At 42.5% G+C, this 72,089-nt stretch overlaps 1 long non-coding RNA gene across 1 annotated transcript; it reads left to right on the forward strand.

Moving 5' to 3' along the window:
- The first annotated feature begins 23,720 nt into the window (after positions 1-23,720).
- On the forward strand, positions 23,721-40,283 carry LOC128776668 (uncharacterized). Its single transcript, XR_008421847.1, has 2 exons — positions 23,721-23,840; positions 38,708-40,283. It is a non-coding gene; the product is annotated as an uncharacterized LOC128776668 (long non-coding RNA).
- Positions 40,284-72,089: the final 31,806 nt, after the last annotated feature.

Consider the following 72,089-nt stretch of genomic DNA (forward strand, 5'->3'; position numbering starts at 1 on the left):
GGGGATTGTCCACTGAATGACTTGGAAATTCCCTTTTGACGTTTGGACACTTCATTCCCCAAGGGCAGGGATTCAGAGCAGGGCGATAACTAAAAAGCCCACTAACGATGATGGACAGATGGGCACGGGGGCTACACCAGAAACTACTCTTTGGTGACTCCTGTTGCAGAAACTGCCTCTCCCGGCTATTTCTTGGGTAAATCTCCTCAGTCAGTTCCACTTGGAAAGACAAACAGCATTTAGGACTAAAGAAAGTTCCCCAGCTGACTCTATGGCATTAGAATTATCACCTCACAAAATCGCCGTCTGTAGCCAAAGGACACCTTGACACAGTGTCAGAGCAAGCATGGCTGAAGGCGTCCTGGGGAAAAAGAGAAGCCTGTCTAGACGGACTGGAACGTCTCGTGTGCCTAATTAAACAGTCCCTCGTACAGCCGGTACCGTGTGGAAAGTTTGCTTGTTTGTTAATTACTGGTGGAACATACCTTTAAAGACGGGCCATGTACTTCGTCTTCTTCCACGGATTCATGGGGATCGGGAGCCCCGAGGGGCCCTCGGATCAAACAGCCCAATCCCGTAAATTTCCAGAAGAGAAACCCTGAAGATCAGAGAGAATGACAATGACGAGGAGTGAGCCGGTGTCAGTGACGACATTAGAATCCACATTCACTGCTTTTTTCACCGGGCCGGCCGGCCCGTTGTGTAGATGGACAAGGCGGCCACCCCAGAGGTGCTGCTGGGAAGGCTCTTTGTTAAGATTTATTCCCCCCACGTGACTGTCCTATTTATGAAAACTCCCTCATCAGCGGGTCAACCCTTTGGGCTGTGAGTCCCGCTATCTGCCTTAAAAGTAAGGGACACCCCTGAATGGAGCAGCACAGCACAGGCTTGCATTCTCCTAGAAGCAGTCTCCGGAGAAAAGGATTTGAGTGCAAGCAGTTTGTTTTGGAGATGATTCTGGGAAGCACTGGTGTGGGAGTGCGAAGAAAACAGGGGAAGATGAGAAAACCCGGAGAGGGTAAGCTGTTGAAAAGGCAACCGCTACAGGCGGCTGAGGCTCAAGGCCTCCCGGGGAATTCGGGAAGGAAGTGGCCAATATATGTCAGAGCTGACCCATTAGAATGACAATGAAGTTGGGGAGGTTGTCACTCATTTCCAGGTGTCATTGATTGACAGCTGCTCCCTGGGGCCATGGACTCTTTCTCTTCCGGTCTTGCTTGGGCCAGTCACTAGGACAGAGAATCAGCAGTGTTTGCAGTGGGTCCCTGTTGGGCACGTCCTGGGCAGGGGTGTTGGGTGAGGCACAGGTAGCACCCGTGTGTCAGAGTTGCTCTCTATCAGTCCCTCCCCAGCTTAGTGTGGACTAGACTGTGTGAGTCTAATCCATGGCATCTAAGGACGGAACATGGAGGAGAGCCGTCCATTTGCTGGGATGGAGTTGAGGTGAAGCGTTTGGGCAAACAGAACACTGCCCAAGAAATAGCAAGCTCACATGGCTTCAGACAAGTCTCAAATGCGGAGTTCCGGAGGTCTGACCTGTTTACAGGTTACTTGACTCCTCTTAATGAATTACAGCCAGAAATTTACAGTCACCAAGCCTGCCCACAACTTTCCTCCCTTCTTCTGCTTACACTCTCAATTTTAGCCAAAATATAGGGAATGAATCAAGGAGTAAAAGACACCCTAAGATGCACTGTCCTTTAAATGGTCTCAGTCTATTTTAATTCGAGCTAAACTTTTGCGTTCCCTTTTATTTTATGGGATTTGATGAAATGAGGTTGAACATTTTTCGATTACTTCCCCACTTGCTCATGCAGTCAATCAATCAATCAGTATCGGGGAAAGCAAACAGGACTTGAAATTGGATTTCGTTCTGAAGCATTACTCAGTGCCTATGTAGTCAGCGAGGCATTGGGGAATCTGTATCGCTAAGACTTTCTTTCTGGAAAATGAGGTAATCATAGCGGTTTTGTGTACCCCTGCGTACAGGGAAGCACTCTGTAGCCTGTACACGTCTTAACATTTGTTCTACAAATGCTATCTCAGTGCCTGTATTTGGCGAGAGTTGCTGGATACACGGTGATAGAAAACCCTGATCCACACACACTGCCACGGAGTCTAGTGTCTATCCTCAGTGGCTTTGCAACTCTTTAGGACACAGCGTGGGAGGCACACACCCATATACCATACGATCTCTGTTTTGATGGATTTTAGGATCTAGGGAAGAGGAGGGAAAGTTAATGGGGGAGAAAAAAAAATGAGGCAGTGGGTGTGGTTCTAGAGTAGTGCTAAAGTACTAGAGAATTATTTGAAGGATGGGTAGGATTTCAAGAAAAGAAACTGGGAAACGTGGGGTAGCAGGCACTGCTGGGGCTCCGCCTAGATCTTCTTGGATTCCCTTCCTGGCTCTTTGCTCCTCTCTCTCAGCTTCCGTGCTTGTTCGCCTCCAAAGCCTGCACCTGTGTCTCTTCTTTGGCGGGCTGCCCTTGGCTCTCCCCACACTTGCAGACAGCTAGAAGTACCTGGGAGTTTACATCCCTGGGGCAGCCCTTCGTTGATGACTAATTAGCATGGGAGTCTGCAAGCTCAACTCTCTTGCCTGGACAACTTGGAGGCGTAATTTACACTTGAGAGCTCCCCAATGGGATTACGAGAAAGTTACCCTCTCTGGGACTCTGCCTGAAATCACACCCTCTTCTGGCTTCTCCTTCACCGTCATGCTTCCCCCACTCTTCCTGGTTTCTCTTGGGCGCACTTCCTTAATAAATTGCTTGCACACAAATTCTTGTCTCGCAATGTGTTTCTGGGACACGCAACCCAAGACACAGGGCGTTCTGGGTAGAACGAACGGTTTGGGGAAGGCAGCGAGTTTAGGAAAGTGGGAGGTGTGACCGGGGAACAGCATGGTTCGTGGCTTGTGGCTGGAGACTGTGAATTTGACGTTGAACCATGTTAAATTCATTCATTCATGAGACATTTTGGGGGCAATTCCTATGGGACTAGTGCTGGCTTTAGTCCTTGGGATATACGAATGGGAAAAAAATGACAGTTAATATTCTAAATAGGACAGAAAGAAAATAAAGAATAACTACAATAAATATGTTAGTTTTATACACAGTGTGCTAGAGGATAAGAGATGCATGAAGAACATGGAGGTTTAGTGGTTTCGTAGAACTTTGGAGAAGATTCTGCCAGTGAATTCTGGTAAGGTGGTTTGTGGTTTGGGCTTGGCAATTTTTCTTTATCAATGACCTTGTTTTAACGGCTAGCATTTAGGGTGTACATCATCAGTGACTTACGGGGAACCATCTTAAAGTTGGGAAGAGAGTTATTATGTTACTTATGTGCTATTGCATAACAAATCATTCCAAAATTCTGTAGTTTAAACGAACTTTTATTACCTCATGGTTTTTGTGGGTGAGTGAATCTGGGTGAGGCTTGGCTGGATTCTCTGGCTTGGTGGTTCTCACAGGCAGCAGGCAAGATATTGGCTGGGGCTGCTATCATCTCTAGGATTGACTGGTAGAGTAGCAGAGGACCGGCTTCCCAAGCTCACTTGCATGCCTGTTTGTAGGTCTCTGTGGCTGTGGGTCACAGACATCACATGGCTCATCTGTAGGGTGGATGTTACAGATTTTTTATGTCTTAATCTGGAACATAACATTTTTTGCCCCACAGTGGGAGATACAAGCAGGCAAGCCACTGGTTGTAATGGATACACACAGGATAACCCAAGAGCTTGAATAGTAGGAGGCAGACATCCCTTGGGACCATCTTGCAGGTGCTTACACAATGATATTTTGTTTATATTCTGGACATTAGGGCATTCACTAGATCCTTGCTTTCTGAGAAATGGGGACATGAAGTCAAGTGATCTCCAACATAGCACCGTGATATGTGACTCTTGCACAAAAGTTGCCAGACAAGTGATCCCTATTCAAACTCTTAATCTTATAATGTAATAAGACTTGATTGCAGAAAGGGTATTTCCTTCTTGAAAATATAATGTCTGTCATACAGTTATGCTTTTTGCATTTAAGTACGCAAAGTTGGTCACTCGACATAAAATTTACAAACTCATATGTTCTTCTGGGAAATTCTGCAGTGCATGTGGCTTCTCAAAAATCAGAGAATAAATAAGTTTAAAATAAAAGTGGATTCTTTATTTTGTAGTGAATATTGCCCTTCCTCCTTGGGATCTCCTGCACCAGTGTTTTAATGAGGTCAGCTACTGCTCTGCTCTCTGCCTCCTCTGGATTGTTCGTTTCGATAGTGAACTTGGTATGGGTGTTAACATCAGAATTGGCTTTGGCCCCACTTATTAGGTGGTTGTAAAATGGTGAATTTGGGTCAATCATGAAAATGATTGTATAAGGTGGGGGTTGAAAGATAAACCACTGAAAATCAGGGACTCTTGAACCCCCCAAATCTTGCTTTGAGCTTTACAAAGGTTGGTAATGCTACATTCTCAATAAAGCTGTTAAGTAAAATGCATTTATCGCAACCTCATCACCGAAGTGACCTACCCTGGGCCAGTTCCCTTCACTTTGGAGATTTCCTTCTTTTTCCCACATTTACACAGATAGAAATAACTTCAAATTGTGGAGCAGCTTTGAGACACAGGTTTTGGAAGGGAGAATCGAGATTGGGAATTGTGTTCCAACCGAAACTTCCCCTTAGTGAATACACCTTTGCCACCACCGTCCAGCTGAAGGGTCATGGAAACCAAAGTGAAATATCAGGAAAACAGGGCAACAGCAAGTAGAAAGGCAGAGAGAATGTAAATCAAGGGTTTCTTTTTTTGACCTTTTATGAGAGGCCACCGGGATGGTCGGGCCATGATGTTGTGAGAGATAACAATGGAGGCAGCAGGATGTCATAATACAAACAGCATCCTGAATAGGAGGGAAGGCTGCCTCCCAGCCTGTCCTGCTCTCCCCCTGTCCTGGGTCCTCAATGTCCTCTCCCTCTCTCCCCACACCCCTCCTCCGTTGCCTTCTTCACATGATCCTGGTGGGGTCTGGATGGCCCCCCAGCACCTGGCTGAACCATAAACACGAATGACTGCGGTGGTCCTGTCAGCCCTGCTCTTTGTAAAATAACCACTGACCTAGAGCCCTGGCCAGAATTGATTTCCCAGACTACCCCGCATCTCTGCCCTGACAGGCACACAGGTGGGCCTTCCCCTGTCTCCCTGTGCCCCCCCAACCCCATCAGTGTAAGACCTTAAGTAGCTGTGGGTTGTGAGCATTGCATCTCGGTGCCACCCCCGGAGTCAGTTACACATCAAACACTGTGCTTACAAACTCTTATATTTGGAAAAGAACACTTTGCAGCGATTAAATATTTATGCATGGCTCGCATTTGAAACCTTGATGATATATTCAGACTTTATAACTTATAGTAAACTGTAAATTCTGGTCCAGTATAAGATGTATATATATATATATATATATATATATATATATATATATATAAATAAAAAATACATATAAAAGATTTCTTTTCCCTGAATATGGGGTGTCCAAGATGCTAGATGACAAAATGTATCTGTTTTCCTCTGTGTTTGCTTTTTTTTTTTTTTTTTTTTAATGGTCTCCATAAATCCAGGGAGCTCCTTCTTGGACTGCTAGCCTCTTTCAATAGAAGCATGTTTTCACTGGGATTTCCACGTTCATAATTATTCGTCTCATTTCTCTGCCGTATGAAGACAAGCTGGTATTTCATTGCTTTGGGGAACTTAATAATATGGTAGGCAAAACATCAGGAAAAATTATAATGAATGAAGCTATACAAATTGGGGGGAAACACACGCTGCTCTTCTGAAATGTTCCCGTCATAAATCCTGAGAATTTCACTATAGTCCCAAGCAAGTAACTCTTTAACGCATAAACACTCAATTAATTAAATGTAATATGCTATATAAGTTTGAATGAGTTCTAAATACAGAAATGGTCAAATAATGGTGCTTGAAACCACTGGCTAAGAGGAGTTCATGTCTTATTCTGCATTTCTTTCTTTCTTTCTTTCTTTCTTTCTTTCTTTCTTTCTTTCTTTCTTTTTCTTTTTCTTTTTTTTTTAGATTTAAGTGTATTTTGAGAGAGACAGAGACAGCATGAGTTAGGGAGGAGCAGAGAGAGAGAGATAGGGGGAGAATCCCAAGCAAGTTCTTCACTGTCAGCACAGAACCTGACGTGGGGCTCGAACCCACGAACTGTGAGATCATGACCTGGAGCTGAAACCAAGAGTTGGAGCTTAACTGACTGAGCCACCCGCGTGTCCCTTAGTCTGCATTTCTTAACTGCAATGTGACCCTACCCCAGCCCTCCTGAAAAGAGCTGCATGCACAGTTTATAAATATGGTATTACTGATTTCTTATTTCGTACATGGTGATCAAACCTCACACCCACAGGTAAACAAAACAAAACAAAACCAAACCTTTTCTTGTCTTAAATTTCTATCTCCTAAGATGTCTCCAGAGCAGTTGTTCGAAGAGTTCTGTTTTCTTCATTATTTCCAATTTCTGGAAGTGTGGGTTTTATGATCCTCCTGCCTCTCTTAAGTTTCTTGAACCATTTTTATATGGTGCTTCAGGGGACACATCTCACCTGACTGATATTTTGTAATCTCTAAATTGCTACTTCTCAAATGTGCCTCTGAAACTACTCCCAACAGAGGGCAAACCTTTTTGAGAAGTGAAAAGCCTTTTCTGACACTAGGCTGAGTTTGATGGCCCTTCTGTCGGCTTTTGTGTCACTTCGTGCCGAGCACTGTTCGTTGTGTTTTGCTGAGGACGGCTCTCAGTGTATCTGTGCTTTCCTCACGCTTGAGACTGTATCGTTCCCATCTTGGTGATCTGAGGGGCTAGCACCGTGCACGCACGGAATAATGTTCCATATACGTTTCAGGCAGGCACCCCACCCATTCATTCATTCATTCATTCAGCAAGAACTATTCTAGGCCTGGTTTCGCATAGACACTGGAGACCTGGGATGAACCAGACACAAAAGGGTCTTCTGGATCTTAGGGTCTGCTCTGTTTTTATATGTTTAGGTGAACTGAAATAATTCCGTACATAGAATTTCCTTAAAGGAAAGGACAGCCCCTTTGCTGTCTGACAAGGAGACGTCGACCGGAGCAAAAACGTGTCTCCCTTTTTGAATGTATTTGTACTGACTCCACCCAGAACTCAGGTCTTCCCCAGAGTGTGTCCCTCAAATTCTGCTGCCTGTACTTACTAGCCTTCAGTGGTGCAACCCACACTTATAAACGGTACATGACTGTCACAGAATGGATGAGAGAAGGAGCTGGCCTCTTTCAGGGAAAATTGTTGGGCCACTTCTCTTCTTATAGAAACCGGAAAACACAAATCCGCTGGTACAGAGGCATTGACTCAACCTTAAATAAATTAAAAAAAAACCATATTAATTGTAGAAGTGATAGCTGTTACTATCAGGCTAACGCAGAATACTGTAGGAGCAGCTTTTGCTGGGGACCTGCTGTTTTCGTGGCAGAGAGAGCTGAGCAGACTAGAGCCTGCAAAAAAGCAGCGATGGATTTGAAATAGTTTTTGCATAACCAAGGCACACATCGAGTGGGCCTGTGTCACAGCCAAGCCCAGCATCCCCTGGGGTGGAGATGTGGGCCATGCACCCACCAGAACCCAGAGAAGGACAGTAGACTCCACCTAGGTCACTGAGTGTCTGTGGGCCGGGGTGAGGTAGCAACTGGACCCCTCCTGTGTTTTCCCTGCCCTGAATAGCTTCAGCCCCTTTACCGCACGGTGCCCTCCTGGAAACACTCCCGAGAGACAAATATGGACATCTAAAGGAGGCGGGATTCGTCTCTCGGTCTTGGAGAGCTCAGGTCCAGCCCTCTTGGGAAATGTATCACATTCATTTTGTTTCTTTTTTTCTCTTTCTTTTTCTAAGTTTCTTTATTTTTGAGACAGAGAGAGAGAGAGAAAGAGCGAGCACCCATGCAAGTGGGGGAGGGGCAGAAAAAGAGAGAGAATCCCAAGCAGACTCCACACTGACAGCACAGAGCTGGACATGGGGCTCGAACTCATGAACCGTGAGATCATGACCTGGGTTGAAGGAGGGTGCTTAACCAACTGAGCCATCCCGGTGCCCCTACTCAGTCTGTTTCTTAAGAAACAAGCATGGTCTCCAATACAACGTGGGCTTCTCCTAAACGCGTGTGGCGTAGAGTATGGCTAAAATGTTTGTGATTCTGAAATGGCTGAAAGTTAGGAAATAGAAACAATGTTTCCAGGTGATTTTAGGGTATTATACTAAGGGAAATAAGTCAGCCAGAGAAAGACAGATATCCTGTGTTTTCACCCATGTGTGGAACTTGAGAAACTTAACTGAAGACCATGGGGGAGGGGAAGGGGAAAAATAGTTACAAACAGAGACAGAGAGGGAGGGAGGCAAACGGTAAGAGACTCTTAAATACAGCGAACAAACTGAGGGTGGACGGGGGGTGGGGGAGAGGGGAAAATAGGTGATGGGCATTGAGGGGGGCACTTGTTGGGATGAGCACTGGGCGTTGTATGCAAGTGATGAATCATGGGACTCTACTCCCCAAACCTCAGGAGCACACTGTATACACTGTATATTAGCCAACGTGACAATAAGTTATATTAAAAAAAAAAAGAAACCAAGACCCACGTTTTTTCATTCTCTGCAGGAAGAAATGGTTTCCTCTGTGAGGGTCTTCTCGTAATGCCTCTTTTACTAGAGACACAAACTCTACAGACACAGAAATGTTGTTCACATCTATTTCTCCGGTATTACATTAATATATAAATACCCCGAAGTGCCCAGAGAAAAATCACCCCAAAGCACTAATCCTGCCGACCCGTACCTAGTACAGTTCATAGATTTTTAAAACTAATTTGCGTATGATCAGAGCAGGGAAAAGGAGAGAAGCAGGGACTTTGATGGAGCTGAGTGGTATCTTCTGAGTCACTTCCTGGCAGGAGGAGCTAAGACCCGATGAGCTAGCATTCCTGTGGCTAGTTTCTCTTTAAAAAATGAAAAAAGAGGGGCGCCTGGGTGGCTCAGTGGTTTAAGCGTCCGACTTTAGCTCAGGTCACGATCTCACGGTCCGTGAGTTCGAGCCCCACGTCGGGCTCTGGGCTGATGGCTCAGAGCCTGGAGCCTGCTTCCGAATCTGTGTCTCCCTCTCTCTCTGCCCTCCCCTGCTCATGCTCTGTCTCTCTCTGTCTCAAAAATAAAATAAAACGTTAAAAAAAAAATTTAAAAAAAAATGAAAAAAGAAGAGGAAGCAGGTTGAGGCGAAGGAGGAGGAAAAAAAGGACAATATTGCCAGGAGAGAGTCTGAAAATTGAGTCGCGATCGATCCTTGAGATGGGTGGTAGATATCAAGCATGTCCTGAACATCTGAGCAATGTTGACTGTGTCCTCTGACACTTAGAAGTCTCGGGAATACACAAGACATCCTGTTTGCTCTGGGCCCCGGGTTCCATCCACTGAATTCCCCACCCCAATCCTTTGAAGACCAACCCCTATGAACTGACATTCTTCCTCAGGCTGCAGATACTTGGCAGGTTTCTAGCGACGTGGAAGAAGAAAGCCAGCGAGAGGGAAAGAATAAAGTAGGAGAAGGGGTGCGAGGGAGAGAGGCCACCGAGAGAGAGAAAGAAAGAGGAAGAGGAGAGGAAAGGATGGTAATTTTGAATTCAGTGACATGAAGTTCCAAATGGTGTATCCATATTTTATATTCAGGGAGAGGGAAGGAAAGAGAGAGAGGGAGGGAGACAGGGGGAGACAGGGAGAAAGAGAGAGAGAGAGAGAGAGAGAGAGAGAGAATGTGACCAGCTCTTTCTCTGGCAACTCACCCTTCCCCAAAGGTTAGGACAATGAAAGGGAAGCAACTCCCATGTCTTGAAGGCTCCTTGCTGGCCAAGGACTCTCCTAGATGTTTTGCACCTACGACCTTACAGAGTGTCTATTTTCCGATTTAAGTGTTATGATCTCCTCCTAGAAGTGAATGAAATGGGCTCAGAATGTGTGAGTGGCCGTGTTGAGAGGGCAGGTGGGTGGGTCAGGTCCACACTGCCGTTGGGTTTAGGCCCAATTGCAGGTCGATGTCTTGACTACATAGACAGGACATAAATTATTTAAAAACACATAGATGGAGGGGCGCCTGGGTGGCGCAGTCGGTTGAGCGTCCGACTTCAGCCAGGTCACGATCTCGCGGCCCGTGAGTTCGAGCCCCGCGTCAGGCTCTGGGCTGATGGCTCGGAGCCTGGAGCCTGTTTCCGATTCTGTGTCCCCCTCTCTCTCTGCCCCTCCCCCGTTCATGCTCTGTCTCTCTCTGTCCCAAAAATAAATAAAAAACGTTGAAAAAAAATTAAAAAAAAAAAAAAAAAAAAAAAGAAAAAAAGAGAGGAAAAAAAAAAAAGAAAAAAAAAAAACACATAGATGGGGCGCCTGGGTGGCTCGGTCAGTTAAGCGTCCGACTTCAGCTCAGGTCATGATCTCGCGGGCCGTGAGTTCGAGCCCCGCGTCGGGCTCTGTGCTGACAGCTCAGAGCCTGGAGCCTGTTTCGGATTCTGTGTCTCCCTCTCTCGCTGCCCCTACCCCACTCGTGCTCTGTCTCCCTCTGTCTCAAAAATAAATAAACATTAGAAAAAATTAAAAAGAAAAAAACAACACGTAGAAACCTCAAAGGCAGGGAGGAGACCCTAAGATTGTCCTTGCTTGTTTCACGGAGCCTGCGTGAGGAAATTGGTCCCTGGGCTGGGAGCTGGAAGCACCCGCTATTAAGGCCGACCGGTTTAACACAGTGAGTCTCAAGTGTTTGGGGGAGACATTAATTAATGCTTTGAGAAGGTAACCTGTGCTCACATAGACTTGGCATATGCTAGGTTAATCTGCAGGACTTCTCAGAGCCTTTAATATGCTAATGTACACCTTGGCCCTCTAAAAGCCTGCAGCCTGCAGCCCCCTTTCCTTACATCTTTTGAGACTACTTGTGCTCAGAGTATATATTCCTGTGGAGTCCCTGACTTAGGCTCACTCTGAGCCACTCGGGGGGCTTCTTCAGGAATGTAGAAATCAAAACAGATGAGTATTTCTCCAGCTGCCTGGACATCAGAGCAGGGAAGGAAGCAACTTCATGGGCATCCCACTGGCCAGGAGTGCAGACGCACAAGAAGGTCAGGGCAGTGGCGGGAGGGGGGGACACTCTGGAGCCCTCTGCACAGCGCCAGCCCCAGCACTGCTTATCTCCCATTGCAATAACCCAGCTCCAGGATCCCATCAGGTACCAGACATCCTTCCATGAGATCCCCTTAGTGGTTTGAGCTGCTTTACTCAGGATTTCCGTCACATAAGTAACAAAGTAATACAAAGTAATTAAAATGAATACCCAGCAATCAAACAAAAAAATATATAAAGTGTTTGAAATCAATGCAATGGCAGTTTTGTTTGCCTGGAAGGAATAGTAAAAAAAGGAAAGAGGGATTTAGAACAGTAATGTGTGAGCAGGAGGGCAGAGAAAATAGTTCATAAGCCAGCGGTGAAGTTCTAAGGGTTTCAAGTGGCAGCAGATTGCACATCCACCTACAGACTGGAAGATTCTTTGTGTTATATGAAAATATTACCACACTTATTCATTCATAACCACACTCTTCTTCCCCCTCCTCCTCTTCCTCCTCCTCCTCCTCCTCCTCCTTCTCCTTCTCCTTCTCCTCCTCCTCCTCCTCCTCCTCCTCCTCCTCCTTCTTCCTCTAATTGATTCCCAAAGATCCACGTGAAGACATACTTAGTGTTGCAGACACCAAGAGGGACATCAGGGGAGGGGGAGAGAGAGAGGGAGAGAGACAGTCCCAAGCTGGCTCTGCACCATCAGCACAGACCCTGATGTGGGACTCGATCCCACGAACCACAAGATCATGACCTGAACCAAAATCAAGAGTCGGATGCTCAACTGACTGAGCCACCCGGGTACCCCTTAAGTGTCTTAATGGAAGAAACCAGTGATGGGGGTGCAGGTCAGAAAAGTCTTCATAGTGGAGGTGTCTAGCAACTAGTCCTTGAGAATCCAAAAGGCAGTGACCACACCAAGAAAAAGAAAGGGCATTCCAAGAGAATCTAATAGTGACTATTTTTGTCTTGCTTTTAGAGTTCATTGGGTAGAGTTGTTTATATAGGAAAGCTGGGCCAGGCTGTGAGGGCCCATGCATGTGATACATGTCTAATTATAGTTTGGATGTACTCTAGGTATAACAAGAGAGCCAAGATATCAGGGAAGCAGCGAAAGGTGAACTCAAGGGAAATTAATGTGTCTGATTGGAGCAAAGGGAACAGCCAGAAACAGAAAAGGCATATAAGTAAAAAGGACTTTAGAAGGAGTCAATAACGCTAGATTGTGTTTGTTGCTCTGTTATTACTTTTGGAGGGTTTACACGTTATCGTATGTGATGTGTTCGTTCCTTTTATTTATTCTTTTACTTAGCCAATATTTACTGAGCTCTGTGCTAGGGGTGGGGCGCAGAGACGAATAAGAGTTGGCCCCTGCCCCAGCAGGCCAGTTGGAGAGGTATGTAGAATTGGCAAAACTGAGTGATGAGTTGGGGGTTACCGGGGAGGGAAGAATTAGGGACAAAGTCTCAGCGTTCCAGAGCTGCTGCGCTCCAGGGAGATAGTGGCATGGTGGCAATCCTGTGATCGATGTGGGTTAGTGACAAATATGCCATGGCACTGAGAGATGATGGTGATCACTGGGCCTCTGAGGCAAAGCTGGGAGTCAAACTAAGAGTCAAAGCATCGAATACTTACTGGTTTTGTTTTCATCTTGATGATTTAAAATGGGGAAGGGATAGAAGCCCAAGGCCTTTGGCTCTTATAAAAATGCACCTTCTGTTTTAAAAAGACAAGAGCTTGGGATGCCTGGGTGGCCCAATTGGTTGAGTGACCGACTCTATTTTGGCTCAGGTCATGATCCCCGTGGGATCAAAACCCATGTTGGGCTCCTCACTGAGTGTGGAGCCTGCTTGAGATTCTCTCCCTCTCTCTCTCTCTCTCTCTCTCTCTCTCTCCTTCATCCCCTCTCCCCCGCTTGCTCTCTCTCTCTCCTTCTTCCCCTCTCCCCTGCTTGGTCTCTCTCTCTCTCTTTCTGTCAAAAAAAAAAAAAAAAAAGAAAAAAGACAAGAACATTAGTTTCATACGTTGTTGAGGTTAAAACCCATCCCATCACTAAATTATGATGTGGCTTGGAGCAAATTACTTCTCGGCTCTAGTCCCCTCACCTCTAAAGGGCAGTATTCCTGGATGAGATGGACATTATTGGCATGTGCTGGTGTTTGGATCACTGATATTTTGGAACAGAAAAGGCCTAAGACTTGCCCGCCCATGGTAGGTGTTCCTGAAATGTTAACTTCTGTTCACCATGCACTTTGTCTTTTTAATTACTAACGTAAGGTTTCATATTTTAAAGCATCAAGTAAATTATGTTTTGCTTTTTAGAAGATGCACAGCTACTCTCCTCATAAGCAAGTCTACTAAGGAGAGTTTCAGTGGAAAATTCCTTATAGTGAATGAAAAAAAACAAAAACAACAACAAAACAAAGGCTTTCGGGTGTGTCCCAGGCACCCAGGCATAACTAGAAATTAAATACATTTTTAAAAATACTCAACTGACTCCTCAAACACTTGGAGGTATTTTCAGGTATTTGGGGTTCTTCCATGTATAAAATATACAATGTTTTTGTAATACTGGTAATTTGGTGACAGATGCTGCTGACTTTCCATATAATGGAACATGTAAAAATGAGGAAGCAATTAAGGCATTTTTAGTTCCCTCTGAGGCTTGCAAAAATTGCTTAAATATAGCTATCCAAAACAACATACATTTTTTTTTATCAAAGCCAAATTTAAATGTTATTTAATGCTCAACCTTTTGGCCAGGAATAGATGTCAAGTTTTTCTTTTTATTGTTATTTTTAATTTAAACAAATGTTGCCTTGGATCACTTTCCCTTTAGTAGAATGTTTGTGAGTCTCCGAGGAAACTCAGAGCATGCTTTTTTCTCACCAGAGCATTTACGAAGGATGCTGGCTTCTCTCGCGGAAGGGAATGTTGCAAATATCAAATGCATGCCGTAGCACATGGCGCGGTCGTGTCCCACTTTCCTTCATGTCTCTGCCACTTGGAATTCGGCACACCTTTCGAGGCCCAGCTCGATTTGCTTGCAGTGCAAAGACCTTAGAGTTTGCTGCCGGTGTGTGTGTGTGGGGTGGGTATTGTAATAGTGATGCCCTTGGACTCTAAACTCAGGCAAGTTCTCTATTCATATTCCTTGGGCTGGTTTCTTAAATTTCTGAGCCTCACTCTTTCCTTCGGTCAAATGGGAGCCATAGTATTTCATACGGTGGCTGAGAGAAGAAGGAATGCAACAATCGGCTCTTGTTACTGCCGCCTAAAACCCATCCCCCTTCTGGGAGTCGCACTGCAATTGTACTTTGGACATCTCTGTGAAGAGACAGTCAGTCAAGGTGACCTGCTTCTCCTGGCCAATAGGTGGCCATGTGACCAAAGTGAGACCAATCAGAGATTCTCTCCCTGAGATCTGAGTCTTGAGGGGAGGGACCCCCAAGACAGAAACACTTGGCACTCTTCTTTTTTTTTTTCGTTTTTCTTTTTTCCATATATGAAGTTTATTGTCAAATTGGTTTCCATACAACACCCAGTGCTCATCCCAAAAGGTGCCCTCTTCAATACCCATCACCCACCCTGCCCTCCCTCCCACCCCCCATCAACCCTCAGTTTGTTCTCAGTTTTTAAGAGTCTCTTATGCTTTGGCTCTCTCCCACTCTGACCTCTTTTTTTTTTTCCTTCCCCTCCCCCATGGGTTTCTGTTAAGTTTCTCAGGATCCACATAAGAGTGAAACCATATGGTATCTGTCTTTCTCTGTATGGCTTATTTCACTTAGCATCACACTCTCCAATTCCATCCACGTTGCTACAAAGGGCCAGATTTCATCCTTTCTCATTGCCACGTAGTACTCCATTGTGTATATAGACCACAATTTCTTTATCCATTCATCTGTTGATGGACATTTAGGCTCTTTCCATCATTTGGCTACTGTTGAGAGTCACTTGGCACTCTTCTTATTGACAATGGTGGCTTTAAGCCATCAGGACTCCCTACCTGGATCTCCAGAAACCATCCTGGGTCCTGGGTCTTTGTGAAACCCAGTTCTTCTAGAGTTCTTCCATCCCCTGGATTTCTAGTAACTTTTTTCTTAGGCTATAAATAATTGATTTCTGTTGCTTACCATCAGACAACTGCCACTAACTATTAGCTCCCTCACCTTTTTCTTTCTTGTAACAAAATCTCTTTGTGGTTCCCCCACATGAATGATCAAGCTTTCCTCCCCCCAGATGGTGTTGCTTGTATCATTATTAATGATCTTTGACTCATTACACCTTGAGGGGCACTAGTTCGTGGCCCTGGCTCCTTCTTGGATCTTCTTTCTTGAGGGTGGGACGTCTGTACACAGCATTTGCTTTGCTGTCTTGCCCATCTGCCCAGGTGTGGGGCCCTGCAGGAAAGCACCTGTCCTTAAGGACTAGCTCCCCAACAAAATGGCATCTGGACTAAATGACTGGGAATTCCCATACTCCGCAGGCCTTTGGGCTGAGAAATCCCCTGGTAGAGACAAATCAAATCAAAACAAAACGTTTAAACGTAGTATTTTCTCAATTAATTGGAACAAATAAACCACCCCCTACCATGAATACTGTTTTTTTGGGATAGGCCTGCGGGGAAGCAGTGGGGTGAATGTGTCTGTGGAGAACACACAGCCATAGGCGTGGCATTCTGGGGTCTTCTGGAGCCGAGGTGCAGAGTCCCAGTGGTTCTGAGATCACCCCAGATTTCTCAGTAAGGAATCCAATTTGATTCATTACCATTTTATGTAAATAATTATTTTTTTCAACAAATATTTATGGAGGGGCACTTTACTCAATAATGAAACCGCTGCTTTGTAGCGGGCCCTGCACCTGAGTTTGGGATGTAAGGAAAAATAAAATGTAGTCTCCGCTCCCTACGGGTGCGCACAGAGGGTGAGCCCAGGGCAACAGTGGTGATTTCAGCAAAGTAGGGCAGGTGCTGGGATGTAGCAGACGTGGTGTATTATGGGAGTGCCAAAGGAGGCATGATGTACCTAGGTAGGGGTGGTTAGGGGAGGGCATAGTGGATGTCATTACACCTGAGCTGGGTCTTTTATTTTATTTTTTTTATTAAAATGTTTTAAATGCTTATTTATTTATTTTGAGAGAGAGAGAGACAGCATGAGTAGGGGAGGAACAGAGAGAGGGACAGAGAGAGACTCCCAGGCAGTCTCCACACTGTCAGCACAGAGCCTGGTGTGGGGCTCAAACTCCCGCACCGTGAGATCATGACCTGAATTGAAATTAGACGCTTTACTGACTGAGTCACCCAGTCACTCTGGCCTGAGCCGATTCCTGAGGGGTGGATAAGAGCTATTGTCTCTGGGAGTGATAATGTCACAGTCCTAGGACATGTACAAGGGCTTACACTCATGGAGGACCTTTATGCGTGTTTTAAATTTAATCCTTACTCATATGGGAGTGGGTGCAGAGAGAAATTTGTACCTGACCCCACACCCTGAGGTCCCAGACAGAGCTAAGTATTTTCGTTTTTCTTAACACCTCACACCCACCTTTCCTGTGGCTTTTACCCCATGATTTTGAGTATTTGTCTCCTTTTAGCAGAATGTGTGTGGTCTAAATAGATCACAGGGATGGTTCTTCAAAGCCACCCCCCCACCCCCCACCCCCGGCTTTGCTTATGCACAGCACAGAGAGCACCACCGGGCACTTGTCAGGCTTTCGTGATGACTGGTTTCATTACTGTCAGCCTTGGAAAAATTGATCTGACCACAGTCAGAGCATGGCCCTCCATGCCCTACCTCCTGTATCTCCGTATTTTAAGACTTGACTTTGACCAACGTTTAGCTAAATTTCAGGCACACATGGAGACTCTATACGTAATTGTTGAGTGCGTCTGAGCTGAGATACAGAAGTCTAAATGAGCTTCGCATTAAGAGACCATAGGGCCTGGTTTCCAAAGCAGAGGGGAAAGGACATTCTTGAGGTGTGGTGGCACAAAGGCCTAGGTGACTGTCATACAAAGTTGTTCCTGAGGTTGGGACAGACTTGGCATAACCTCTGTCAGTTGTGAGGTTTTAGGTTCCAGTGTTAATGCTCAGCACCATAGATGGTGGTATCTCCTTCCATTTGAGGTTACCACCTGAAGTATCTTACCTCTATTATATCTAAGGACCTGTCCTCTGAAGTTGGTGGCTTTTCACTAGACTGCTTAATCAGGGACCTTGAGGTTCAGAAAACCTAACTGACTTCCTTGATCAAAAGTTGAGATACGATGATTTGCGATAGGTTCTCTTTCCTGCTACAAATATGGATGCTATGCAGCTCTTAACTGACACATATTCTAGAAAATTCTAGTGGAAGCAGAAAAGAATAAGCAGCTGAAGGCACACTGGAGCAGCTGGGCTGGGTGGGGAATGGATTCTCCATTTCCCATGCTGAACTCCTTTGATGTCATAGCAAGTTGGACATCAAGATGCTCAACTCCTGAGTTATAAACTTAAAAAAAGGAAACATATTCTCTATTCCTCCACCATGTTTCAAGTTTCTAACCTTCATAATGCACTACAGCTTTGGATTGTAATTACCAAGATAAATGACAAACATATTTTTTTAAAAAATATGTTCCCTGGCCGAGGCCGCCTGACAGGCTGCTTTGGTCTGTTTCCATGTGTCCTCTATGAGGTGCGTTGGCAAGAGCCTCTGAAGAAATTTTCATCTCTCTTAAGCCCAGATTCTAATTTTCTGCAAAATGTCTTTACATTTTTCCATATGGATTTTTTTCACATGTTCCATATCTTCTTGGGCCAAAGAGACCCAAGTGTAAAACCTAGAGCAGCAGTTACCTAAGAGGTTGGTAACTGCATCCTCACGGGGTTCATTATGTTCTCCTTGTCCTTGGCTTCTCCCTGACCTGTTTTACCCATGATCATTTTTCTGGTAGTTGATTGATATTTAAAGCATAAACGCAGGCGCACACACACACACACACCCGCCCTTAAAAATGTAGTGAACCTAGACTATTTCAAGGGGCATCAAATTTAATGTCCAAGTCCTTGAGTAGTCATATTGTGTTCTTGAGCATGAAATGATGTTTATCCATGCCACCCACTGGGTGACCTGAGACGACTTTACCCATAAATTTTGGGGGTGGCCAAGACTGATGTTGGAACAAAGTACACCTGCCCTTTCCTCCACATTTCTCTTGTAGCTTTCCCCAAGCCATAAAATCTGGGAAAGGTGCTGGACTAGAAGTCAGGATTGGAGCCCCCACATCAGCCCACACATTGCTGCCTCAAGTGCTCTTTGGGCCTTGGCCAAGTCTCTTGATCTCCGTATTAGTTCCTTTGACTTTCAGATAGCTCTTGTTCAACCTGTTTCATAAGATGTAGCATTAAAATGCAAATTCTTTTGGGATATGTCAAATATTACACATTCGCACTTACTTTACCTCACTAGGAGCAAGTAATCATTTGCACGTCAGAGGCTTTGTTGTTTATCCAAAATTGAAATTCTCATTTCCTTCTTTTAATTGCATCCTCTCCACTGGTCAGGAAAAAAAAAAAAAAATTAGGTTGTGTAGCAGACCTAAGCTGTTGGTAAATGGACAATGACCTTCAATTAGGAAAAAGTAGATAAGCCAGGGCAGGATGAGTGAATTATAACACAGAGACACATTTTAGGTTTGACTGTTCTTTTAGCTAAGTCTGTTGTCTTTGTCTCCATACTCTTGATTAGTTTAGTGTTTGAATAGCCAGTGTTCACAGGCTTAAATGCGTTCTTGACTTTACATGGTGCATGAGAGAGTGGTCCGGGTGGGTTAGAGCTCCTTACTGAAAACCCGGTCTGGTTTGGCTAGTCTTCCTGACCGGGAGAATGTCTGCTTTATTGAGACAGCGACATGCCTCACTGAAGAGCAGTCTAGGTCAGTCAAATGCATTTGAGTGCACGTGTCATCCAATGGGCAAGACCTCCCATGCAATTGTCTGCTTTTTGCTTAGAGTTGTCCAGCTTTCATCTCCATTGGTGCTCCTCCAACTGTAATTTCCTTTTGGAACAATGTCGTTTTGATAGGATTTTGACTAATAGTGTGTGTTATGAGCTGGATTTTGTCTCCCTAAAATTTATTTGGGAAAGTGTAGTCCCTAGGACCTCAGAGTCTGCACTTACTTGGAAATAGGGTCATTATACAGGTAATTGGTTAAAATGAGGTCATCAGGGTGGAGGGCCATAATCTAATATGACTGGTGTCCTTATAGCAAGGGGCAGTTTAGACACAGAGATACACATATAGGGAAGATGATTTACTATTTTTAAAAATGTTTTTATTTATTTTTGAGACAGAGAGAGAGCACAAGCCGGGGAGGAACAGAGAGGCGGGGGACATAGAATCTGAAGCAGGCTCCAGGCTCTGAGCTGTCAGCACAGAGCCTGATGTGGGGCTTGAACTCATAGACTGTGAGATCATGACCTGAGCTGAAGTCGAACACTCAACCGACTGAGCCACCCAGGTGCCCTGGGAAGATGATTTAAACAGAAATAGGAGAGGGGCACCTGGGTGGTTCAGTAGGTTAAACATCTGACTCCTAATTTTGGCTCAGATCATGATCTTACACCTGGGTGGCTCAGTCAGTTAAGCGTCCAACTCTTGATTTTGGCTCAGGTCCTGATCTCAGAGTTCATGAAATTGACTCCCATGTTGGGCTTTGTGCTGACAGCACAGAGCCTGCTTAGGATTCTCTCTCTCCCTCTCTCCCTGCCCCTCCCCTGCTCACACACACTCTCTCAAAATAAATAAATAAACATTAAAAAATAAATAAAGAGACATAGGGAAAGGTGGGTATCTGCAAAGGATAGAGACCTGTAGCAGGTCCTTGCCAACCAACCCTCAGAAGGAACGAGCCTGCTGACACCTTGATTTTGGACTTCTAGGCTCCAGAACCGTGAGCCAAATTTCTGTGGTATAAGCCATCACTCGTGGTGCTTTGTCACTGCAGTCTTAGCAAACTACTGGTGTTAATAGCAATGGTTGATTCTAGCTTTGACGTGTTGAGCGCCTACTACATTTTGCGTCCACCGCGTACGTTGATGTCACTCTTGCCTGGAGTCGTCAGTGAAGGTCTCCATCAGAGGACGGCTTTACAAGCAGATAATGAAAAATAATAAGGAGCTAACTCTTTGGATTATAGGAAGGAGAACGTTCTGAGCAGGGGGAAATAGTAAATTCGAAGGCTTTAACAGGATATGTAACTGGACATATTAAAGAAGCAGAAAGGCTAGCACAACTAGGTTCACATGTCTAGAGAGCAGACTGGTACCCGCTAGATCAGGGAGATACGCCTGTTGGTAGTCAGGTAGGGCCCGCTCAGCTGTTCTACAATACAGCTGAGCTCCCTGTTGTCAGCTTGCATACGGGGGACCTCTTCTTGTGAGCTATTTCTCATGTCAGTCCATTTCTATAAAAGATTGTGCATAGATTTGGAGGAAAACTTATACTTTTTTGAAGAAGCAACTTCTATCCAATATTTCAAGGACGTCTTCCTCTAACCCTGTGCAGGTCAGAGGTAAAATGGAGCAACGGTTCAAGAGGAAAGGGGTGATTCTTAAAGAGAATGGTGAGAAAACCACAAAACCCAGAGAATCTAGACACACACTTAGAGAGAGACTGAGTCAAGCCCAGAGGCCATACATCCTGACCCTGAAATCAGTATGACTGTTGTTCCTCACACTTTGTGTAAGTAAGTGCAATATGGGGCATTTAAAAGAAAGTGGTACTAGGCATTTATCCAAGGGATACAGGTGTGCTGTTTCGAAGGGACACATGCACCCCCATGTTTATAGCAGCACTATCAACAATAGCCAAAGTCTGGAAAGAGCCCAAATGTCCATCGATGGATGAATGGATAAAGAAAATGTGGAATATATACACAATGGAGTATTACTCGGCAATCAAAAAGAATGGAATCTTGCCATTTGCAACTACGTGGAGGGTATTATGCTAAGTGAAATTAGAGAAATACAAAAATCATAGGACTTCACTCATATGAGGACTTTAAGAGACAAAACAGATGAACATAAGGGAAGGGAAACAAAAATAATAGAAAACAGGGAGGGGGACAAAACAGAAGAGACTCATAAATATGGAGAACAAACTGAGGGTTATGGGAGGGGTTGTGGGAGGGGAGATGGGCTAAATGGGCCAGGGGCACCAAGGAATCTACTCCTGAAATCATTGTTCCACTAGATGCTAACTAATTTGGATGTAAATTTAAAAAATAATAAAACAAGTTAAAAAATAAATAAATAAAAGAAAGTGGTCTGCATGGAGAAAGTCCAGCTCTTGAAATCTCATTTATTCTCTGCACAAGTGTGACTTTCATCCAGCAAGTCTTTTTGTTTTTCTACCGAACCCACTATCTCCCTCCTTCAAAATCTACCTCTCTAGGACATCGCTTTATATTCTCCTTGTGCATGTCTTATTTTCCCTGCAAGGGAATAAACTTCACTCATTTAATGTGCTTCCACAGGGGAGGGTTTACTTATATAGACCCATAGCCAATGAGTTAATGTGAGTGCAAGAATTGAATAAAAACGGTAAAAAGGTCACTTGTAGATATCTACCCGAAAGAAATATCCACACACTGATGTGTGCACTGGTCAATGTTCACAGGAACTTTATTTATAATAGCCCCAAAGTAGAAGTAGCTTAATGCCCATCAACTGGGGAATGGATACACAAAATGTGGCGTATCCGTGCAATGGAATAAGAAGGAATAAATACTGATGCTACATTGTAGATGAACTTCAAAACCATGATGCTAAGTGGAGGAAGTCAGACACAAGAGACCACACGCTATAGAATTCCATCGATATGAAGTGTCTAGAAAGGGAAATTTATAGAGACATAAAGTAGATTAATGGTTGCCTGGGGCGAGGGGTAGGGATGAGGGTTACCATGACTGGGCATGAAATATGTAAAATATGCCTTAATAAAGCTGTTAAAAATAACTAAAATATGATCCAAGATTACTAGAGCGTGGGGTACAGAGGAAGGCAGAGGAGAGAACCACTCTGCCCCTTTACCACATTCTCACATCATATAAAGATGCCAATATAGCATTCCGCCTTCTAGAGTTAAAAAAAAAAGTTATGGAACAGTCTGCCGATTCCTATAACCATCAGCAGTACCTGAAATCAGGTTGATCAGTTGTGAATCAATAGTCCTGTTGCATTTTTTTCTGTGGTGGGATAAAATTCATATTTTTTTAATATAAAAGATAGAGATGCCATGCCATGCATGTCCAAGTGAGTTGCGGTCTCCCCTCTATTGTGTTTTAAATGTATTCGTTTTTACCCAAATGTATGAGTAGAAGAACAATCAACGAGTTCCAATAGCACTTTACACAAGAGAGATTAATTCTACCAATGAGAAGGGCCGCTGGAGAAAATGGTATTGGAGCTGGCATTTTTGCTCTAAATTTATTCTGCGAATGTTTTCATAGGGAAGACTGTATGCAGCCTGCCCTCTCTAGAAATAGCTCATTAAGTCTTTTGCATAATGGATGGTGAACTAGTTTGCAAAGGAAAACATAATTAGTCACGCAATTGAATCCTTCAACCTGAATGACAGGACCATTTCCTAAAAAACAAGGCCATTTAAAATAGCATTAGGTGTGCCCTTTCCTAGCGGAAAGGAGCCTGGATCCTTTTACTGTAGTGTATTTCAACCATCCAAGGCAACGTTCTATTAGACTCCAAGAATTGCCCCCAAAATCTACAAACTGTATCACGTTAGGTTTTGAGCTATTTAGAAAGGAAATGCTTGCCGCCAACTGGAAGACGCTATTCACTACTATCAGGTAGAAACACTTATTATTCTTGGGACTATCAGCGGGGATCTTTGCCATGTTTTACCAGCCGACTTTTCTATGACATGAAGGGAAGCTCTGGGGAAGTGCCCAAGTCTCTGGCACACTTTGCCCCAGCCACTTTCATTTTCAATATTGGGTGAAAGTCTGTTATGAATGTTTTCTGGCCAAGACAGGATTTCAGCGTTTTTTTTTTCCCTGCAAAAATGTCTTGTGGTATCTTGAGATCAACTACGTCAAATTTCATTTAGAACAATCTTTTGGACAATCAGAAATTTACAAGTTACCTGTCTATTTCTACCTGGTGACTGGGTTGGGACATGTGACATATTAATTACGAAATAGCTAGAACGCAGCCAATATCAAAGAGGTTTGAAAGTCGTGGAGGGTGGGACCTGTAAGGGTTTTAGAGATCGAACTCCTTCATTCTGAGAAGAGGAATTTGAGGCATGGGGACGTCGATTGCTTTCCTTAGCAGCAAAGCCAGGACTAAATTGACATCGTCTGGACTTTCCGTCCACTGCTTTTCCCACTACAGCAAGCACCCTGCAGGCCAACTCTACCCCGCTCTTCCTAGTACATTTCCTCCAGGAGATGGGACACTGCCTGCTAATAAAATCTATATGCTCTTTTGTCCTTTCTGGAAAGCTCTCACGTGTAATTTATTGGTAGCATATCTGAAGAACAGAATTAATGTTTTTATTTGGCTGTCGTTCCTGATAGTGGAGGAGCCAGAAGGCTGCGGCGAACGAAGGCATTTGCATGGTCTCAAAATGTCAGCATGGTATGGAAGTTCTCTCCAAGGTGAGTCAGGTCAAACCCTTCGTTTCTTTTTTCAAAAGGTAAAACATAGGTTATTAATGGATCCCATGAAAACTTCTAAGCCATAAAATTAGCCACAAGTTTGGGAACAGGATCTTTGCTCTTAAAACCACCCTAAATTGCTTCTTTCCGGGTACGTTTACTCAATATCAACATAGGGTTCACGGAGAGATTTTGGGAATCGGGAGGTAGTCCTACGGTGGCACATACACCTCTCGAGAGCAGGACAAAGCAGTCACCCATTCACTCACTCTTCTATTTATTCAGTGAAGATGTACTTAATGATGGCTATCAGTCAGATATAGTGTTAGGGTTGAGTCAGAAACACTTAAAACTGATCATAAAGGTAACCATTTTGTCCCTTGCCAAACCAGGTTGTTGTAAGGAGTCATGGGGACTATTTATTATCTCTACAAATCTCAGTGATGGTTCTTTGGAGGCAGCATGTAGCTCATCCATGAATAAAGAATGCTTAATGGGGGCGCCTGGGTGGCTCCGTCGGTTAAGCGTCCGACTTCGGCTCAGGTCATGATCTCACGGTTCGTGAGTTCGAGCCCCGCATCGGGCTCTGTGCTGATACCTTGGAGCCTGGAGCCTGCTTCAGATTCTGTGACTCCCTCTCTCTCTGCCCCTGCCCCACTCGTACTCTGTCTCTATGTCTCTCAAAAATAAATAAAACGTTAAAAAGAATTAAAAAAAAAAAAGAATGCTAATGCTTTTAAAGGAAAACTTAGAGAAATTGCCCAAATGATGCTTGTTTTTGTTTTTGCTTTACAAAAGCTCCCAGTGCTGGCTAAGTTCCCACCGAAGCGTCTGTGTCAACAGTATTTTTTATTGCAGGTTTTATTGACTGAGCAACAGAGCGGAAATGGGAGCAGGTATCTGAGAGAGGGGCCTGGAGGGAGTGGTCTTCCGGAGCACTACTGACTGGGAGCATATTGATGACCGAGGCCAAGGCTTCCATCCCGAGTCCTCCTCACCTAGAGTGCTAGGCACTCCCCAAGTGGTCGTGGCATTGAGCAGAATTTAGGGAAGCGAAGATGGTTTCTGCAAGAATTCCTGGATGTTGGTGCTCAGTAGAATTACCTGGGACTGAGCAAGGCAGGGATTGGCATGGAGTCAACCGTCTGGGGGAAAGAGAACTTGCATAGATTTCTCAAAGCGTAGCAGAGATTTCTCTCTACGGAGTTGTAAATTGTAATTGTTTGAAGAGATTTCGCTTCCGCTTTCCACCTTTAAAATTGCTTGTCATTTTCTACTGTCGCCAGAGCAAAGCATGAGAACAAATTAAGGGTCACCGTGTAATATTTCGGCTTCATTGCATGGGTACTGTGACAGAGTCTAGGGACATAATGGAGAGAGAAAGCAAACCCGGTCTCTACCTACTCAGTTCTTACCTCATGGAGTTTGGTGGAAGAAATTCATCTTATTCAGAGAGTCACGTGGTGGAGTACCATAACTGTGTTGCGTTCCGTCAGCTGAGCTCGGGTCGCTTTGGTTTCTGAAAGATACAAGATGCTGTAGACGATGATGAGGGGTTTGGCTTGGTCATGGGGGTGACAGGTGTTTCCCCTGAGGGCGAGATTCCTGAGTGGAGAAGTAGGAGTTAAGATTGTTGGCAAACATCTCGTGACTGAGTAGGTCCTCTTGAGCATGGAGGAGAGGGTGAAGGGAGACAAAGGCCAGAGTATTATAGGACTTCCGTTTTATTTAAAGAAGTACATGCAAAACATTGGAGGGTTTTAGCCAAGACTGGAATATTTGAAGTTGACCACTTCCTGAAGAATGGACTGTGGGTTCAGCAGTGGATGGTGATAGATCAGTTACAACCTTTTTGTAGCTCGGGCTTATGGTTGATACATATGGAGACATGTGGGTAAAAAACAGAACTATTTAGGAGTGATTATGATAAGGGCAAGAAATGGTGGGCTATGAAGGGTGTTGGAGAAGGAAAGACCTAAGGTAAATGCTAACTTTCTGGCTTGCATGAGTAAGCGCGTTCGGGCATTGCTCATTGCAGCAGTGCATATTGGCAAATGCCCGGGTTAAGGGCAAAGAGTCTAAGTTTGCTTTGGACATACTGAGTTGCAGTAGCTTTGAGATATCTAAGAAGTGGTGGCAATTAGGTAGTCAGATATTAGGCATTCCAGATATAGATCGGCTCTCTTCCAAAAGTGATAGTTCCATCACATGATACTGATGGCCCCTGATATTTATGTCTTACGTCATTTGCCCTGAGAGGGCAAATAACTTGCCCTAGGGAGGCTAATCTTGCTGGTCCTGGTACCAAGACCCAAAGTCCCAGGGAAGTTCTCTCACAGGTAGCCAACTTAGGCAAAATAGTTGTAGCAGAGAGTAGGTGTAGAGAAGGTCATGGACTATCTGGTAGTTTCTATGAGAGTGATAGGCTTTTGGAAGGAGTAATTACCAAGAGGAGAGAAAGGAAGAGGACAGATCATAACTTACAGCTCTTCTCTAATTGTGCCAGGGTCATTAGATGCATAAAACTAACTTTGTGGTAGATCTATATTTCCAGTATTTTGTGTTTTCTCCGGAGCTCTTGGATGTGGGACCATGGAGGGCTCAAAAACAATGAAGTCAGGCTAGGAAGATGCACAAAGGAAGGCTGTGTTAGGAGTATTAGATTGCACTGTGTTATCATTATATATTTGTGTGCCTGTCTCCTTTAACAGACTACAAAATTCCTGAAGCTTGGGATCATTTCTTGTTTATCCCTGTGTTTCCAGTGACTAGAAAAATATCTGTTCAAACATTTTTGATGAGTTAGTTATTGAATGAACAGCTTAATAAAAGCACTTATAAACAGTTGAGGGTAATATGACTTTGAACTAGCTCCTTAACCTTCCTAGACTTTAGTTGTACACCTGGATAAAGCACTTCTTATTCTGCTCTGCATGTGATAGTTTTACAATTCCATTATGTTAAAACATTTTTTTTTTCTGGATTTTCAAACTTCTGATGATCTGTACAGGGGTTGTGCAAGTAGCTGATTATTTTCAAATTCTGGGTTGTTTTCTACTCTCCAACCTATTGAAACCTGAGGTGGAGGAAAAAAGCACATGAGCTTTGTATCAAATGCATATGAATTCAAATTCTAGCTTCTCTAGTCACTGGCTTTGTCCCTTTGGGTAGTTCATTTAACATTCATTTAGGTTTTTTTTTTTAAATTTCTAAAATAATAATGATAATGTCTGAGTTGCAAGGTAAAAAGAATGGACTTATCGGGGCGCCTGGGTGGCTCAGTCAGTTGAGCGTCCGACTTCAGCTCAGGTCATGTTCTCACAGCTCGTGAGTTCGAGCCCCGCGTCCGGCTCTGTGTTGACAGCTCCGAGCCTGGAGCCTGCTTCTGCTTCTGTGTCTCCCTCTCTCTCTGCCCCTACCCCACTCGCATTCTGTCTCTGTCTCTCTCAAAAATAAATAAACTTTAAAAAAATTTATAAAAAAAGAATGGACTTGTAAACATTAAAGCATAGGAGTTCCCAGGACAGGATAGTTATTATTTTTCTCATCTTCGTGGCTTAGTGTGGGTAGGCATTGATTGAGTTTGAGCTGCGGTAATAAAACATTTGTCACTTTTTTTTAGCTGACCACATTTTACCCTCTTATCTGCTTTATGTGGTTTGGGATAGTTTAATTCAATTGGTCTTAAAATTTCTACAGAACATCAGTATTCCACAAGCTAGATTAATAATGCCAAGTTTTACTGATCTTCCCCCATTATCAGGAAAAGAATCAAGATGTATTTTTTTTTTAATTCCAAGTATGTATTTTAAATTTTTCTTCATTTTTTTTTTTTTTGGCCTTCTGCTTGTTAAAACAACCTATCAAAGTTAACCCAAAATCCTTTTTTCATGAATTTATGACTCCTTCAAAAAGACATTTCTGGGTACGTACAACATAAGAAGCACTGTCTTATGTTACTGTAGATGGAAATTTACATCAGAGTTGGGTCCTTTCCTTCTGGATTTGACAGTTAAGTGTGTGGAGGAGGAGTGGGTAGAGAATTTTTTGAAGTGACAGGGACACTTGTGCTGAGTTTGAAATGTGAAATGTAAGTTTGTTGGATGAAGAGGTGGGTGCCAGGAGTGCCACAGAGAGCAGGTGAGGGGAGGGGGACGATTCTCTGGAGTAACTGTGGTAGTTTTGGTTGTAAACATGTAGCCGTTTGTTGACAATAAAATCATGGTATTACCAGATTTCAGGACAGATGAAATAGACAAAGGCATTTAAAGGAGCCCTAGGAGAGCGACCAAGAGAGAAGCGCAGGTTAATCGTAGCATTCCTGGCTGAGTTTCCAAGAATCTCATTTGTGAAGTGTCGAATACTCTGGCATCCTCTTTCAAAGTGGCATTTTTTCGCAGTATCAGAGGGCTTCCAGATGTCATCTTGTTGTATTATCCTTGTCAGTCTGTGTGCCTTTTTTTGTTATGGTGAGCACGCATAAGTTAATACCAAGATGTCTGTGATCACCGCTTTCTTTTAATAATTCAAAAGAAGATAAAACATGTGGAAACCCATCGTAACGGCAGAGTGCCGAAATGGGATGCAAAACACAAAAGGGGAGCTAGATTAGAATGCATTCCAGGAAAGGGTATAAACATGACACTTGCAGTGAAAATATTCATTGATAGTCACTCTGTCAGGCCTTGTATCATTGGTGTCTCACCGTAGCTCCATTGATGAGTACCAGTACTCTGTTCCTTTGACAGATGAGAAGTCGAAGCAGAGAGGTTAAGTGATTTACCCTAGGTAGCACAGCTAGTAAGTGGTGGATTTGAACCCAGGCAGCCAGGCTCCAGAGCCAATGCTCTTAATCCCTATTTCTGTACAGTCTCCTTTTATTTGAGGGTAATACTAATTTCCTCTCTCACAGCATGAGTCTTTATTAACTAATTGATTCACTTGGTCATTGTCTCCACTTTCCCTGAACACTGTTCCTGGGTCAGTCCCTGAGCTATATGCTGGAGTGGCAATCAAGGATGAGATATGCTCTCTGCTCTCAGGAAGCTCGTTCTGGTTGAGGAGTGTTCACAAGACAGTTTTTACCTGTGTTAGGTTACTTGAGCTGCACAGATGGTCAGAAGGGTGGTATCTATTTCCATTTTGCAGGGCAGGAAAAGCTAAAGAGGAGAAAGGCCATGTGGCTTCCTTGGAACAGTCTCGAGCAGGTAGTAAGTGCCAGGGTTTGGTCCAAACCCTGGTTTTCTAACCGGAAACCAATGTGCTTGGGTAACTCCAACAAATAATTGTACTTGGTGTGAATCGTCAGGTGATCCTGAGTAAGTCCCTTGCCCTTTTGGGATCTGTGCTCCCATCTATAAAATGAGAGGCGTAAAAACATGATTTAAGGTCCGTTTCTGTTCTGATATGTTATGAGTACGGTCACAGAACAATTAATTATTTAAATAGGAATACTGACAATTTAATTTTGAAATGTGACATTAGTTGATCCATTCGGTGCCCTTGAGTGAAAATCAATAGGCGTATCTACAGTGAGAGACAAGAAGAGAGAAATGAGTAAGTCTGGTTACGGGGATTAGGGGTTACGAGTCTCATGGGACTAGGAAACGCAAACTAACTATACTTGGGGTGCAGGTTTGAGGCTCTATTTTGAGTATCCCTAGAAACCAAAATCCTAGCAAAGAGCGAGTGAACTGCTAGGTAGGTTAGCCAGGAGGAGGGACCCTCATGTCTTTTAGCAGAAGAAATGTTCTTCCCAAGGAAAATTTTGGCTTGGGGGCCTGGCCTTGGCAATTAGTGTCTAATGAAGTCCTGCTTATCTGTTTTCTCCTAGCCTGTGTCTGAGTCCTAGGGAGGTGGGAGCTGCAAGGAAGAAACTAAAGGAGCATCCTTTTTATCCTTCTGCAAAGAGAACTCTGACATTGAGAAGCAAAGTAACTCTGGTTTAGAAGCGGCGGTCAGAAGGCAACATAAATGGGGGGAGTGTTCTGTGTTGTTCACATCGGCATAGGAGATATTTTAGTAGGGCCTAAGAATGGCATCCAAAGAGATATGTCCAAGTCCCAGTGCCTGGAATCTGTGAATATTACCTTATTTGGAAAAAAAAAAAAAAGAGTTTTGCAGATGTAACTACGTTAAGGATCTTGAGATGAAGACATCCTCCTGGCTTATCTGGATGAGCCCTAAATCCAATGGAAAGTATCCTTATAAGAAGAGAAGCCACACCCTGAGGAGAAGGTGATATGGGCATGAAACAGAGATATAAGGCAAGGAAGCCAAGGAATACCAGCAGCCACCAGAAGCTGGAAGAGGCAGGGAAGGAAGTACGGCCTGCCAACACCTTGACTTTGAACTTACCTTCGACAGCTGTAAGATAATAAATTCCTGTTCTGTTAAGCCACCCACTCCATAGTAGTTCTTCATGGCAACTACAGGAAGCCAATTTATTTAGACACTGAAGCCTTGGGACAATGGGGTGCCCAGCAGACGTGGTAGGACCCAGGAGAAGTGACCCCCATTGGAGGATGCTATGGTCACCAAAATGATGGTGGATTTCACATGGTAACTGAAAATAGGAAACATTCCTTGGAAGCCCAAGCATGACTGAATGACAGAACTTAATTTTGTTTTTATTTTTATTTTTTTAAAGGAGGACTAGCCATGTGACCCTAATTATACACAGCATCTGGTAAAAGCTGAGAAATAAATGGGTGATTTTTCTAGAACACAAAGCAAGGCAAACTCTGAACTGAGATCTAATAGAAGGGCACGGGATCATACAAACGATTGCAGCGAATGACCACCACATACTTAATATGATATCTGATCGCTCACTGGCACAAAATTCTATGATTGGGTTCTATCTACTTCATCTTCTACTATGACGCCTGGTACGTGTTTTCCAGGGTCTCTGAAGCTGGGAAGAGATGTGGAGGAGATACACTGACTCTCAACTTCCTTTAACTGAAAATAATACACATCGCTTTCGATTCTGGTCTATTGGCTGGAACCAGTCCAGTGGGCCCAAACTAACTACAAAGGAAGTTGAGAAATATACACAGTTGGAGAAACCATGTGAAAAAAATTCGGTAGCGTTAATGGTCTTTGCGATGTACAAGAATGAATTGTTAGCCTTGATTAATTTAATTTCCCACTAAAAGATCTGGGCTCTTGGGCACACAATGACCTTAATAGGTGATTGCTTTTTGACTTAACTGATTCAATTATAGACTTTACCTCATAGTAAAGTGGAAGCCATGGTTTCTCTGTGTTTCATAAGATAAAATTCTGATATAAAGCATCTATGTTTCTTAAATTCTATTGTAATTAAGCAAGAAAGATAATCAGGGAAACTTCTGATTCAAAAAATAAAATGAGAACAATTCCAAGAGTCTCAATAAGTTTTTAGACATTATAGAGTTTGTAGTTAGGGTATCCCTTTGGCAGTCTTGACCATGTTTCACAGATGAGGCAATTTTAAAAGAAAGCATTATGGAGGCTTTTAAGAACAGCAGTGCTAGAAAAAAAATGTATATATATGGCTTGTTCCTTAATTGCAGCCCATTCCACACAAAGCCTAAGGGTTGGTTCTGTGGAAATCGAGAAATGTAGGTTTTGTGTCTATTATAAAGAAAAAGGAGGAAGAAATTGCCAATCCTGTGTCACCTGTTGTCAGACAGGACTATTGCTAGAGACATGTGTTCTGCTTTTAATTATCTCATTGTGTGATCAAACCAAACCCTCTGAGTGGGGGTCATTCTCTCTAGTTACAGCGAAGAAACTGAGGCACAGAGGTTTTAAATGACCAATGTTGCACAGCTAGCAAGCAGAAGAGTGAGCCATCCAGCTGGGTCTCTCTCTGTCTGATTCTCTCCTTCCTTCCTCCCATAGCACATTATCTCCCTTGTTAGAAAACCAATGCCTTGGGCTTCATTGGCAGTGGGTGCTGTTGAGAGAGCAGGGTTGCTATTGTTCAAGCTCTCCCAACTGCAAAAATGGAACTCAGATCATGAGCTTCAGAAAAATCTATCCCCCTTTGGAGGGTCTTTTACAAATAAGCTATTTGTTTTTGTCAAAGACAGGTTTTGGTTTCATGGGATACGACTTTGTTTTCAACGACTCATTAAAGAAAGCTGACTTACTGCCCTGTTTTCTAAATCTAGTCACAGACCACAATCATTTGCAGGAAATGGAATGTTTACTCGAGTTTATTATACAAGGCTCTGGATATGAGCTGTGGGATTTTTACACCTCATAGCAACGGTATTACAATTTATTTACAACTTCATGTTGGCAGCTGCACAAACTCTTATGAAAAAGGACAATCACACCTTGGGGACCAGTAATTATAGGCAAAGGTATAAATTGGGCAAAGCAGTGTAAGCATTTGGCACTTAAGTTGAAGAGAATAGAAATGGCTCTGGCAATCGGACAGAAAGCCAGTCTCTTGTTCGTTATGAGGCCATGAACTAATTAAACTGAACTTGTCAGAATAGACGGATGAATACATTGAACTGGATTTTGGCACTGACTGGTCCCACGCTCATGAAAACCAAGTTGTTTTAGTGATGTCATCATTTGGAACTTCTAACCATGATATCACTTTTGACAGAATTAATGTGGAATTAATACCATATGTACAAGCATTAATAGGTATTGACTTTGAACGCTCGGTGATCACTTGGGGTTGGTGTCCAAAGGAAAAGTATGAGATAGGTTTTCCTAACATCTCCAGTTATCAAATAGCAAACCCAGTTTAGACAAGGATCTCAACACATTTATCAGAATTCCTCCAAGACAAATCCATGTATGTATTTCTAAGAAATATTTGCATAGGGACATGCTTTAAAATATGTTTTATGTGTAATAATATTGAATTAGGGGATGAGTGGATTTAAAATGAAATTCACAGTTAACTTAGAAGAAATTGCACAGAGTTCTTTTTTTTTTTTAACAAAACTTTGCATTTTAGTTAGAATTAAACCCAAGACATGAGATGTTCCTATTAATGAGACTAGTGATTATGGTTTCTAACTTTCCAGAATAAAGGAACTCTCTTCCTTTTCTCACTCGTGCAAATACTGTCTGGGTGAAACTGATCCTGTTTATGTCCATTGCAACAAGTTCTTCTGAATCTTGGGGGTTAGGTGGGTGTAATAGCTTTTATTCATTAAGCAAATACTTTTTTTTAGTTTATTTATTTATTTTGAGAGAGAGAGAGAGAGAGAGAGAGAGGCAGAAAGACAGAGAGAGAATCACAAGCAGGCTCCATGCTGTCGGTACAGAGCCTGACACGAGGCTTGCTCCCACAGACCCTGAGATCATGACCTGAGCTGCAGTCAAGACTTGGATGTTCAAACAACTGGGCCACCCAGACACCCCAAGCAAAATGTATTTAATACCTTCTATGTTCTGGGCATTTTTTTTTGTATCTCTGTAGATTCCTTACAATTAATTCCTTGCATTTGCATAGAAATAAAAATCTAGAAAGTGTTATTTCAGCCACGTAACGCAACAATCTGTATGTATATGAGTCAACAGCTAAGTGAAGGACATAAACTCAAGACAGTGCCCTGAATAAATAAGGAAGCTGGGGTTAAGCCAAGTGCTATTTGGAATAGTGTAATACAACTTATATAGTAGAATTCTCTGTGGGATACGTTTTATAGGTTATCTTAACAATCTTCACTATAGTCCACCTTCCAGTTAAAGAGACTGAGGGTCTTGCTCAAGGTAACTGACAATTAAACTCACATGTGTCCTATTCCAAAGGCCATGCTTTTTCTGATACATACTCTGACCACCTAGTACTTTGCCTGGTTACAGTTAAGAAGCAGATACATCAGATGTGGAAGAAGCAGGTTAAGCTTGTGTTCATGGTAGGAAGACAACATGGTACCTATGGCTCCAGGGTTGGCCTGGGCATATGCCCATTTGCCTCCATTTAGCAAATCTCACAGCCTCTTTGTGTATGTTCCCCCTTGGGGATGGCAAGATTCGCTCATAGGGGTTTCTGTGAAAACCTAAGCCAATACCAGTAAGTGCAAAAAGTACTGTTTAAATGTTTGCTATTATTATTTAAGATTGGGATGTTTCTCGAGGGGGTAAGTCAACAGTCTTTCTGGATGTGAGTTATTTTGTAAAACATACTCGATTTCTGAGAAGGTTTAGCTGTCCAGTGCAAATACAACAAGGGACATCTTGTTGTTACGTAAAGATTAGAAAGAAAGTGGATAATGGAGCTCACATAGCCTAGCAGCCTGTCCCACCAACTTTACCAATCACCAGCTGTGATGCCTTGGGCAAGACAATCAAACTTTCTAAGTGTAAGTTTCCGAAAAACCAACAATGCCTCTCTTTGTGGGTTGCTGTGTTGGTTTCCTAAGGCGGCCATAATAAAGTACCGTGAGCTGGTTGGGTTAGACAACAGAAATTTATTGTCTCATGGTTCTGGAAGCTTCAAGTCTAAGATCAAGGTATTGGCTGGGTTGCTTCCTTCTGACAGCTTTAAGGAAAAATCTGTTCCATGCCTCTCTTCTAGCTTCTGGGGGTTTGCTGGCAATCCTTGGTATTCCTTGGCATATAGAAGCATCAGTCTAATCTCTGCCTTCATGTTCACATGATGTTCTGTGTGTGTGTATGTCTCTGTCCAAATTTCCTCTTTTTAAAAGGACATAAGTCATATTGGATTAGGGCCCACCTTAATGACCTCATCTTAGCTAATTATATCTGCAAGGGCCTTATACCCCAATGAAATCACATTCGGAGGAGCTGAGGGTTAGGGCTTCAACATATGAATCTGGGGGGTGGTGGATAATTCAACCCATAACCGTTGTTTTGTGGATAATAAAAAGAGATAATTCACATAAAATACCTAGTACATTTGACTCATGATTGGTACTCTGTGTTAATAGAGCTTCACTCCTGTTGGTTATGCTTTGGAGTTAGGGGCGAGAATTCAAAATGTGGAATTGATCTCTCTATGGCTCTGCACAGGAACTTTATCACAAGGACGAGAAGCTGTGATTGTAGTTATTAATTACTGTTTTCTCACAGTTCTCTTGGACTTTTTCCTTGGTTTGTGGGCTTTTGAGGGAAGTCCAGCTCTGCATACAGACCAGTATGTCCTGCCCAGCCACCTGCTTTGGATTCAAGTCAACTCCCAGGAGTTTTGTAACAGATGTGTAAAATGTTCCAGGCTACCTTGTCATCATTTATATTAACATTAAAAAAAAAAAAAACTTAGATGAAAGTTTGCCCTAATGCATTCTATGCAAAGAGCCCGCTAGTGTCTCATTAGAAAGAGCAGACTAAATTTTACAAAGAAATTAATGAATAGATATAACAGAAGTAACCATTTATCAGAACCTTAATTTCAGGGGCGCCTGGGTGGCGCAGTCGGTTAAGCGTCCGACTTCAGCCAGGTCACGATCTCGCGGTCCCTGAGTTCGAGCCCCGCGTCAGGCTCTGGGCTGATGGCTCGGAGCCTGGAGCCTGTTTCCGATTCTGTGTCTCCCTCTCTCTCTGCCCCTCCCCCGTTCATGCTTTGTCTCTCTCTGTCCCAAAAATAAATAAAAAAACGTTGAAAAAAAAAAAATTTAAAAAAAAAAAAGAACCTTAATTTCATGTAGGCGTACCAATATATTGAGCTACTTGCACCAGAATGCTGGAAAGTAGATATTATCATTTCTGTTTTGTAGATGAGGAAACTGAAGCTCAGATTTAAAACACCTTTAAAGGTCAAGAGCTGGCAACTACCCGAAGGCAACCTCACGGTCATTTGTGGCTGCTCGGTGTGTTCATTCCACGACCCAGCAGAGCATTGCTGAGTCTCTATGTTCTCACTGAAAAAAGAAAATGGAGACAAAAATATCGTATGCACAGGTGGTTTATAAGGATTCGATGTGAGAATCTCTGATACAGGATTTAGCTCATGCATGAAGCTCAAAACATTTTGCTGAAGAAATAAGACAATGAACAAATGAATGAGTAAGAAAATTCACAGGAAGGCTGATGAGCTTAAAAGCAAGTATCAAGGAGTGTGATGGAGCATACATGCTAGAATTAATTTTCTTTAATATTTGAAGATATTTAAAACAATTATTTTAACGTTTATTTATTGTTGAGCGACAGAGAGAGACAGAGCATGAGCAGGGGAGGGGCAGAGAGAGGAGGAGACACAGAATTCGAATGAGCCCGACATGGGGCTCGAACCCACAAACCGCGAGATCATGACCTGAGCCGAAGTTGGACGCTTAACCGACTGAGCCACCCAGGTGCCCCTATATTTGAAGATATTTAAGAGGCAGAACCTATCACACACACACACACACACACACACACACACACACACAACCCTATTCTGATTTGGAGGCACTTATTGAGCGTTCGCTGTGGGTGAGGCAATGTTGTAAATGTTATTTACTCCTCACAGTGACGCCATGAAGTAGAGGTCATGTCCACCACCATTTACAGATGCGGCACAGAGAGGTTAAGCAATTTGCCTGAGGTTGCCCACGCTTTGTGTACCTCACAAAGCCAGACTTCAAACTCAGACTTCAAAATCTCCACGACGCTGGAGATTTTCCCGTAAATCACTTCTCTCTCTCTCATAGACACATATTTTCATGGCTTCATATAACTTTACTCAACTGATTCTCTTTAAAAAATCGCTCCAAAGACGGCTCCCACACTCACCATGTTCACCGTCTCCCTTGTGGAAGATCCACACCCCTAAGAACAAGAGATCAAGCTTACCCTGTTGGATTTGCTTCTTACCAGTTGGTGTACCATTGAACAAGATGTTTAGACTCCCTGGACCTCAGCTTCTGTTTCTATAAAATGGAGATTATGATCTACCTTACAGGCTGGAGTGAGGATTAAATGAGTTAATTTCTGTTAAGTGCTTAGAACAGTTCCTGGCACACGGTAGGTCCTCCAGAGATGTTATCCACCATATGGTAATTATGAACATTGTTCTGCAGGGGGAAATTAAAGCTACATTGGGACACTAAAGACCCCTAGCCTCATTTTCTGTTATAAGGCTTAGGATCTCTAATAATATCCAAATATTTCAGCACGGGGACCGCCAGCTTGACTCAGTAGCCTGAAAAATAGTTTTTTATAAAGACACAAAGCTGGAGACTTTCCTGTAAATCACTTATCTCTCTCATAGAAACACATTTTCATTGCTTCATATAGTTTCACCTGACTGATTCTCTTTTAAACAAGTTTTAACTGGTTTTATAATCGTAAGCATATATTAACATTTACTGCATTCCAGGCACTGTCCTAAGCACTTTGCGTGTATCATTATCTTACAGGATTCTTTTTTTTTAAATTTTATTTAATTCTTAAAACAAATCTGTGAAATAATATTCTTATATTCTCCATTGAATGGATAAAGAAACTAAGGCACAGAAGGGTTAAATAACTTGCCAAAGCCACTTTGCTGGTAAATGATAGAGCTCAGGTTTGATCCTTAGAGGTCTAACCCAAGGATCCACTAATAGAACCACTGTAATCAAGTACTTCTGTGGTACTAATATTCTTAACTGTCTAAATGAGAATAGCAAATGTATTTCTCTCGTTTAATCAAACCCAAGTTAATTCAAGTTTCTATGCTTGGGTAATTCAAGTTTATAATATCAATGGACTGGACATGATACCCTCAAAGCATCTGATATTAAAAGACCCCACAATTTATGAAGGTCTTATTGGGGAGGGAGAGAGAGAGAGGGATAGAGAGAGAGAGAGAGAGAGGAGAATGACAGAGAAGCAGAGAATGAGAGTGAGCTTGAGAGCGATTTTGAAGCGACTAGGCTGCTAGCTTTTAACGTTTAGGATGGGGCCATAGCCAAAGAAAGCTAGTTGCCTCAGGAAGTTGGAAAAGGCAAAGAAATAGATTATTTTGTGGAGCTTCCGGAAGGTGTGCAGTCCTGTTGACCCGTTTTGGATTTCAGTAAAATTTTTGAAAATGGTGTTGTTTTAAGCTCCTAAATTTGTAGTAATTTGTTATAGCAGCAAGAGGAAGCTGGTATACTCTGATATGGTACCATCAGTGGTTTGGGTTCTACCTGTACAGAGTCTCCTTCCACCCCCGCCCCCCCCCCCCCCCCACCGCCCAAGGATTCTTCCCCTTGCTCAGAAATCAAGGAAAATTCTAACAGCAGTTCCACTCATAGGCCTAAGGGGAAAAGAAATGAAAACATATGTCTGCCCCAAAACTTGCACACAAATACCTATAACAGCATTATTCATAATAACCAAATTGTGGAAACAACCTAAACGTACATCAGTCGAATGAATGAACAAAATATGTTATCTATATATAATGAAATATTATTCGGCAATAAAAGGGAACAAAGTACTGATAAAAGGCTAAAACACGGATGAATCTTGAAAACATGGCACTAAGTGAAAGAAACCAGCCCCAAGAGCCTACAGTCACATGCTTCTATTTATATGAAGTGTTCAGAAGAGGCAAATAAATCTGCGGAGGCAAAAAAGCATTCTAGTGGCTTCCAGGGGCTAGCAGTATGGGGTGAGAGGTGGCAAGTGACCGCTAAGGAGTATGGAGCTTCTTCGTGGGGTGATAAATGTGTCCCAAACTTAGACTCCGGTCATGGACTGCATATACTAAAAGTCATCAGTGTGCACGCTTCAAAAGGGTGAATGTTTTCTAGTCGTGAATACCATCTCAATGAAGATGTGAAGAAGAAAGATAGAGAAGGCAGGTACCCACACCGTAAACAGCAGACGCTCGTTGGATTGTTGTATTACTGAGGGTTCTTCAAGATAAATAGAACCCGCAGGATATACGCGTCTCCTAAATACTTAACAAATGTTTATTCCTTCCCCTTGCACAGAGCAAAGCGATTGAAGCAAGCGATTTCCTGAAACACGTGACCTCGGAGAGCCCAGTGCTGTAGTTAAGAAACGACCATCCATGTTACAGAAACACCATTCCTGGTCGTTCTGACGTCAGTCGTACGATGAAGTGCCAGTTGCGGTGTGGAAAGATGATGCCTTGTTCAAATTAGGATAACCTCCAGCTAGGTCTAGCATCCATGCAATTCATGTAATCCAAGATTTTACTCACCTGAGGGAACAGACTATTTTTGCTGGCCCCAGTTCACTTTCTTTCACACGTTTTACAATGTGTGGTATTTTAATCAATGTCAACCTGTAACTTTCAGAGTCGAGGCTTTGGAAATGCCCGATGTCTTTTTTTTTTTTTTTCGTTCCTTTTCCCTTGGCATCATTTGACTCTACACGAAGCTATATGCCCCTTTCTTCACTGTATGCCACACAGTAAATTAAGCATTAATTAAAGAGTCTCTTGAAGATCGAGACCTGCACTTCATGCATGCCCGTCCCAAGAAACAAGGAAGGAAATTCTGACACTTAAAACAAAAAGGCACCATGCAGGGATATGAAATTGACTATGAAAAGAACGGGGAGAATGATATAGTTCAGAGTGGTGTGACATAAGAACAGAGGAAATACGTGGCTGCCAGGGTTCAGTGGAGAGGGAGGGGGTATGGAGGGCACCTGCAACAACAGAACTTATCTAGGAGACCTTGGAGTTCCAGGCTTGTTTCGAGGCTTCTTGTCAACCAAGTCATTGATGGTTTTGATCTTAGATCACCCCCAGACCCTACTTCTCAAGTTCACCCTTTCTCAGAAGTGAACTTGATCCAGAGCTCTGCCCATCCCCAAGTCTTCTGGGACTCAGATTCGATTAGCAGGAATGCTTCTCCACCCCGTATGTATCCTTCCATGTGGGGAGCACCCTTGAGAGTAACACTTCTGGCCTCCCATGTTGCCTCACTCGGTGGTTCCTGAGGGCTCTTCTGATGACTGAATTACGAAGGAGAAACTAGACACTCATAATCCTGTTCCACTGTCTCCCCTCTCTCTCTTGGAAACCAGATTCCCACAGAGAGACCTCGTTCTTTCTGCTACGAGCAGGACAGTTTTTGTAGAGATTTGCCTCCTTTGTGGTCACCCAGCACAGCTTGTGGTGGCCTGCAGATGGCTGTGTAATTCTGGGGTTTATTGTGAGGAACTCCAAATATCTCCTGGACCTAGTCTTTACCAGTATAAAGTTAATATTTTATTTCCCACTTTCTAGCATCTCTATTTTATGTACAATTGCTTCAGAACTAGAGTAGGAAAGAGACATCTTTCCTGGAGGGAAGAGCGAGAGGACATCATCCCCACTCCCCTCTTGTCTTTGACCTATTCTGGTCTCAGCATATTCATGCCTCATAGCGTCCTTTGTCCGCACACCGCTCTGCAAAATAGGATGATGTGCATGCTTTTGAAAGAAACGTCCGATCGGCCTGCGATCATGAAACTTTTGTCCATTTTCATTCATTTATGTATTTTAAAAATGAAGACTGAATGGGAAGACTTGTTCTTATAAATATTTAAATTTGGGAGATGCGTTCATTAATTCGGTTGGAGATTCTAGGAACACGGATATTTATTACGCACCTGCAACTGCCACAAATTGAGAATTGGGTCGTTGTTCTGGTCCTCAAAGACCTGTTGTTCGATGGGGGCTGCAGTCCCCCAAAGACAGAGATGGTAAGCTCATTGAAAAACATTCTGTCAAAAATGGCTTGGTCGAGATGACACGATGAAGTGCTTTTGTTCCAAGCGAAACTATATTTGTCTAAAGATATATGTTATATTCCACCATAAATCAGAGCAGCCTAATTGTTGGGTTGTCAAATATTATCAGAACTGGATGGCTGAAGTTTCTTCAAGGTAAATATTTTGTCTTAATGGTTTTTTTTGAAGCTGATTTATTTATTTTGAGAGAGAGAGAGACAAAGAGACAGAGGTAGAGAGAGAAGGGGGGAGGGTCATAGAGAGAGGGAGAGAGAGAGAATCCAAAACAGGCTTTGTGCTGTCAGCTCAGAGCCCAACGGGGGGCTCAATATAATAACTCTGAAATTAAGAGTCTGATGCTCAGCTGACAGAGCCACACAGGCACCCCTATTTTTTTTTGTATCCCCTCAGCTTAAAGGTATATCTGGCATATAGTGGGTATTCAATATATATAATATCAATATAATATTATATATTTTTAATATATATTTAACGTTTCATCTGCTCATCTTCCATCCATCCATCTATTCCACAAATATCTGAGCTTACCTTGAGAAGCACTAAGTATATAGCTACAAATAAGTGACAGAGTGTCTTGTCTGGTGGAATTTAGATTCTGTCAATGCTAGAATTCTAGAAACAATTTTATGAAATGCATGCACATTTTAATGCACATCTGCTGAATGCTTGCTGTTATAAATCATATGCAATATGCCCACTGAATGTCCACCTCCCATAAGATATTTACATCCCCCCTTAAGAGCCCTTATTTTTATTTCAAATTTCTTTGACATAGAGTTTCCTATGCAAGGGGAAGAATAAAAGCAGTGTACTGAATGTTTTAGTTTCTAGTCCTGGGCCCTAACCAAAGGAACCCTAAGTTAAAATTTATTTGAAGAAGTTTCTGGAAGCATATTTAACATTTCTAAAAAGTAAATCGCAATAGCATAAATACAAGTAAATACATTTTATTTTATTGTTTCTATTGTTTCAGAGTAAGAGCCAATAGTGATTATCATAAAAAAGCTGACTCCCTTCTACTCATCATGATTCAGTTCATCCAGAGTTGAATCTCTGGATGGTAATTGTCGGTGCAGGAGATTCACATCCCTGGACACTTCGCCACCGTACGTGAGGCTTTTGCCTTCTGTAACAGCTTGGGCTGATGTGTGAGGACATATTTCTGCACGGGCTATGATGATTTCTATGATCCTCCCTCCATACTAAGCCTCACTAAGGAGCTTCCACACTTGTTACCGCCCCACCCCCTCCACCAGCCCAGCCCTAGATACTGCTTTATAGTCAAAGTCCTCCTACTGAGCCATTCCCAGGGTATAAGCCTTAGACCAACAGAGCTGGTCGAGATTATTTCTAGGATGCTTATCTTTTTGTCCCTCTGAGAATTACCAGGGGATGGGCTCTTTTATTTTTATTTTCATTTTCATTTTCTTATTTATTTATTTAAAGTTTATTTATTTTGAGAGAGAGAGAGCACAAGCAGGAGAGGAACAGAGAGAGAGCAAGAGAGAGAGGGAGAGAGAATCCCAAGCAGGCTCTGCACTGTCAGCACAGAGCCCGATGGAGGGCTCAAACTCATGAATTGTGAGACCATGACCTCAGCCGAAATCAAGGGTCAGACACTTCAATGACTGAGCCCCCCAAGCGCCCTGGACACTTTTCTTTTAAATCCCCCAAACAAAATGGGTGGTGACAACCTATTTCTTCCAAATAAAGTTTTCTTCTTAAATTCACCTTCTGAGAAAAGTCATGCTTAGAGACGTCAAGATGCATGAACCATTTTGACAGATGAGGTGATGGATAAAGCAGTGTCAGGGAGGGGACTGGGCCAGAGACAGTAGGGTTAGTGTTGGCTCAGTGTTGGACACACCATTAAGAGAGATGGGAGGAAAGAGAGAAGACAGATGAAAATAGAGAAATTGAGACAGAGAGGTGAGTTAGAGATGACGTTTTTTTTCTGTAGATTAAAGAAATTATGAAGCACTTAGGTTCAGAGTTGTGTCATCTGCTAAAATAACGCCGTGTAACAAATTTCCCCCAAACTCAGTGATATATGACAACAAATATTTATTTCTGGTTTATCAGCAGGGATCAGATCTTTCAGGAAGGGCTTGGTAGGATTTGGCTGGGATTGTTCATGAGGCTACAATTTGGTTGGGCTTGCGTGTGTGGCTGTGTGTTAACTCTTCTCTACATCATCTCCTCCTCTTTCTGGGGCCAGTGGGTTCCTGGGCATGTCTTTTGCATGGCTATGGAGGAAGGCAAGAGAAGCAACCCCAATATGCATAAAGTTTTTGAGCCTTCTTGTATCATATGCACCCATATCAGACTGTTCCAAAAAAAAAAGGCCAAAGCAAAACTATGGTGAGATGTTCTATGAAGTTACATAGTACAGATCTGGGAGTGGGGAGAACTGGGATCATGATACTACTCTACCAAAAGATCGTTTACCCTTACCTACCCTCTGCCGTCGTCTCCAAAACATCCTAGTGATCTGGTGCTTAAAAAATATAACAAGGTAACCAATGATATTAATTCTTAGGATTTCAAAACTCTTGGAACAATCTTTCAGCCACTAGTCACACAGCCCAGCATAGAAACCCCCTTGTTTTTAAAGGGGACCTTAGAGCCTATTTATTTCCATCTGTTTATGTGACAGATGGGGAGACTGAAGACAAGAGGGATGGTCAGTGGGAAAGCTGGTATTAGGACATGAATTCCAGTCCATTAAATGTTCCACTTTATTTTGGGCTCTGTAATAGCAGCAAGAATTAGGACCCCATTATACAGATTGTTAACTAAGGGATGAAGTTACGTCCTCGTGGTCAGATAGCAACTCCAGGCCTTCCCGTTTTATTCGACCATTTGTACATTCCATTCTCCTCCTCCCGTTGGTGGGCACTCAGCTAATTTTGAAGGAGGAAGGAGTGAATGTTCGCTTGGAAGCCGCAGGGCTGTGAGACTGAGGTATGACATAGAACTTGCAAATTAGATATTCACTCGTAATGTGATCTGGCCGCAAGGAAAGCCAGCCCTGCCGGGCCGGCCTGTGTGAGGAGTCAAGCTGCAGGAAGGGGAATAATCCCCCTTTATATGGCACTGGTGAGACCGCACCTGGAAAACAGGCCCCTGTTCCAAGGCGTGGTACCCAGGCCATGTGGATGGGGAGGAGGGAACCGTATGATTCATTTGTAGCTGGAGGAAATGACCTAGGGGGGAGAGATTAGAGAGCTTAATGGGCTTGACTTCCTCCCCCAGGCAGGAACCCTGGACAGCTGAGAGGCCCAGTGGCAGGCCCACAGTACTGAGCTCTTTGGGTCCTTGAAATAGGGGGTCTTACGACACCCGGCTCTGTTGTCCCAGCCCCATTGCTCGTCCTCTGCCCCCTCCTCTTTCTTCTCTGGACTCTTAGCTTCTCAGATTTTCCAAAGTCTTTCCTACCTTTGGCCTCTTGTACCTGGACCTCCTTCTGCCTTGCAGCTGCTTCCTGCCACCGTGTTTAGAGTACCGTCCACGATGTCATTGTTCCGTGAGCATTCCCTGGACTCCCTGGCATTTTGGGACCTTCCCGTACCTGCTCTCCTAACGCCTGCCGTGTTTCGCTTTGCCTGGCTTTCCCAGTGCGTCTTCGTATGGCTCCAGAAGCTGTGTCTATTTTGTCCCTGGCTTGTTGCGGGGGTCATGAGTGTCCGCCGAGGGCATGAACGGAGAGACCTCAGCAGTTGTGTGAGGAGGCAGTGCATCAGGTGTGTGAGCCTTTGTGCTATACCACCTGCTCCAAGGCTCTGCCTCTTTTCTTGCCCTGGCCAGATGCATCAAGAAAGCCCTGGACCGGGAGGCACTTCTTCCTCTCCTGCTTCTCAGCCGGATGATGGGAGGCAAATCACCGACCCTCTCCAAGACTTGGCATCTTACTTAGTTTGTAAAACAGAGAAAGTAATGCCTTTTCCGCAAGGCTGTGCTGAGGAGTAAATGCGAAATCCCTTCGTAGCCATTGCACGCCCGCACACTCAAGGTCAGCGGCGTCTTTAGTGGGACGTTTGTTCCTTACCTTCATTTCATGATTGCCCTGAACGTTCGGTTCCGCTCTTGGGGATATAGGGTAATCATATGTGTTCCGCGTGCAGAGCCACGGTGGGGTGGGTGTGGGGAGCAAAATGGGGCAGGTGGAACGTGGTGGTGAGGGCACGGGTAGCATAGGCAGGGGGAACCACACCCTTCCCGCATGGCTCTTTGCCACCCCTTCCATCATGGTGGGGAAGAGCTCGGCAGGGGAACTGCCCTCACTGGACTGACACGGCCACTGAGGTGTGGAGACCCCCGTGCGTCCAGGGCCGTGGGATGAGTAAATGCACCAAATTCAACTTGAATGGAATCCCTTCAGTGGGGCATACGGGGGCTGGGGGGTCTCAGCCTCAGCAGCTTTCATCACTTTTGCAGCTGCCGGTTACTCACATGCCTGGTAACCACCGCCTCCCCCCCGGGTGCCAGCGCCTTGCGCATAGGAACTGCTGTCTGTATTTGGCAAGAAGAAAGAAACAAGTGCCATTTAAAACAAAAACCGATCCTAGCCTCGTTCTGTCCCCTCGGGGAGAGTTCACATTAATTCAAGTTGGGGGATATGGTTGTTTGACTTAGGAAAGCATGCTGACGGGTGGGCCAGGCTGAGAAAGAGACCCGTGCACTGTGCCCTGCATCCGGGAATGTGGCTGGGAGCACAGGTGTTGGGTCGTGTGGCTGCGGACCGAATGCTGGCCCCAGCCCTGAGCCCCTCAGTCTAGAGTCTCCTTGTCTCTGACTTGGGGCTGAGAATTGTACCTACCTCAGCGAGCTCTTGCGAGCACTGCCTGGGGTAAAAACCTAGAGCATAGAACAGTGACTGAATAACAGAGAGCAGCTTTAAAAAAAATACGATTGGTCTTCATTATTCATGGATCCCGTATTTGCGAATTGACTTATTGCTCAAATGTAACATCCAAATCCACTCTCGTGGTGCTTTCGTGGTCATTCGTGAACATATGCAGTCACCTGCCGCACACATTTTGCTCCGAGATGAAACGAGGTGACACGCTCTGCCTTCTTATTGCACCTTTTACGGCAAACAAGCATCTTCTTCAGTACCCACTTAGTGCAATGTATTCTGAATTCTGGCGCTTTTTCTTGGTGCTGATTTAGATGTTTCAATGGCTCCCAAGCCTAGCGCTAAAGTGCTGTCTAGTGCCCCCAAGCGCAAGGCGACTGTGATGCGCCTTACAGAGAATGTGCCAGATTAGCTCTGTCCCGGCATGAGCAACGGTGCCGTTGGCTACGAATTCAATGTTCATGAGTGAACAATATATATCAAGTGAGACGTCTTTAAACACAGACACATATGAAACAAGGTTACATACTGATTGGTTGCTAAAAATTTTGTGGCCGGAGGTTTGTAAAAACCCAACCCTCCATTTCCCCTAGGAGCAATGGCTCTGTATTCACTAACTCAGTCTTTGTGGTGACTGTATAAAGCATAGCTACTGCAGATAATGAGAACTGACTGCACTTTGCCATGCATCCTCCCAAGGAAAGGATTGAATGGTTGGGGTTTGGAAGAACCAGGAGTATTTAAGACCGATCGCTCTCTCTGTCTCTCAATATGTATATATGTATGTATCCCAAGAACTGACGAGAGCCCATAGAGAAACATAGACTGTGAAAATTCTCACTGGCTGGGAATGGCCCAGCCTCCAAGGAAAGTATCTTTACCTTGGTGACACAGAGCCTGCTGAATTCTGACCAGCAGTGGTTCCTCCCAAGCTCCACCTGTGGTGTAGAAATCAAACGATTGTTCCTGGAAAGAAAAGCGCCAAGTAGTTTTGTGATTAATGCAGTACTAACATCCTGCTGCTTTTCTGATATCAATGCAGTTTGCTCCACACTCATAGGTTGGGATACAGAAATAGAGGAAAGCAGGTTTCACCTGTGTACTCTTAAACTGGCTTTAGCACCTAAGAGGTGAAGTACATGTATTCATGCTAATAATTCATTGCTTCCAATTGGACGGCCTCAGGAAAACACTGACTTTATGTTTCCGCTAAGTTCCTTCACTTAGAAGAACAGACCTACTCGTTCTTCTTCCCGTTTGTGCCTATCTCAGCCCGTACTTAGAGAGAGAGAGAGAGAGAGAATGAATGGGGAAGGGGCGGAGAGAAAGAGGGACAGGGGATCCAAAGTGGGCTCCATGCTGACAGCAGAGAGTCCGATGCGGGGTTCGAACCCGCGAACAGCAACGTCATGATCTGAGCTGAAGTTGGATACTTAACTCACTGAGGCACCCAGGCATCCCTGCACTTCATTTATTCCACTGTCAACACAAAGCCCACTTGGGATCCCCTGTTCCCCTTTGCACTGTTTGAGGCCTCCGCCTCCACTGAGCATTTCCTACATAAAAGGTGCTCTGCATCGCTCGTGCTCAGGGGACAAAGTCTTACTTTATGGCGACAATCGTGTTCAGCAAACTTAACTTCTCTTGGGTCTGCTAGAAGTTTTCTCTTCATCTTCGCACATTCTGAGTTCTTCCTCTGCCATCTCACTTAGTAACTATTTGAGATGTGTCTATAATGGGATCAGGGAGAGCAAGATTCGAGAATGAAAGGTCAGCGATGACAATTTTTGCCCTAAAGTGACTCATAGCCTAGGGAGTTCGCATCCATTCCCTCCACCTACACGTTCGTCTCTGTGCTTTATGCTTAAGTCGGCATCTTGGTGTGTCAGGACTGCCTGACTTTGGCCATTATTTGTCATCTCATTTCCCTCTACTCTCTGCCCAAGCACATTCATCTCACATCCATGGCTGGTATTCTCAGCACTTTAATCACCACCAGCTACACCCCTTGCATCCTGACCTCTGTCTCTGCCAAAGTCTGGGCACGTATGTACACCTCTCTGTTGTGCATTTTTCCTTGGGTAAGACCAACAAATGACCACATGCTGCCCATGAGGAAGGGGCTTAGAAAGGAGCCTGTTAACTGAATGACAAACCAAGTTCCTGAGACATGACTTTAAGGTACGGTAGGAAACCTACAAACTCAAAAAACTGGTGTTTTCATAAAATATTTTAGTAATGTAAGCACTCGAGAAGACATTGGAAAACATGAATTAAAATGTGGCCTATATACACAATGGAATACTACTTGGCAATGAGAAAGAATGAAATCTGGCCACTTGTAGCAACGTGGATGGAACTGGAGAGTGTTATGCTAAGTGAAATAAGTCCTACAGAGAAAGACAGATACCATATGTTTTCACTCTTATGTGGATCCTGAGAAACTTAACAGAAGACCATGGGGGAGGGGAAGGAAAAAAAAAAGTTAGAGAGGGAGGGAGCCAAACCATAAGAGACTCTTAAAAACTGAGAATAAACTGAGGGTTGATGGGGAGTGGGAGGGAGGGAAGGGTGGGTGATGGGCATTGAGGAGGGCACCTGTTGGGATGAGCCCTGGGTGTTGTATGGAAACCAATTTGACAATAAATTTCATATTAAAAAAATAAAAATAAATTAAAAACAAATAAATAAATAAATAAAATAAGATCTTTGCAATGAGCGAACGAGCCATTGCTGCTGTTTTGGTTTTATTCAACGTGATTAAATGTGAAATTCTTCTAAGTCAAAGAAGTGGATGCATTTGAGAACAAACAGAAACCTTGAACACAAAATTCCTCCCCAAATAAAAAATGCGGATTTCAAAGTGAGTACACCAAAGCCCTCCATTGTGTATCGGTGTATTTCTGTAATCCCACTCTCAGAGAGTTTAGCGTAAATGCTTGCGTTTGATCTAAAGATGTGAAAATCAGTAACTCAACAAGTTTGAACTGAAACCCTCATCCACTCCTCCTCCTATCATCCTCATGCACACCTGTTCTGCCTCCTTTTCCCAGGCTTGGTTGACGGCGCCATAAAAGTAATATAGGTACATTCTTTGAAAGGTCGAATGCCAGTAGTAAGTGAGAAATTAATATTATTCCCCATTCCGACCCTCCTTCCAAAGTCTAGCTCGTTAGTAGGATTATTTATGGTTTTATTTCTTCTAATTGTTACCAAAGTAATGTTAACCATTTTGCTATGACATATATTTCTGTTGACCCTTTGTGATGAGAATTAGTCCACTGGGTCACATACACTACTCCCCAGTTTGGGTCAAGGCTGTATTTAAAACTGTGTGTCTTGTTCCATCGAATCTAGAGAGGGTTTTCTGATGCCCACCACTTACAGTGAGAAAATTAGAGCCTCGGCACACCCTTGACCTTCCTGCCTCCTTGAATCTCCCAAGTGATGTCAGTTGTACGATTACTTATGCAATGTCAGAGTTTTAATATGTACATTCTCTTTTATGACTATATTTGTTTTTTTCTCTAAAATTGGTTCTAAAAATTGGAAAGCAGGCAATCAGTCTTTACAGTATTATGACAATGTCAACGTAATAACAGCAACTGCATCATAGAACCAAGTGGTGGGATTGGACTCAGAGTGAAGGAAATGTAATTCTACGTCATTTATGACTGACAGAAAACGCTTCCAAAGTTAAGCTCAAATAGGCCTTTTTTTCCCCCGTATTCTAATTGCTCAATATCATGCTACATCTTAGTTCACTTTATACTTAAACCATAAATATTATAAACCCTTTATTTTTTCTTGGTGTGCTCTTTACCATGTGCACAGAATTTCTTGGCTTTTTAATCATATCCTTTAATAAAGTTTACTTTTTCTTATACATAAAACTCTTGAAGTCCTCTGAATTCTGCTTAGATTTGGACTTAGTGCTTTACAAGCCTGCTGCAGGGCCATTTTTCCAGAATTTCTCCCCCCTCCATTATATTCTTATATTAGTCAGGCTAGCTTTAAGGCTATAATATCTCCAAATTTCAGAAGTTTATTTTCTAAAAGTCTATTCCTCACTCACATCCCAGTCTAAATAGGACGAGAAGACAGCTCTGTGTCTTTCTGGAAATGGACATTGCCCTCCGGTGCCTCACGATCTTATGGGTCTCCATCGCCTCTGCAGTCAGGCAGTGAGTGGTCAGGCAGGTTGGAGATGGGGAAGGCGTGTGTGCTTCTAATCTCTTTGGGCTAGAAGTGGCACATGTGACTTCTAGTCATATTCCACTGACAAAGAGCAAAAAGATGGCCTATGCGGATGGGGGCGTGCCGGGAAATGGATCCACTGTTTGCCTAGGGAGATGTGGAGAACCCAGCCCCTATCAACACTATGAGTTAATTTCACAAGTTTCTCTTTCTTGTATCTTTTTTGGCTTGTTGGAGTACAAGATTAAGTTTGTTTGTTTGTTTGTTTGTTTTTAACCCCAGAAACCTGAAGACAAATGTGCAAATTCCTTTCATGTCTAGAAATTTCTTTATTTTACTCTCACGCTTAGTATTATGACTAGGTATGGAATTCTGAGTTCAAAGTAATATATCCCATTTCTCTGCTATCTTGCAGTATTTTTTTTTTAAGTCTTCATATTCTCTTCTCTTTTTCTAGAACTATTTTGGATGAAGGATGACCTTTCTGTGTTGATCCTTTAAGGTTTTACTTTTACCTTACTCTTCTTTGTTTCTATTTTGTGTTCTGGGGTATTTTCCTAGACCATATTATTAAATTTAAAAAACAAAATTCAGCCACCATGTTTTCAATGTCCACGAATACCTTCTTGTCCCCTAATCAATTCTTTCATGTCACGTTATGCTTATCTTATTTACGTGATCTTTTCTCAACTATCTCTGGGAATCCTCATTAGAATAATTTTAAATGTTCTCATATTATGCGGATTATCTCTGTTTATTCTAGAATTTTTTGGTTTGTTCCTTGATTTTTCTATTCTGTGCTCTTCTGCCCCTCCCCCCCCACCACATGGTTGGAAATCTTTGGTTGTTTAAAAAAAGTAGCGGAAGGGGGTTTTCTTTATGGTTAGATCTGTTTCTCTGATTTCTCAAGTGTCTTTCTGATAATTCTGTGTATAAGAGAGATATTATTTTAATATTCTGGAAAACTACTAACACACTAGAAGCCCTAAACTTTTCTAGAAATGTCTGTCCATTTTCCCAAAAAGCAAAGCTCATCCTATTTAGTGTGTTCGGTTTGCAAAATAATGGTCCTCCAGAGCTGTGTGTTTACTAATCCCTGGTCCTTGTGAGTATATTATGTTGTATGGGGCACGGGGACATTAAGGTAGCAGATGGAACAGAGGTTGCTAATCTGCTAAGTTTGAGATGGAGAAATTCTCCTGGTGTATCCAGGTGGGCCCAATGTAATCACAAGGATTGTTCTAAGTAGGAGAGGGAACCAGGGAGTGTGGGCGGCACCTGGAAGCTGGGAAAGGCTAGGAAATTGATTCTCCCCTGCAGCCTCCAGAAGGAATGCATTGTTGTTGACACTCTAGTGTAGTTAGAGCCATTTTGGATTTTTGATCTCCAAAACTGTATGATAATAAATTTGTGTTGCTTGAAGGCACCGGGTTGTGGTTATTTGTTATAGCAGCAGTAGAAAACTGATAGAGTTTCATATTAAATTTTGACATAGGCGACTGTTCTCTACTTCTGAAAACATCTTCTCCCTTGGATGCTGGGTTCCCATGCTCTCCTGTTTTCCTATCGCCTCTCTGGTTCTTATTTCTTAGTCTTTTTTGAAGTATCCTTCTCATGACCTCTTTATATTGAAGGACTCCTTGACCTTTCTTTCTATACACTTCCCCTGGACGGTGTCATTCATACCAAAGATTTTAAATATAATCTTTATGCTGGAGACTCCAAAAGGTTTATCGTGAGCTGAGAACTCATTGTATATTTACAAAATTGTGCATTCACTTGCTGAACTGATATCATCCCCATTTAGGACTATCACATCCCTCTCAAGTTTGGCATTTCAAAGTTCATAATTTTCTCTTGAATTTCATGGCACTCAGCTACAGCCACAGTAATGCTACATAATAAATTACCCCAAAACTTAGTAGCCATACACACTTATTATGGTATATGAGGGACATAGGTCTGGGGTGGCTGGGATGGTTCTTATTCAGGCTACAGGCCAATAATCTAATCTACCTGTATTCCAGAGATTTTCCCGAGACAATGCCTTTGCCACTTGCTGTTCAAGCCATAAATCACCTTCTCGGTGGCCTTAACTAAGACTCAGACTTCCAATATTTCCCAGAGTAACTTGTTCAGTAACTTTATAGGGGACTCCCAATTTTCACATACGTGTATGTGCATTTACCTGTTTCAGTCTCTTTCTTCCAACCAGCCCATGTATGAGATCCATGTTTGTTTCATTCACTCTTGTATATTTAGTGCCTAGTACGATGCCTGGCATGAAAAAAAAAATGTCTAGGCACTCAAAAGATGTTTTTTAGATTAAATATATTTATAAATGGTGGTATTTCAGACATGGGAGAAGAAGTATAATGGGGGGATGTGAACACTATGGAGCTGGGCCTCAAGTCCCAGCGGTGTCTTCTTGGCATCCATCAAACCACAAAATGCAGGCTTACTGGTAAGCTGAGCCTCATTAGAAGAAATTATTTGGTAATTAGGTAAAAGTAGGGCAGGACAGGGTGAATGATTTGTATAGGGTGATGCAGGAAAATCACTGTGGAGTTGGGACAGAGCCAGGTCCACAGCACAGGCCTACCCACTGGAGGCCAGGTCTTCACATTCAGTTCCCGATATTGGTCCCACGGGGGCAACTCAACGTTCCAACCACACTGTGACCCACTCACCCAAGAGGGGGCTGGAAAGGGAAAGGCTCCCGCCAAGTTTGAGAGATTCCAGGCCACTTTGCTTATGGTTTGGCTTGGGGTTCCTGCTTCCCTTCACCATTGCCCCTTGGGCTCCTGACCTTAAATCAAGCTCTCAATCGTTTCTCCTGCTCAGAATGAATTAGTGACTTTTAATTGTATTTTTCCATCCAGGGTCTTTGAAATCGGCATTGCTTTGCTTTTGTGGGTTTAGCTTGACCTTTAATGTTCTCTTGGCAGATTTCTGTTATTGGAGGGGATGAGATTTTTGATTTGTTAGAGAGAATGGAGTCTAAGCTTGGGACTTCAGACCCTTAAGCTTTCCGTTAAAAACAGAGAGATGACTAATAACTATTTAGTGTGTAATGATGGCTTAGCAGTATTTACCACCGATTTAGGCTCTCTGGCTCCATTACCTAGGATATTTTCCTGACTTAAACATTTCTCAGTTCTTCAGCCAACAGCTGTCCACATTTTTTTAAGTCCCCAAACCTCCAGAAATTATGATTTCACATTTCTAATAGGCTCCTTTCACTGTTCAATCAAAAAGGCCTCTTGTACTTTATAGTGTGTGTCCCAAAGAGAATTTAATACACATCACAAGTGGAGAACACAAGCAAAGAATAAAGTCCAAATCTTCCCTAACGGGGTTCACACCCAGCCCCTCTATCCCTCACTGGATCAGAAGCAGGTGTGTAAAGAAGCAAGGGGTAAACACAGATGAACACACACACACACACACACACACACACACACAAAGAAACAACCCTTGAAAGAACAAAAATGTATGATTCAAACTCCCTCACCATCACTAACTTCTGTGGTCTTCTCTCTGGTGAGGGGAAAGGAGCCCTCGTAAGAATTCAAAGGTAATAATTCCCTTAGGACAATACGTTAAATAAATGCCTTAGCATGGTAATCATTCACTAAAGGTGACATTTGAGAAATAGGAATTGATTTGGGGATACAAAGGCATTGGAGACACAGTCTCTCGCCTCAGTGCAATATATATTTCTTAAAGTTTATAGTATAGAGAGATAGGGAGTGGAAAAAGCATAGGTAATGCAGAATCGTGGGTTTATAATAAGACTAATAATCACAAAAATAAGTAACTTGATAATTTATGCCATTCATAGTTTCCATGTGAGAGGCATTATGCTGATTACAATATATGCCCATTTAATTCTTTTTATAAGCAGAAGAGGCAAACAATTGGAGGACCCCTACAATACAGTAAGAAAACTACAACTCAGCAGGACTTTTCTACATGCTTGTGGTCACAAAGCCCCAAATTGGTGCATTCTAACCCTGGTCTTTCTTACTTTCCACCCTACACTTTTAACTATGATATTGGAGGAAGTCTTCAGGGGTGGAGGTTGGAATTTCCAATGATTTTTTCTAGCTCCATTACTCTATGAATCTGTTATGTACACAGTTTAGGGGGTATCAGTGGGGACTATGAAAGAGAATGTGCATTATGGGCATAGGCCTGCTGGGCTGCATAGTGGAGAAGTTAGGACTCTGAGTTTGGGGTCAAAATACTGGTACTTCGGTCCTGACTCTGCTTGTTACTGGCTCCAAGACCTTGGTTTCTTCTTTAAAGTGGGGGTTATCAAACCCAGTGTCACTCCTTCTGAGCATGAGATAGTGGGAGGAATAAGCCGGTGGGTAAGAAGATATTTTGTAAACTGTATCGAGCCTCAAATTATAATTATTACCATTGTAATTGTAATTATTACATTCATAGTAGACACCACTAGATGAGGCTTCTGGTTCCATGAACTAATAAAGTCATGACAGCTGTCATCCATTGCCTGCATATTTGTGGTAGGCAATGTATTCAGTGCTCAGTGTTTTAATTTTAATCCTGGAAAGAAATTCTTCAATTCCACATACAATTACTTCCTGTTTTATAGAAACTTACAAGCATATAGAGGCTAAGTGACTAGGTTTTTGGAATGAGACAGTGGATGAGTTGGCACTCAAACTCAGGTCAGCCTGATTTCACAATTGCTGTCCTTTCTACTATCTTGCTTTTCTCAGACAGATTAGTTATATATACAAAAAAAAAAAATTACCACCAAATAATAGAGCTGGAAATGTCTTAGAGATCATCGAATCTGTCAAACCATTTATTGAAATTTTTTTAGCAAGCAAATATGAGGTCCAATGTTTGCATTCAATTTTAAGTCATGGATCTTCTGTTCAAGTGGGAAAAAACCAGCTGGCTTAAGCAGAAAAGGGACTCCATTGGCTTGCATAAATGAAAAAGTAGTTTCAGGCATGGCTGAATCAAAGGATTTAGTCAGTATCATCATGACCCGTTTTCTTCCTCTCTGAGTTCTGCTTTCCTATTTTTTTTTTTTTTGGCTTTTTTTTTTTTTTTTATATTCCATGAGATAACTCATGGCAGCTCCGGGGCTGCATCATCCTTACCGTGGGTAGTCTTAGGAGAAGAATTCTCTCTTCAACCTTCGTAAGATTCTTACTGGCCCCAGATAGGTTATGTACCCATCGTTGAGCCAGTTACTGTATTCAGGGTATAGACCATGTGGTTGGTTCAGGCCTGGCTCCCAGGTCCACACCAAAACTGTATGTACTGAGTATAGGGGAGAAATTGGGCTGCGTTTACTGGAGGGAGAGGTATGAATGGTGGGCAGGCAAAAACAATAGATACCGCCCAGGCCTTTGAAGACCCAAATCTATTTGGAGAAGTCATTTGAGTTGCTTCTCTATTTGGGCTCTATCCAAATTTCCCCTTGGCATCTCCGAGGATGCCACCTTAGACTCCATGGATTGTACTTTGGCATAGTGCTACCTGATACCCCCTCTCTGACACACTGTGTGATACCTGGGAATGATGGTGTGCCGAGCCTAAGAGACAGCCCTAGCAGGTATGTCATTGGGAAGGTGCACAGGACAGACATGTAGGATTAGGAGAGAGCACCAGTCCACTCCTAGCCAGCATTGGTAGACAATGGCAATCACACACACAGGTGACTTAGAGATAGAGGGAGCCGGAAGACCCTCTTTCTGTTTCTCTTTTTTCGTTTCTTTTCTTAATGTTTACTTATTTTTGAGAGACAGAGAGAGACAGAGCATGAGCAGGGAAGGGACAGCGAGAGAGGGGGGACACAGAATGTGAAGCAAACTCCAGGCTCTGAGCTGTCAGCACAGAGCCTGATGAGAGACTCGAACCCACAACCATGAGATCATGACCTGAGCCGAAGTTGGCCACTTAACCGACTGGGCCACCCAGATGCCCCAAGATCTTCTTTCTACTTAGCCTACTTCTGTATCTCCCCAGGTAAGAAGCATTGATCCTACTTTCTCTCTTAGAACTCCTCATTCATACGAAACTCTTGAGTTGCAAAGCTGGAAGAGCTTTTTTAGAGGAATCTAGCCCAACCCCCTTTTTGGACTTTTGACCAGAGACTGAGTGAACTAAGCGACTCTCCTAAACATCACACAACTAGTGAGAAGCACAGCTCAGCCCAGAACCACAAACTCTTGACTTCATATACCCCCTAGCCCCTTTCCAAAGGACCGCTAGATAATGTAGGTCTTCTGAAGCACATGCTATAGGAATAAGTAAGAACCTGGCATCCAGCAAGGAGGGCCAGGTCTACTGAGAACTCACATATTCTTTCTTGGCCTTGAATGTTCCCATAAACATTGCGGTGCTAGAGGAATGGTTACAGACCCAGACCTCAATGTTTGTGCTCCTGTTTTGCCTTAGATTAAGTTAAATATTGTTTGTAGATGGTACAGATAAATGGGCTCAACCATGAGCCTGTCTGGATGGTTAAAAGGATGCTGTTTATTTCTCTAAGAGGTTGCTCAGCTGGGTAAGAGGGCTGTTGGACTATTGCCTCATTTCACACACAGCCTTCCTATTTATTTCAGGACTTGACTTCAGAGAATGCACTTAACTGGTTTGCCTGGTTGTCATCTGTCAAACTTCTATTGGACTTAAGTACTCCAAAGGCAGTGAACTTGTAATCTCCCTCCCTCCTGATCTCTAGTCCCCAGTGCCAATCCAATGGAAACTGAATGCAGTGTATGAAAGACTGATTGATTAACTTAAAAATCAGAAGAGGTCACTCAAATAGATGAGTGACAGGGAACATTGGTCCCTGTGTCCATTAGGCAAAGAAAACAATGAAAAGATATTTGTGTAAAACTGTTGGAATGTGGATTAGCCATTGGGAAGGATGACCTGGCAATTATTGTAAAGATTCTTAAAATCTTTGGTTGTAGGAAGGATACTGGATTCAAGAATCTGCTTAGTCATTTATTAGCTGTGCAACATTGGAAATAATCATTAATCATCTTAGCTTCTCCTCTATAGAGTAGGCTGGGGTGTCCGTTGAATTCATGAGATTGTTGGCGGGATAAAAATAGGTAACGTACGGAGACCCCAGCACAAGGTTTACATGTAGTAGTTGCTTTATGTGCTAGCCACCCCCCCCTTTCACTTTTCTTTTTCCACCTTAATGTTTAATTTTGTCTTCTTATTCACATAAATAAAGTAGGCTTCCAAAATGAGAACATAAGAGATGATGAAGGCTCGAACTAAGGTGGTATAAGTGGAGAGAGGAAAATGAGAAGGATGGAGAAATATAAAGAAAAAGTTGGATGAACAGGATTTGGTGTGTGAATGCATGTGGAAGTTAAGAAAGAAGAGCTAGGATTCCCACAGAGGGACATTGGAGGGAAGGGCGGCGAGTTACAATATCCAGGCAGATAGACATGCTAATAATCATACAATCAAAGAAAGAAAGCGTCTTCTCATGTATGAGCCCAATTCATCTTGAGAGTCACTCCCGCATACTGACGAACCTAAATCAGAAGTGAAAAGGTTTTACTTTCCACAACACCCCCCTCCTCATCCCATAAGGCTCTCGTACCATGATTTCCACACTGGACTTTGCTTCGTAATCACCTAAAGTGCTTCTTCAATATACAGCTTCTTGGGCTTTACCTCCAGAAATTCTGATTCACTGGTTTGGGGTGGGGTCTTGGCATCTATACCTGTAGACAAACTCTAGGAGATGGTAATGACACACAGCCAGGACTGAAGATTAAAAGTCAGGAAGATAGTGTTCACCGCCAGTGTTCTAGCAACCCATGTTGTCAAAGCCTGTCATCTAAGGAACACACTGGGAAACCCTGAGAGAGTGAATTCCACCTATTTTGCCCCTGTCCTTGTGTGTCTTTCGCTTACCTGGTGGCTGGGTCAAATCACTTTTCCATTTTCTTCTAGCCTCCTGGTCTCAGGGTCTGGATCCCCTTGGTTCTTCTGGGTTGGAGCATTCCTGATGGGGAGAATGGGAGGAGCTTGTCCAGCATTGGCTTCTCTAGGGCTGCTATAGAAGTCAAGGGTGTCTTTTGTGGAATCTCTGGACTTGAGAAGAAGCGAATGCCCATAGTCTTTCTTTTATTATAGCACTTTAAAAAAATTTCTTTTTCCCACAAAATAGGTATAATTGTGCCTATTTCACAGAATGGAGAACTAAGTCTCGGAACATTTAAAATTTCCTAAGGTGATTCAAAAAGGAAAAGTTAGAGTCCTTATTTATGTCTTAATTCGTTTCCTTTTCCATTCCTTTCCTTTCTTTTCTCTTCTCACTATACATCTATCTGCCTCTTGCACTACATTATAAGCTTTTTGAAGAGAGGGCTCATGTATTCAGTTATGCTTTCTTTTTATACCTACCATAGTACTTCATACATGATAGATGCTTTTTTAATGTCTGGAAAATAAAATGAATGGAAAATTTATTATTTTAATAGTCTAATTTTTCTAATTAGAGTAAAAGTCCTAAGAGCATAATAATATTCTTCTATCCTTTTTGTGTTCACCAGTGCATGTACTATGAAAAAATTGTGCAATTAACATCAAATGCTCGTGACATACTTGCAAAATGAATATAGACTAACTATCTGGCACAAAGGAGTTGTTTCTATGCCCCATTAGAGCCATATCTAATGCTCTATTGGATTAATTCAAATAAATGGGGTCTGAGATCCATGATTTACTGTGAGGGACAATTGCCAGAATCCTCAGGATTTCTTTTTCTGATTAAAGGCTGTCAATGATTGCACTTAAAGAAATCAGTCCCGGAACAAAGGCTGAACCTTTGCACCAAGATAAAAGAGTGCTCTGTTCAGTCTGCTTTGGATTCACAAAGTCATGCTTTCTCCACTGACCTCTGAGGGCTTGCATGGCCCCTACCTCCCAGTGGAATGGTGGATGAAGACAGGAGGTAGCAGCTTGCTCTCTGCCTGGGGCACAGCATGGACCTGATGACCTGTACTTAGCTAAAACCCATGCCAGCCTGGATGACATCTCCCTGAGTGCAGACCTTGAGTTACAACTTTAAGAATTTTATCAATCCCAGCTCATTGTATAAAAGATCCTCAGGAAAAATAATTCAATATTAAACATACAGGCTTCCTCAATTTTACCAATCTCTACAAAGCACCTCCCCCAATAAAATGTGACCCAAATGTGATCTTTAATATACTTATTTAAGTATTGATGCCCTATTGGGGTGGACCTGTCCCTGAGATTGTCTTAGGCAGGTTCCATTCTTCTCACCAGCTCCTGTGGCACACATATGCAAATACTGTTGTCATAATCTACCCAGATTTACCCAGTCCTGTAGCTTACAGTCTACAAACTGTGACTTAAAAACTGTCAAGTGAGCACAACCAAAGTTTTCAAAATGAAAGACTATTATTATTTTGAAAAAACAGTAATGTTGAACATGTATTTTGAGGGCAAATATTGAGTGTGCATTCTTGGCTAATATTCTTTAGGTATAAATTCTCTATCTGACACTTAATCATTTAGGGTTTTCTAACCTCAGCTGCATTGACATTTGGGGCCAAATAATTTTTTGTTGTGTGAGGGAGGTCTATTCTATACATTGTAGGATGTTTAGTGACATTCCTGGCCTGAGATAAGGGATGTGAATATCACTTTCCTAGATATGATGACTAACAATGCTCCCAGAAATCACCAAATTTCTCTTGGTTTGAGAGTGGAGTGGGGACAGAATAGCGGATGACTGCACTAGCTGATGACCTTAGGGGATGTTTGAACTTCTGTGAGATTTGATTCTTCTTAACTGTTAAAAATGTGTATAAATACCCAACTTATACTGTTATGAAAAGATAAAACCCATAAACTCACTTGGTGTCATGTAAGGGAACAACAAATATTAGTTACTAGTATCAATTATTTATCACTGTTTATCAAAGACTTGCAGTATAGTTGGACTGTAGAGGTTATTCTAAAATTGGGGCAAAAAAGTTTAAGTTGTTTTCCATAACTTTTTATACAAATTTTGAATCACAGTTAGATTTAGAAAAATTAGATCTAGACGTTTTAAGGTGTTAATTTGAGTGACATTACCCAGGTCCTACCCTACTAGTCCTTGAGTGAATTTCTGATTTTAATTCTAATGTCCAAACAATCTATTAACATAAAACTTGCATAGAGCCTTAATTTGAATGTAAAACAACAGCCCAAAATTGATTTCTCTTAAAAAGTATTGAATTTCAAACAATTGAATTCTTAATTTTAAGTGTCTGTTTAATATAGAGCCCATTCAGGAATTCCCTGATTTTTTCCCTTGGAAAATCAAGCATGACCTAAGAGCATAGTCCAAGGGGATCCCAAGACAAACTTCCCAAGGTATATAAATCTGAAATTACATGAGAAATTTTGAGTGTATGTTCATTTTGGCAGGTTCCATGACATGAATCCAATTCTCAAAGGGCTGCCTCACTCCCCAACGGTAGAGAATCACTCTTTGACTTGTTGAATTTGAATGAGAGATCAGTCTGGTTGTCTGCAGAATCTTCCATGGACCATCAGTGTGATGATCTGTGCTCTCTGGACTTCAGTTTTCCTGTTGGCAGAATAGGGATGGTTTAACTAAATGATCTCTGAAGTCCCATTTCATTCTAACATCCTACCATTTGAAAATTTAGCCCTCAAAAATCCTACACCATTTACAAGACTACATTGTTTTAACCTTATAACCTTAGATTATTATAACCTTCCCAAAGTACTGTCAACCTAAATCTTCACTAAAAACATTTGCTTCTCAAAATTCTCAGATTCATCTTGGTAGTTGTGATAATACTCATCATTTTAGTTTTCATTTTGCTGCGTACAGAGACTATACATTCAAGAACTGGGTTTATGAAGTGTTTTATCAGGTGGCAGATATCATAAGTAGCAAGAAAGTCAAGACAGCATAAAGAGACCCGTCTGGCTTGGTGTAGAACCTTATGGGCTCTTAGGATCCCAGTCTTGATTTTCAGCAGGAAAGAAAGCAATGAAGTGCATGTGCTTTACACTGCAAAAAGTTTCCTTTGCCCCCAAAGGCACCTCTCTGGAAGTACCCAGTGGGAATGAAAGGGTGATGTTGACCATAACCCTGTTGCTTTGATTTGGGGAAAACTCATAAAACATGAATTTCCTGGTTTTGGTGGTCCCTCAGTACCCAATAACAGAGACTGTTCCTTTCCCCAAAGAGTAAGTGGTGTGCTTATATTAAGAAAGAAAGAAAGAAAGAAAGAAAGAAAGAAAGAAAGAAAGAAAGAAGTTCAATTCTCACAGACAGTAAGCTCAATGGTGAAATCTTAGAAGACAATTATTATTTTTTTCCTCAAGAACATGAAGTGGGAAAATAACTAATTTCCGTTTAAGAATCAATTATTAATTAATAAATTATCTTTATCCATGAAAGATCACAGTAGGTGTATATTTATTTTTATTGTCATTAATTCTATCATAAAACTCAACTTGGAGAACCAGGAAAACAATTTCAAAAGGGTAAAACTATAGGCTTATAGAAGGAATAATGTATTTAGGGGACAGGGATTATTGATAGTGTGACATCAGGCCCTGTCTATCTAGTCCAAAGATTAAAAGCTTAGATCTAAGATCGATTGATTTTTTTTTTTTTTTTAAGAGAGAGAGTACCCAAGTAGGGGAAACGTACAGAGGGAGAAAGAGAGAGAATCTTAAGGAGGCTCCAAACTCAGTGTGGACTCTGATGTGGGGCTCAATCCCAATCCCACAAACCTGGGATCATAATGTGAGCTGAAATCAAGACTTGGTCGCTCAACTGACTGGGCTACCCAGGTGCCCCTGATCTACTGGTCTTGCAGTTTATGATAGTGCGGTCTTACTGTAGACTTTGGTAGCTATAGAAAACCAGGGACAATCCAGATATCACCAGGAAACAAATTTTGGTTGCATAATAGAAACTAGTCAGAAGTTATAGCAAGGCAGCTATCATTTCAATTAAAATTGGAAATTAATAGTTTCCACTGTTCAGCAGTAATAGGGTGACCAGCCTTTCCAGGTTGGTAAAAACTGAGGGGTTCCCAGGACATGGGACTTTCAGTTATAAAACCATAAAAGTTCTTGGAAATCGGGATGAGCTGGTCACCCTAACAAGAGGTTGAGAAAGTTTTTGAGGTAGTGTGTGCTCCATCATGAGAGGTGATCAAGTAGAGGGGCTGACCTGTTCTTAGTGATGCATCACAGCTTTTCTTTTTGGGAAGGAGAATGAGTCAACAACCTCAGTGGGAACCATCCAAGTCTGAGGCACGGAGAGAATCTAAAAAAAAAAAAAAAATAGTCTGTAGTAGAGCCGACCTCATTGCTAAATTCCGTATTTAGAATTCAAGTGAGTTGAAGCTCTGAAAATAATCTCTAATCCCCTGGGAGAATTTCTGCAGTCAAGTTACCATCAACAAGATATTTTGTATGGAGGCAGGCATTCAGCATATTTCAAATAAAAAAAGCAAAGATTTTGAAGTAAAAGGATTTATTCTTGAGTTTTAAATCTAGCACTCAGTAGATTTAGATAATTTGTCCAGTATCTGACCATCAATTTTTCTCATGTCTCAGATGAGGGTAACAATATCTACTCTGTCTATTTCATGGGATTGTTGGGAGGCTAGTACCAACTAGTGTGTATCAGAGCATCGTGAACTATATAACACATCCATTTTCACCAAAAAAAAAAAAAATTAAAACAGAGTTATCTCTGTCATCTGGAGATGTCGACAAGGCTGGCATTCTGCTTATAAGCCAAACTGGTGTGGACAGGTTGATTATTTAAAGTAGGCCAAAAAAGATGGCATAATATGTAACAGAACGATCTCAACTGCATATTATTACTGGCTGGTGTTGACTGTTTGTCACGGTAATTCACAGACCCAGGTGCCTTCCAGCTTGTGACTCTGGTTCTCTCTCTGGGCTTCATTGTTGTCTTCGTCCAGCTGGCAGGATAGTGAAGGGAGAACATGAAGATAGCCACTTGATTCTTATAAGTTATGCTCAGAAATGGCATCCGTCAAGTTCACTTACATTCTGTTAGCTTTCCAAATTTCCATGTGGAAATTTTCACATGGAAAAACCGTGCAAGGGAGTCTGGACACTGTAGTCTAGGGTGAGCCCAGCATTGTTGGAAAGGTCACAGAAGGTAGGACGTGTCAGATTATTGTGAGCTGTGATGTTCACGCACGTAGGTTTTAGATTCATGCATTGTGACTCTTGCTGCCATCCTGGGAAGATGAACATGTATTTTAACTTTAATGAATAATCAACAGTCTCTGTCTCAGATTCCCATGATTGTGCCACGTTTGCAATTCATGCTTAATATGCAAACTAGTGTTTGCATTTAGTTCCTGGTGCCAGCCCAGCCTTATCTAATGAAATATGCCATAAGCGACTGGAAAGGCTGAGATTAAACAAAGAATAATGTTAATTACTAGATCCCTAGTCTCTTTCAATTGGTTAATTCAGCACTTGTAAATAACCTACCATATGCCAGGCCTGTTGCTGAGTATTGGATACCCAAAAATACAGAAAACATGGTGCCTACGCTCAAGGAGATTACACACATTATTGCTTGATTTTCCTTGTTTTTTTCTCAAAGATTTTTCTTTCTTCCATGTGTCCTAGGTCAGTCCAGTAGGCATAAACATTTAAACTGTTCACTTGGACTCTGTGATAAAAGTGTGGCTTCACCTTACAAAATCAGCCATGTCCCTCTGCAGTCATATTTCTTGGGCCTTCTCTACTAAGTGAATATCTGCTGCTTCAAGATTCAGTTCAGTGACAGATACCAAACAATGTGTATAAGAAATGACTAAGGGGATTCCAACTGTGGTTGGGTTATAAAGCTGCTTTCTGTATTCTGGTATCAGTCGGGATGCTTAGCTTGCAACTAACAGAAGCCCCTGCCTCAACTAACCTAAGCAATGAAAAAAAAAAAAAAAGGTAATATTTCCCATAAAGAGAAGCCACAAGGTAGGGAAGTTCAAGGTTGGGTCATTCAGTAGAATGGAAGTGGAATATGGATGATTCGAGCTGTCTTTTTTTTTTTTTTTTAACATTTATTCAGTTTTGAGAGACAGAGCATGAGCGGGAAGGGGCAGAGAGAGAGGGAGACACAGAATCTGAAGCAGGATCCAGGCTCTGAGCTGTCAGCACAGAGCCTGGCGCGGGGCTCGAACTCAGGGACCGAGAGATCATGACCTGAGCCGAAGTCGGCCGCTTAACCGACTGAGCCACCCAGGCACCCCTGAAATGACTCAAACAGAATCACTTAGAAGATCCCCCTCATTCCTTTTGATCCCAAACTGTTTGTACTCGATCTTATCTTCCTCCTTCCAAACTCCTGACTCCACAGGCTCTATCTTTGAAAATTGGACACGTGTTCTGATTCTACCTCTTGGCTTTCCACACAGGATGTCTTTTAATATGCAATTGTCCTCTTTTCTCCCACTAGCTCCAAAAGATGACTGAGGGTACTCTCTTATCTGGAGTGAGAGGCTGTACCTCTGGTTATGTCTTTTTCCAGCCCCTGAGCAAGCTCCTGCATCAGCCCCTTCCTTATCATAGAAGAAGCCTGCACACTGACATAGACTTTCTTTGGACTGAGTCTGGGAGGTCCTTTGACATGGTTCTGAGGTTCCCTTAGATCTGTGTGCCGCTTGTAGCAATCCTTGTGTCTATTCCATTTGTGATTCTTCAGGCACCAAGCTCTTTGTTTTCTATGGAGAAAATACCTACTTAAAAAAAAAAAAAGCCAATGCCTTATATTTCAAAGGCTGAATGCAATTATTTTACGGACTGCAATCTCTACTATGACTACAGTTGTCTCTTTAAATATGGTAAATATCTTGCCCACAGAATCCGTGGAATTCTTGTCTCTTGAGACACATGATATTGAACCCGGACCTGGTCCTCAAAAAGATGATTGTTGTGTTGGCAAGGTGTTCCAGGGATGACCTGGAAGGTCTACTCCAGTTCTAATTTTGATGATGTGATTCTAACCAGATGGGGCCAATGGCACATTAGACGTCTATTGATGCTACCTCTGTGCTTTTCATCCTGGGTTTATTCTTCTGGTAACTGTATATTTTCTTTGGCTGGGGCTCTCCATTTGTGATGCACAGCATATGCGTCACAAAAGCCCTTTGTGTCTCATGCGGAGCAGACTGCAAAGGGTTCATGACGGGACTGAGCAAATCAGAGGTCTGCATCTACATTTTCATTTTCTTGTGGAAACCCTGCGATCTTTCACAGATTGCGGCTTTTAGTGTATTTTATTTATTTGAATATGGCCAAAGACATGACTTCTTAATGTTATGGTGTCATGTCTGTGTCTGAAGAAAAATAATAAACGATAGTACAATATCACACCATGTATGGTTTTTCCTTAATAAGAGAGCAGGATAGTTATTAAACAGTAATTTAAAGATCTTTGGACAGCCATTAGATAAATATAACTTGCTTAGAGACCAGATATTTTATGACTTTAGCAATTATATATTATGCATTACATATTACTTGGAAATATGCACTAACTATACTTCTGGAGGCTTCTTTTTCATCTACTTGTTCTACACTCAGAAAAGAGGTGAAGCACAAGATATACCCTATTGGTAATAAGAGCTGAGGGATTTCTTTGTAGCTCCTTTTGGAGTTCATCAACACATGACACTGTATCTGATCATGGACCCTGCAGGGAACTGAATGTGGAGGCTGGCTGTGGGGGCAAAAGCACTTCTACTTAAACCGTGCTGGTTAAACACTGGACATCGGTCATGGTAGGACACATTTGATCTTTCCTATTTCTTTTTCATGCTGAGAAGCCACCCGTGGTACTTGTTGATCCAGCCATCTTCTAGTGCTGAGAGTTGATGACACTCCATTGCATAGCATCAAGATCCCTTAGCCTAACATTTAAAGCTTTTCTTAATCAGACTTCAAGTTATCTTTTCTAACCTCATTACACCTTGATATTTCTCCCCGAATGCTAACCTAAAAAACCTAACAACATTTGTCATTCTCAAATAACACTTTCTGGAATATCTTGAAGCCTTTGGTCTACTCTCCCTTTGTCTATGTTTTCTACCCAACACACGTGCTCCTAGAGATCTCCTATTCATCCTTCAAAACGCAACCTAAATGCCATTATTTTTTACGCAAACCAATTATCAGACCGTCTTCTATATCTTAGACGCTAAGGTTGTTCTTGTCCTCACAGAGCCAGATTAATCAAGAGGGAAAGATAAACTCAATAAGCAATTACAACACAGCATGCACTTAATGATAGGAGTTTTCCAGGGTGTCTGAGATGACATACAGTGTATATAGTTTTTAAAAAATGCTGTTTTGACCCAGTTGGAGGACCCTGGCTACCTACCAGTTAGTTCCCCTTCTGGAATAACTGATGAAGTCCAGTCTGCCACTGCCTCCATTGCTGGGATCTCATACTCCAGACCACTAATTAGTCTGCCTACCCTAAAATCCCCAGAGTCATGGGGCAGACAACCAGGGCCAACCCCTGACCCAGGTGCTGCTCCAGCTGTTCAAAGAATCCAATCGGTTTGCTCACCCTGCCTTGCCCAGTCTTTCTCCCAGAAATCACATAAAGGTGCCATCCACAGTTCCCCTTTCTTCATGAGTGACCTCGGTGCTTCCCCATGTGGCCCTACATCGCAGGCTGTGCTCTTTCCAGAGAACCATGGGCGTCAAACATGCAAAACCTTCCCCAGTATCCCTCCGTTGATCTACAGCTGACCTCAGCATAGCTCACCCAAGCAGAGTGGGAGAAAGGCTGCACGAGAGGTCCAGGAGCTGAGAAAATGTCAGTGGAGCCTGTGGAACAGGGAGGAAGGCAGAGGATAGAGAGCCAAGTGGAATCCCATCACAGAGGGAGTTAGTTGTGACTCAGTGAACAACACCACCTGGGTTAATGTCTACAAACACATCCTGCACCGCGCTCTTTCTGTGTTAGCATTTTGTCTCCTTTGCTGGACTTAAATTCTTTGAAGAAAGAAACCATGTCTCATTCATCTTTGTGTCTCCAAAATTTGGCAGATACATTTTTTGGAATGTGAGTTGAAGGCGGCATTGAATTAAATTCAATCAACCAGTCTTGTCGATGATATCACATAAGGGATGCAGAAAAAACAGAACTTGGAATACACTTTCAAAACCTTGGAAAACAGACTGGCCTTAGCCTTACGATGTAAAGTTTTGTTGGGAACTTAGAAGGGTCTAATCCTTACTCAGGTACTTACCAGTATGTGATTTCAGGCACATGGTAGAATCCACTCAGCCTAAGTTTCCTCTGCCATAAAATTGATATAATAACACTTAGCTCCATGTAATTTTTCTTTTGGTGAAATTAGATATTGAATGCAAAACACCCAGCGTAATGACAACTAATAATATTAGGCACTTGAAAGTGTTACCTTCCTTAGCTTTCTTCTTCTTACCCTCCCATGTTCCTAGAATGCTCATTAGAGGTGTTTTAAAGCCATTTGTGTTGGGGCGCCTGGGTGACTCAGGTTGATTGAGCATCCAACTCTTGATTTCGGCTCGTGTCATGATCCCAGGGTCGTGAGATCGAGCCCTGTGAAGGCTCTGTGCTGACTGTGCAGAGCTCGCTTTGCATTCTCTCCCTCTGTCTCTCTCTGCCCCTTCCTCACTCGTGAGCTCTTGCTCTCTCTCTCTCTCAAAATAAATCAGTAAATAAAAAAATACTTTAAAGCCATTTGTGCTGACTTGAGTTGAATGTTGGAATGAGCCCTCCCACCAGTGATCTTGCCACTCACAGCTGCAAGGACACTCAACTCCTTGTCCAAATCCTGTTACACCTACAGGAGAAGAGTAAAGTCAAGAGAACACAACGTTTTGTCTTACAGTTAGGATCACAGGCCTGAATCCTGGATTTATTTGTTTTGTCTGCTAGATTGCCAGCTCCTCCAGTCAGATATCGATCTTTACTCCCTTTATACCTCCCAGAGCATGGCACACGTAGACGCTCAGTGAATACCAACTGGTGGAAAGGTAATAGGGTAAGTGAATTGGAATAGCATGAGATTACACGGACTTTTATTTTTGGCTCTTCGAAAGTTGCCTCAGGTCCAATTTTGTACCAAGTTGATTTTCTCAATTATATGAAATTTAATATAATGTACTAATCCCCTTTTTCAAGTTGAAATCATTTCCATATAACAGTAATTACTTCTTATGAATACTGTCCACACAGTATTTCTTTTTCTCCATATCCCGAAAATGGAAAATAATCACTGGGGTAACGAGTTAAGAAGTATTGCGTGCTTTTCTTTTAACTGAGTGAGATCTCTAGCAGATGTTTGAACTATTAACTGTTTTCATCATGGCCATATCAAACCTGGCTATAAGAAGACAAGAAGCTTATCACCTATTTCTTTTCTCTGTCTAGGGGAAGCGGTATGGCCTTATAGTCATTTCCTGTCACTTTGGTTGTATCTACCAACATAATTTGGTGTTCAACACGGGAAGGACACCTCTTGGGAAGTAATGGAACCCATTACTGGACATGTGGAGTAAAATTTGGTTCAGTTCTGTCAGGATATCTTTCATTAGCAGGAAGGTTGAAATAACACTCCTGTAATGTCCTTTTTAGATATAAAACTTAAGTCATTCTTGACACTTTGAGGGAGGATGAACTCTTCTCAAAATTCTATTAGCCAAAAGCCAAGAAATCTCCAATATTGGCATTCTGGAAAATATTTAAATGATTTCCTTCTAGTTATTTTAGCAATAATGGAATTCAGCTCAGGAAGTTTATGTTAAATCTAATCTCACTGGAGTTTCAGAGAGCTTTTCACCTTGACTGATGGGCGATAAAGAGTCTAGGTTTCTGAGCTGAATTGGGCCCTTTTTTATACCACCACCGTTCTGCTAAAGAGCACAGTTCATATAAATGGAGAGGTTTTTTTTTTTTTGTTTTTTTTTTTTGTTTGTTTGTTTTTTTTTTTTAGTGCAGACCCCAATCCAATTTGGATTGCTTGTTATCAGACTGGAAGAAAAAATGTGGTAGTTAATATTTACAAATATTGACTTCAGTATAGCCCTTTGGAACTTGAAAATATAGTCTCTTGATTTTACAGCAATAACACAGAAAGAGATGTTTCAGTCGGGCAGTGCACAGTTCCGTATTTGGAATCTAAAAGCTGGTTTGTGGGGAGGTGTGCAAATGCTAGTCAACTCTTCATTAGGATTTTTGCAAGCAGGGTGAGGTGTTTAAATGACCCCAGATGCAGAAGGGTGGAAGGACTGAGCTGCAATTCTAAGCTTGGCACTCTCGATCTCCTTAAATAGGAATAATAAACTCAGCTCAGCCATGATTGGCCAAATGCGCCTTATGCTTATGAAAATGTCTAAGATATTGCTGGGAGTGGGAGAAATATGGGAGCCTGAAGAGAGACTGGACTATCTATGTAATTCTGGGCAAGTCTTGCCATCTTGCCGCCTCTCATTGCAGCTCCTGCTCTGTGAATTCTATAAAGGTAATTAACAGGAAGATCAAATATGATGGTGCATGGGGAAGCAATATGTAATCTGGAAGACAACTTAGGCACAACTACTCAGTCTGGAGTCGAGGGAGAGAGGACTTGGGAAGCCGGTCTGACCCCAAGGGATACCTCTACTCGACTGACTGGTCAACAGATGGAGTGCCTTTTACTTAACATTCAGCATCAGGGTATGTGTAAACTCAAACCATTGCTAATGGCTTGTCTTTCCCACCTGCTGTTAAGGGTACTACCATCTTGGGTCACATTGTGTCTTGGGAAAATTAGCTGATCTAGTAAACTTATTTAAGCCAAGGTGTTAAAGCATGTTCTGGATGAATACCATGAGTCTTCAGCTGTGCACAAGGATGGTAAAGCCTTTAGATGAGACAAGTATAAAAATATCTACATATATTTACATGGAGATTCAATTTTATCCATGTTAAGAAAATATGCTTGTTGATGAGAGCAAATGGCAATATACCTTAAACATGGAAAGCCCATATTTAAGTCTAAACATTTAAGTTTTATTTCGCTAATTTAAGTTTTATTAAATAATTTTATTTTTACATAAATTACAATTTTATGACATGTATTGAATTTTTAATGAATATGTTTAATATTAAATTATTTTCAATATTGGAAAGCCCAGGCCGTATGAAGTTTTAAGAAAAATAGAAACTTTAAATGAGTCTCATGCTTTTTGTAGGATGCTGTGGTTTCCTTTGCACATGTCCCAGGGGCCCAGGTAACTTTCCTCTGTCATTTGGGGCACTTCAAGGGAAATATTTCACAACAGCTTAAGTGTTGATTCCTACGAAATAAGCTTGTTGTAGAGAAGGTTCTAGAAACCCTGCCTTAATAAATGAGAGCTCATAAGCACATCAGAGCTTAGTGGCAAGGGGCAGGCATTTGCAGATAATCTATACAAGTTTCAGAGACACAGAGGTGCAGAAACATGCAGAGATGGAAGAGCAGAGACAGGAATGAGAGTTAAGAAAGAGAACTTTCAGGTCCCATAAACCACATTCATGTGGACAATCCTTTGACTTCCCCTTTTTTTGCCTAGGCTTTCCAGAGTGACGATGTCCAAACTAAGTGGTCTCCAGAGTGGACTTCAGAAAACTTGTATAGAGGTCTTGGCAGGTCAGTTTTTGGAAAGAGGTGATTTAAGCTGAGTTGACATGACATGAATTTATATATATATATATTATAATGAAATGGATAGACAAAGGCTGGAAGGGAAGGGAGATAATAGAGATACTTAAAGCCTTTAACTCCTTATCTGTCTTGGGCTATTCTTATACCCTGGGATATTTTGATACTTTGGTATCTCAGGGAGGGTATCATGGTACAGCAGGGGACTCAAGCCTTGCTAGGTCATATAGACCCCTTGATACAATTGATAAATTTCACATGCTTACCCCCATCTCAGGCTTACTGATGCAAGATTTCCAGATGGAGGCCCGGAAATATATCTTATCAAGTGCTCCACGTGATTCTCTTACTCAGACATACACAGGAAACACTGGCATAGTAGATATAGATAGAATTTTTGAGCCCCAAAGACCTCCTTAAGTATCCCAGACACTTACTAACTGTGTACCTGTGAGCACATCAGGTTCCATACGTTTAGAATGGCAACCATATTGATATCTTTCTTACTGGATTGTACCCAAACCGTGGAAAACCATCCTAGCCATAACACCCGGCACAAAGTAGAGACACAATACGTGTCCCGTTCATTTTCCTCCCACTGATCCCCATCCAGGAACTCAATATTTGCTTTCCATTTTTCTTCATTGGCTAGCTGCTTAGAGCCACTCCATAACTCATGGGAAGCCATGCTCTTTTCCTTCAGTGGACACAGAGGTGTAGGCAGCATCGGCACACCCAATGGGACAAGTGAAGATTCTCTGAGCCTGCTGGAATCTCACCGCAGCCAAACATCTTCGCTTATTTTGTTCTTTCCATCCCATCTTTGGAGGGATTGTTTTGATAAGCAGCAAATATTTCAGGATTCAAATTCTTGAGTAGCCTTCTCAAAATGAAACGAACTACAAAACCCCAAGCCCCTAACCTCCAATTCTTATTTCCTCATTCTTTTGCAAAACTGAAAGAGGAGAAATAGCCCCTGGAAAGAAAGGCAGCAAGGGGGCCGAATGTTTACACAGTATGACAATAAAGTGGATATGGGTATTCCATGGACATGGTAATTTCTTTAAAAAAATTTTTTTTAGCGTTTCTTTATTTTTGAGACAGACAGAGCATGAGCAGGGGAGGGGCAGAGAGAGAGGGAGACACAGAATCTGAGGCAGGCTCCAGGCTCTGAGCTGTCAGCACAGAGCCCGATGCGGGGCTCCACCTCACGAACCGCGAGATCATGACCTGAGCCGAAGTCGGACGCTTCACCCACTAAGCCCCCCAGGCGCCCCTGGACAGGGTAATTTCTTAACTGGAAAGAAGGGTTGTGCATTCAAGTTAACAATCCACATTACTAATCTTCTATGTGAAAGACACAGCACTTCTTAACTGACTTTGCCAATACATTTTATATAGCAGCCTCTGTTATTAACTCACTACTCACTTCCAGCTCTTATGAAGTGCTTGTTCATTAATAGATTGTGATGGTCTTGTGTCTCCCACAGGAAAAAAAAAAGGAGATTAATATGTATTGGACATCGATGGGGTGTCAAGTTCATGACACTAGTTTTCTATACTCAGAGCTACAGTTCCCTGTCTTCTAAGGACTTGGGAACAACAAAAAAAATAAGATTACATTCCAAAATCTAAACTTCAAGGTCAGCACATGGTGGGGGAAGCAGCCTAAAAGAAGCAGCCTAAAATAACAGCGGGGACGGACTCAAGAGGTTATTCTAATCTGGAGGTAGCTAGCAAAGTTTGGGCTACAGGAGCATGATAAGGTTGGGTCATAGAGAATGGTATTAATAA

This window comes from Panthera pardus, unplaced genomic scaffold, assembly GCF_024362965.1.
Source record: "Panthera pardus isolate Hobbes unplaced genomic scaffold, ASM2436296v1 HiC_scaffold_13, whole genome shotgun sequence".
Taxonomy (NCBI): Eukaryota; Metazoa; Chordata; class Mammalia; order Carnivora; family Felidae; genus Panthera; species Panthera pardus.